The 72,089-nt window shown below is 41.6% G+C and overlaps 2 protein-coding genes across 2 annotated transcripts; both read left to right on the forward strand.

The window, feature by feature from the left end:
* Positions 1–301: 301 nt before the first annotated feature.
* LOC126234865 (uncharacterized) lies at positions 302–35,369 on the forward strand. Its single transcript, XM_049943608.1, has 3 exons — positions 302–678; positions 33,983–34,103; positions 34,220–35,369. Exons 1-3 carry the CDS (start codon positions 478–480, stop codon positions 34,945–34,947), a joined length of 1,050 nt encoding a protein of 349 aa, XP_049799565.1. The 5' UTR covers positions 302–477; the 3' UTR covers positions 34,948–35,369.
* A 27,948-nt stretch (positions 35,370–63,317) lies between these two features.
* LOC126234753 (uncharacterized) lies at positions 63,318–66,722 on the forward strand. The gene is made up of 4 exons (XM_049943535.1): positions 63,318–63,517; positions 63,854–64,177; positions 64,999–65,751; positions 66,268–66,722. The coding sequence occupies exons 1-4, from the start codon at positions 63,472–63,474 to the stop codon at positions 66,720–66,722; spliced, it is 1,578 nt and encodes a 525-aa protein (XP_049799492.1). The 5' UTR covers positions 63,318–63,471.
* The last annotated feature ends 5,367 nt before the right edge of the window (positions 66,723–72,089 follow it).

The raw sequence follows: 72,089 nt of genomic DNA on the forward strand, positions 1-72,089 counted from the left end.
AAGAAAATGAAAACCCTTCGAAAGCGAATGGAACACAGCACGGCAGCACGATAACAGCACAGTCTAACATGGTAGACTGTGATAACAGCGACAGGATGCTCGTGTTTCCAAATACGGCCACCAGGGATATGTGGTGGAAGTAAACTGGCATAACAAAGTACTACGAAGGTGAATTTCTTGTTGCGTTACAAAAGTTGCGTCTGTTAAGTTGCGCCGCTGTAAAGTGGGAAATCACGCATTGCAACTGCGGTATGCCACTAGCTGTTGTGACACTACCATTGCGTTTGTGAACCCGGCTGAAGAGTTTGCAACACTGACTGTGTAGCTCTTTACAGTCAGGAGTGAACCTCCTTGCATAGTTAATAGTAACATTTGAACGTTAGTGTTGGTGTATAGCGGTGTGTTTAATCGTAATTTGCAATTGTTTTTCTACCACTTTCATTCTCATTGGGGTTTGTTTCAGAGTTTTGTAGACACATGGAATCCCGAAGGGGATTATGTGAATTGTGTGGTGGAACTTTTAAGCACAGGAAGAGCTTATACAGACATATAGTGAAATTTCACATGGATGTAAAAAGAAATCAGGGTAAAGAGACTTGTAACATTTGTCACAGGAATTTTTGGAATGTGGCAGCACGAGATCGCCACTTCAGGACGCACAATACATCATTCGGAAAGGTATATTTCCAGAGTGAAAGTAATTGTTGTTGTTGAAAGTTATCACCATAAATTTTTATGACGAAATTCTATATAAGACAGATATTGTCATGTTGGATTATAGGCTGGGGAATACGTACGATACCGCCCGTCAAATTGTGACGACGCTATTGGTCACGAGCGGTATCGAAATCATCGTCATATTAAGCGCTTTCCCAATGTACAACGTTAACGTCATGAGCACTGATGAAAAGAGAGTATTCCTGAGAGGTGTTTTGTTTTTTTGTATTCCGCGGGCTTATGAATGATGTATGTACAGGTCCCGAGTTAGTTACTTTGGACTAAATGGTAGTGAGTGTGTTTCGGTTATTATGTCATTCTTTTTGTTGTTATCCTCTGCTATTGTATAGTTTTTTATACTTAAAATTGGTTCATTCGTTACTGTTTTAACTCTTTTCGTGGTGTAGTAGTGTGGGGTGGAGGTGATTTGTTAGAATGCCTGTATAGTTTAGGGATGTTGGTTCAGACCACGGTAGTAATATGTCCGTCTATGGTTTCTAAGCCTCCTGCTTGGTTGCTTAAAAGAAGTCCCGAAGCCCTGTATAGGTTTCTGAAATGGATACACAAGCCTCATATTTTGATAACTTTATGGCTCCCAAACTGAAATATTCATATTTTCGATTAGTGATGCATGTGGGGAATTGTACTGCCAACCCAGTGATGTAGAAACACTGTACATTTGGGGTAATATGCTGACCAGGGATCCAGCATCTTTCTTCTAGCTGTCCAGTGAAACAGTCTTGAAGCAACCCAAAAATGCATGAAATTTATCAGTGTATCATTCTCCTCAAATGAGTTTTGGCAACTTTACAACGCACTACCTGTAGTACATGCACACAAGACAATGGCTGCAGTATTGGTAACAAAAATTTTTGGTGATTATCAGTTCGTTCAGATGTTTTGGCAGTAAATGTCAAAAAGTCACCTGACACACTTTCTTACCAGGGTCACCCCCTCCCCCCCCCCCCTGACACACACACACACACACACACACACACACACACACACACACACGGAAAAGAATTATTTGTTTTTCATGAATAATCTCTCGATAATTCATTTGGACCTTCTCACACCCAAAGCTCGAGATGGTAGACACTCAATCGGTACCAAATGTTGTATGTCAGTAGAGTATCAACCAAAACATCAATTTAGTTTGTAATATGTGGTGTCACCCTGTATAGCATGCGTAAATGGTAATTAAAAATAACACTAGAACTACGGAGCAGATGGAAAGCATACCTGTGAATAATCAAATCATAGAACATGCGTGGATGATGTGGATGAGTGTGAGGTTGTTGTACCTAAGTTCCTTCATTCATACCCAATTGATGACTTTTTTCTGTGTTTATGCATGGAACTGTTATGTGGGAAAATTTTCCCGACTTTTAAAAGGACTTTCCGAATTTTGTAGCAGTGTTCTTTCAGCGGTCTGCTTTCGCTTCATTAGTAAACCTATAGAATACATTTGTATAGATAGGGCGGTGTTCTGTTGCACATTGCTACAAATCAGGAAAATGATCTCACGTACAACAGTTTCACGCATAAAAAAATTGTCATCAGTTGGGTTTGAATGTGTGACCTTTGGGACAACGACCTCAAACACCACCAACTCATCCATGCGTGTTCTGCAATTTATTCAGAGATGTGCTTTTCCCAATGCTCTGTAGTTCTGGTGTTACTTTTAATTACTGTTTACGCATGTTCTACTGGATGACAGTACATGGCATGAACTAAATCGGTGTTTTGGTTGATACTTAAATTGATGTACAGTGTTTGGCAGCAAGCAGAGTGTCTGAAATCTGGAGGTTTGGGTGTCGGCTAAAATTCAGGATGCAGCACTACGGCCTATACAGTTTTGCTTGCACAGTGTGGGCAAAGGTGAAGCAGACGTGCCAGATATTAAGATTTGTCTGTAATTATCGTGATTACTAGACCACAATTATGGTCTTATGGTAGCTCCGGCAAAAATTGCATTAATTGATATATTTTAGTAGTTTGACAACAGTCCTTTTTTTATGAAAAAGTTTTGTGGAATACGGAAGGGTCCGATTCCACCTGTCTGATTTGACCCATGACATCACCAATATAGCAGAAACGACCATTCACGACGACTCCCATATCGTGCCTATGACATCATTACATAAACATGACAACAAACACAAAAATTGATTGAAAAAACATCACACACAATATCCTCTGGAATCGGTCACTTCCCTTGACCTATATAGCTCAACAGCAGCTCATAATACAAAAACACTGTACCTATGACCACACATTGGAATCGAACACTTCCCTTGTGACCTATATAGGTCAACAGCAACTCATGACACCAAATCAAAGACCCATAAACAAATAAAAACCAAAAAAATCTCAATCACACACTACAACCCAACAACAACTGCAACAAAACAGATCCCCCACAACAAAATCACAAAACAACGGCCACCCCCCACCCACCTACCTCCACAAACATTTCCAATAAGTAAACACCCCTCCCCCGAGCCACAGCCACCCATCCACACAACACCTTCCTAACCAACAACCTTCGACCTATACGTCTTACTAAGTGCACTTAAAAAAAAAATACTAAAAGTACAATAGCCCTCAGGGACGCTCTTCCGCCAACAGTACTCGTCTAAATGAGACTGAAGGTTAGAAGAGTGCCTCTTCCCACTCCCAACAACTGGCTTAACGGCTCCCCAAAACCCCTCTGTGGTATTTGTACAAGCCCCGGTCTCATAATTTTTGAACTCAACACTATGATTAACTACTAAATGACTGTACCCCCCTCGGTCAAACCCCTGTAAGATGAAAATGCGTCTGAAACTATGGTACTTCCATCTTCTATGAACTCCTCAATTAATCCCGCTAAACCCCTTTTAGTCCACCCCTCCAAAACCCTAAATACACATCTAAAAAATCGACACCCCGATACAACAGCCACCCACACCCGTACACCAACCAAAGGCTTACTCCCACCATACTTCCTTTTCCCCAACTGCAACTTGTCAACCTCCACCACCAACCCAGGCCCACCCAACTTACCCCTGTACTTAATATATTCAGAACAGTTCGCGACAAAATGAAAACCAATCAAGCACTGTCCTCTCACTCGTGCCAATCTCATGCGCACAAAAACTGTGAGAGGATCTATAACAAAAATAAGTCATCAACACAATCTCTCGCGTGCCCAACCTAGACTTCTCGAACCAGGAACCTCGCCTTACGGAGCGCCATAGGTTATCCCTACAGCACCGCCACACACAGCCATCCCTGGTCCAAGACGCCGGAACTTTCGTCAATCGCATATCCTCCCGACAAACACTGCACTTAACACCTTGGGCCAACAGCCCAAAAACTTGTGGAAACTTGATGAGGGACAAAGCACTGTCACACATCTGCATACTCAAACGCGTACTATTCAATTTATCGGTTATATCCATACTTAAAAAGGCATAAACAAATTAATTTAAAAAAAATCACACACGACGTACAGCAAACAGCACTACAATAACTTAGAAACAACAAAAACTAAATCGTTAACTCACTAAAACCAATTCCTGTCACCGCACACGCCAACAAACAATACCGAATGCATCATTAAGTAACACGCAACTGAACCCAATACACCACATAACGTGGTGGTGGTGGTGGTGGTGGTGGTGGTGGTGGTGGTGGTGGTGGTGGTGTGTTGGGGCTTATGGGCACTCAACATCGAGGTCATCAGCGCCCTGACACACATTAAAAGGAATGAATGTGGACAGACCTAAGAAAACTAAAGCACACACTCAAAGAAAGCAGGAAAAGAAGGAAAATGCTACATAAGAAAGTAAAACCTAAGGAAAGGGGAAACATAGTAACAAGAATGTCGCAGGAAATTGTTATTGGCTGGCCACTTACATAAAATATGGGCGAGCTTGTCACACAGTGAGCAAATTAAAATCCTCTCTCTAAAATCTTTGTAAAAACATTTGACAGGGCACAGAACTTTAAAAGTTTAACCACATTCGTCCGAGTGTTGCCTAAAAGAGATGGCAGGTCCGCTGGCAAGTCAGCCGCGACCCGCTGGTCAGAAAATAAAACGCAATCCAATAAAACGTGGCGCACAGTGACCTGGACGCTGCAAGCACCACAAATTGGAGGCTCCTCTCGCCGGAGCAGGAAGCCGTGCGTCATAGGGCTGTGGCCTATTCAAAGCCGAGTGAGGAGAACCTCGTCCCGTCTATGGGGCTGAAAGGAAGTACACCACACACGCGTTGTGGGCTTGACTATACGGAGCTTATTGTCAGTCACTTCCAGCCACTCGTCCTCCCACCAACGCATGACCCGTGAGCTCAACAGCGAGGTGAGTGCGTGCAAGGGGATAGCACACTGAGATACTTGTGGGGCGAGACACGCCTCCTTGGCTGCGAGATCTGCCCTTTCATTCCCAGCAATGCCAACATGCCCCAGAACCCAGCAGAAAGCTACAACCTTCCCCAGTCGCTGTAGTCGGAGGAGGGCATCCTGGATGGTCTGGACAATTTTGTCTGCCGGATACAAACGTTGCAATGAGTGAAGGGCACTGAGTGAATCGGAACAGACAAGGAATTTAGGAGAGGAAGAATGTCTCGTGCTCCAGTGCCCACAAGATCGCAAACAATTCTGCATCAAAGACAGTAAAAGTCTGAGGCAGTCGGACCTTGAGGACACGATATGGAAAAGCAACTGAGCAACCAACAGAATCCTTGTTTCGACCCATCCGTAAAAACGGCTACATAGTTGTGGTGCTCAGATAAAATGGCAGAAAATGCTGCATTAAAAACGGTGGCAGGAGTGCAATCTCTCTTGTTCTGCAATAAATCTAAAATCACTCCGGGCCTCTTCAGTAACCAGGGTGGCAGGCGGTTAAAACCTTGGATTTGGGGTTGTACAGACTCCACACCGAGGGACTCTAGTACACGTTGCACACGGATCCCAAACGGCAACGTAGCCCGGGGACGGCGGGGAAAAAAGGCGGTCCAGAGGTGGATGGGCAACAAGATGGTGAGCAGGCGATCTGGGAGCTGCAAGAAACTTACAAGCCTGGCGCACCAGCAGGAGCTGCCGCCGGATGGTAAGTGGCGGTTCGCCAGACTCAGCACAGAGGCTGGGTACGGGACTGGTCCGATAAGCACCCATGGCCAGTCGGATCCCAGCATGGTGAACAGCGTCAAGGATCCGCAAATAAGATGGCCTCGCTGAACCTTATACTGTGCACCCATAGTCCAGCCGTGAACGCACAAAAGCTCCATAAAACTGTAGGAGACGCGCCCTGTCTGCGCCCCAAGACCTGTGGCTGAGGCACTTGAGGATGTTCAGTGCCTTCAGCGTTCTGGCTTTCAAGTCACGTAGGTGTGGCAGCCATGACAACCTGGAGTCAAAAATTAGGCCCAGAAACCGCACTGTGTCTCTAAAATGTAGGACAGTATCCCCCATATGCAAGGCAGGCAAAATAAAAAGGATGACGAGAACGATTAAAATGAACACAAACACACTTATCGGCAGAAAATCGAAAACCCGTCTTTGCAGCCCACTCCTCTAACCGCCGCACTGTTAGCTGCAACTGACTGCTCACGGTTGCAACACTGGAGGAGGAACAGGAAACAGCAAAGTCGTCCACAAATAAGGAGCACTGTACTGGACTGCTCACTGTAGACGTTATACTGTTGATGGCTATGGCAAAGAGGGTAACGCTTAAAACACTGCCCTGTGGGACACCGTTCTCTTGCTCAAAGCGATCAGACAGTGTGTTACCAACGCGGGTCCGAAAAAACCGCTGAGACAGGAAAGACCGAATGAAAATCGGGAGGCGGCCACGAAAGCCCCATTGATGCATTTGTGCAAGAATACAGTGTCTCCAAGTAGTATCATATGCCTTACTGATATCAAAGAAGATACCGATACAGTGATGCTGACGGAGAAAAGCCTGCTGAATAGCTGCCTCTAGGAGGGTCAGGTTGTCGACCGTGGACCGAAATTTTCGGAATCCACACTGAAAGCGGCTAAGGAGCTGTCTGGTCTCTAACAGCCAGACCAGACGCCGGTTAACCATCCGTTCCAGGGTCTTCCCATAAACACACCACCAGAGAGCACCACCAACCGCATCAAAACGACAACTATAAACACGCCGCACTCGCAAACTAAATCCACTACACCACATAACACGTAACCCATATACACACCACCAGAGGGCACCACCATCCCCATCAAAACAAGACCTATAAACACGCCACACTCACAAACTCAACTCTGTGCCATTGTGACGTCACACACCACAACAGCCTTACGTCACGGGCCAAAGCTGATGGGTGGAATCGGATGCATCCATTGCCCCAACTTTTGTTTGTATGTTACATTTTAACATAGCCTGGAAATTCTTTGAGTAATTAGGAGTTCAGGAGATATATTTTATTAATGCAAGAGTAATGCTTAAAATTTAGTCTGTGCTTGTTTGAAAATTCCATTTACTATAATTATCATTATAGAATGTTTCTAACAGTTTTGTCCTTCGGCAGCTGATCTTATTTCACACTCCTCTAACATTTTGCTTTAAGATAACATTTGTATGTTATATTTCAAAAACAAAGCTTTTATAACTAATTTTGAAATTTCCAGCATCCTTGCACGTCTGTGTCATCAGGGGTTAAAATTTTTAATTTTCAAGTGTTACAATTAGGCTTCAGTTCAAGATTTTTATACTTAGTTAAAAAAAAAAAAATAATTCCAGGGCCTGGACCACCTTCTCCCTCCCTCAGCCCTATTCTCTTGTCACCATTCTTTCCAAACTTGGCATTTCCGCTGAAGATGTGAGGATTTGGTTTTCCAGTGGTTGCTCTAAGCTATCTTGCGCAGCTTGTTTTGCAGTAATCTCAGTTCCATCACATGCAAATATTTCATGAGTTTCCACTCAGCAGTTGTGCCAAGATCTTTGAAGTGAAGTGATAGCACAGATTGGTGAAATTTTCATACGGGACTGTAGGCTCATTGCTGAAATATAATTTTCTGCAGATTTGTCACTCTTTATTTTAGCAAATATGTAAGTTTTCTGAGAAAAACATAAGTTCCAGCTGTATCATGTACGAAAACGAAGAACGGGATACAACCCGTTGGCTTTGACCAATGTGTGAGAATTTGCCAGAGATGATTTATGACACAGATTTAACGGCAAAGACTAGCGTTCATAAATGAAGGAATGCAGGAGAGAGAACAGATGGTATACATATATCGCATCCAGTAATATTTCGAACATAATGTTAAGAATATTGCTTGTTTGAGTCCTAGTACTTATGTAAAAAATAAAGAAAAAGAAGGAATAGAGGTAATGGCAGGTAATGGCAGCATGGAGTACCTCAGTTGAGATATATATGAGTTTTATCTCAAACTTATGGTGATCTGTATAAGTTAACTGCATATATAGGTCAGCTGAAGTATGGGATACAAATTTTACAGGTGTTGTTTCTTTTGCCTCTGCTACTACTAGCGTTCTGTTCTTGCGTAGGTAGTATTACTGGCGAAGGCAAAAAGACCTACATACCTAATATTTGTACTATCCCATACTCCAGTTGACCTATATAGGTCAAATGAAGAATAGGATGCTATTGCTAACGAAAACAAAGAAATCGACGTATGTAACATTGGTATCCTGTACCTCAGTTCAACTAGACAAAGACGGAAAAAAGACACGCTTCGCTTGACCTGTATAGGTCAACTGAAATATGGGATACAGTTTTTATTCTTTCTGATACTAATAGTATCGATTTAATATTATCATAGTCCTGCTAGCGATTATAAAAATACCAACAACAGTAAACTTGTATCCCAATTGTTAGTTGAGCTATACAGGTCAACTGAAGAATAGGATGCTAGTACTAGCGAATGGGAAATAACGACATTTATAACATGCATATCCTATACTGTAGGACACTAGTGCTAGCGAAGGCAAAAAATAGCAACGTACATAACTTTTGTATCCCATTCTTCAATTGACCGATATAGGTAAGTAACATCAATGTCATATGTTGCTTTTTTCCTCTAGCTAGCACGATTATCTTGTACTTCAGTTGACCTGTATACATCAACTGAAGTATAGGATACAAATTTTACGTGTGTCGGTCTTTTCGCCTTCAGTAGTGCTAGTATAGGCTCAAAAAAATCATAGTGATGCTAGTAGTAGGAAAGGGAAAAAGAACAACAGCCGCAAAATTTGTATTCCGTACTGCAGCTGACAGACCTATACTTAATGCAGAACAATATAATACGACAAAGAAATACATCAAAATAGACAAATTCAGTACAATGTAAAAATAAAAAACTTAACTTACCATACGCAAACTCATCCGCAAAAAACCAAAGCTCGCCTTGAAAGCCATCAAGAAAAATCACATACCCATGTGCACGAAAAACACATCATGAAAAACACACATCGGGTACACTACACTTCCACGAATATTCATCTAAATGGTTCTGTAGTGTCGAAATGCATCATTTCGCCCTCCGTACAACAGATTTTATGGCTGATGAATAAACTTCTATATTACTGGTACAAGCCCAAGTTGATACAGATCACAATTCAGTATTATGATTTATGACAAGATGCTGAAAACCCTAGTCTCCTAATCCCTATATAAAGGAAAACAATCTGAAATAGCTACAGAACCTCTGCAACATGATCTTCAATTAATTTCAGCAACACTTACATCATTTGGTCAGGAACTTCTTTAAAAACTACATCACATTCTGAACCTGAAATTACAGCCCCCAAAACCCATACCCCACCACATGTTCCCCCCGGTTGTACTTGTTTTGCCAGAATGACTCATTGCTCATTGATGTCAACAATAACATTCCCCCCCCCCCCCCCCCCCCCAAAGGCCCTCTATACTTTATACAGGGTGACCTCTCTGTCAGCAAATCTAAGTAGCGATGTACATTTGGTGTAGTGGATAGAGTTTTGCGTTAGCTTGTAGGAGGTCAATGGTTCGAGCCTCGGTTGAGGTATATGTTTTTTGTTTGGTAAATGTACTTCACGTGGTACAGTATCTGGCATCTTAATCATCAACAGTGAGTGCTCCAGAAAACATTTGCACTGACCTACCACAATCTTAAAAATGGAAGATTGGTCAGCTCTGAAAGAAGCCCTTTCCATGCTGTGATCATGAATTTATTCGCACCACTTCATCTACTAGATGCCAAACCTTTTTTCTTTGTACCCTCCCCCAATGGTCCCATAGATTAGTACCAACTACTATTCTCGTTCAGGTCCATTACATTTCGTTAGGGCCTTAAAGTTACCAGTAGGACTAGCAACATGCTTTGCGAATAATGTCCAAACTCGGTTCTTATTTGTATGTGTTATCACCATGGTCCCACTAATTATGCCTTTCAACGTTGAGTCTGGTAACAGCCTGCCGTTTAGTACATATTACAATGAATTATTATTATTATTATTATTATTCTATCGATGGGAATGAGCGAAACCGAACATTTCACAATTAGCAGTGTCGGTATGAATCATACAGAACAATATCTGTAAGAGGGGTAATGCACATTGGGTGGAACAGCGAGCAGGACTGACAGCATGTTTATACTGTATGCACTGTCCACCAGATGGACTAGTTGCGAGTGGAGTAATGTGCCCAAGACAGACTCCAATGTACATGCATAAACGTAACAAATTGTCTCATTGTCAACCTCTAAACCAGTGTGGCAGATGTATGGCATACACAAATGATGAATATGTGGATTTGCTTCTGGCCCTTGGTGCATCTGATAACCGGGCTGGTGTTGCTGCTCATGAATATGCTGCTATATATCCTTGTTGACACCATCCAGATAAAAATGTGTTTCGTCATCTGGAGCTGCGCCTTCGGGAGTCAGGTTCTCTCCCTCCACCATGATGACTGGATGTTTGTGTCGTCCTCATCATTTCATCATCATTCATAAAGTGGCGAGATTGGACTGAGCAAAGGTTGGGAATTTGTATGGGCGCTGATAACCCCGCAGTTGAGCACCCCACAAACCCATCATCATCATCATCATTATCATCATCCTTCCACCATCGCATGACAGAGGTTGTTCACGGACTTGCTGTAATCTGGCTACTGAGGAAGCTAGTCTGGAGGTCATGTACCAAGAACCTCAGCAAAGTGCACGTAGCATAGCAAGGCAGCTGTGTGTCTCGCAATGCACGGTCGTTAACGTGCTGCACCCCTATCATTATGCTTTCATTTCATGCAACACCTGCATCCTGCAGATCGCCATCGGCAGATGCAGTTCTGTGAATGGTTCCAACAACAGTAACAGCAAACCAATGATAACTTTGTGAACACCGTAATGTGGTTGGATGAAGCAGCATTCACTCGTGAGGCTGTCTTCAATATGCACAATGCCCACATTGGTGTGGTGTTACCTGCACATAACCAGCGACTGTGGATATCAAGTTCACTTCAGTATCAGGTTTTTGGGCCCTACGTGTTGCCTAACCAGTTGATTGGACGAAGGTATCATGTATTCCTCTCAAATTGTCTGCGTGATGTGCTGGAAGATGTTTCATTTCATGTTCAGCTGAGGATATGGTTCCAACATGATGGTCCACCTCCACACTCTAGAAGTAATGTGCGACAGTATTTAGGCAGAAATTTCCAGGGAAATGGTTCAGATGTGGAGGTCCAGTTGTATGGCCACCGCATTCACCTGACCTATATCCCCTAGATTTCTTCCTGTGGGGACAGCTGAAGGAGCACATGTACTCTACTCTGCCAACGAATGTGTAAGAATCGGTAGCACGTATTCATGCTGCTCTTGTTATTGTGGACATAGCTCTGCTGCGTAGAGTCCAGATCTGTATGATCTGGCAGGCTGCGCAGTGTTTGGACGTGCAGGGAGGTCACTTTGAGCATCTGTTGTTTGTTCTGAGGACAACATATTCTGTTCTGAAGAACATTATTACTGTTACCTGTTACCTGTTGCTAATGCGTGATATCTGAGTGCTCATATTACATGTAGTATAAATGACAAGTAGATGTTGTGTTATTGTACTGTGCTATCTTCTTTAGCATCTGGAAATTGGTATTGTTTTTGTAGTTATTCTGTCCTATGACAGGTCATTTGTTTCAACTATCTGTTTCTTATTTGTCTACCCAGTATTTGTTATGTTCAGTGTTACAAACTGTTGTAAATTTATGGTATATGTGACCTAAGAAACGATGTGTATAACAGTATAAATGTCAGAATGAAATCAGCAAATAAAAAAAATGCGCCCCAACCCAGGATCGAACCCTCGACCTCCTGCATGCTAACCCAAAACTGCATCAAATGTACAGCACTACCAATACGTGGAGTCAGAGGTTGGTCCCCCCCCCCCCCCCCTCTCTCTCTCTCTCTCTCTCTCTCTCTCTCTCTCTCTCTCTCTCTCTCTCTCTCTCTCTCTCTCTTTTAAACCAACCAGTCAGCAGCAGCAGATTGTTCACAGGTGAGATGATGGTGGTGACGATGATGATGTATAGGTCTACAGGAAAATATTGTCGTTGGACGACCATAAGGAATTACATTAAGGCTTTGACAAAATTTCAACTTAATGTATTAAATGGCAGCTCTCTTTACATGGGGGTAAAAAAGATAACGCCTTGAATGAAGAAAATGAATGCAGTACTACCTGATTACAAGATTTTTCACAGACATCTTGAGCTTGTCACGTTGAAGTTTCTGGGAAAATGCAGAGAATTTTTAAACCAACTTGCATAAAAGATGAACATTTCTTGAGTATATTTCCAGTTTTTGGAGTATCTACAATGACTTCATAGATGTGCTGCTAAGGTTGTAACAGGTCTGTATAGCCCTTATGAAAGTTTAACAGAAATGCTTTGGAAACTTGAACGGGAATGCTTGGAAAAGGGCAATGCAGTTCTCACAAAGCCCTGTTGGATTTTACAGAACCTGTATTAAAGTATTCAGTGAAGGCTGTGTGATCATTATGCTACCATCAACATATGTCTTGTGTAGAGACTGTGCGAGTAAGACCAGAGATTAATGCATATACAGAGGTACATAAATAGTCGGTTTTCCTTCGTTCATACACAAATGGAGTAGGGAAGAAAATCAATAATATTAGTGTGATATACCCTCCACCATGCACTGTACAGCAGCTTGCGGTGTATATTATGATGTAGATTTGATCATTTTCAGCAAAATAGACAATACTGGTAAGCACAGGAGCTTGGCTATTTTTGAAGTACAGCATCCTGTACAGCAAAAATTAAGCAGTACAATCACTTTAATGGGCTTAAGGTGTTGTTTTACAGTTTTGAAATACTATGTTTGATTTTTGAAACAAACCAGTTTCAGATCCATCAAACCTCTGTAGTTCTCATCAGTTAATGGTACTAGCAAGCATCAGCTTGAGAGTTTGATGAATTGTGATCTAATGTAAACCTGAGACACCAAAGATGAAACACAATTTTTTCCCTGAGTTCAAAGAATATAGAAAAACCTTTTTAGTGGCCAAACTTGTTACAGTGTATAGATCTTTTTATGGGCCAATGCCTTTTTGCCAGTGTGAGAATTTGAATTGTCTCAGCACTTGTGGAAGAGTGCATTGTTTGTCGGAGACTTGACAACAGCTGAGTATAATCAGAACAGTGCTTGTACTCTACTCTCTTGTTTGAACCGGGCTCTGCTGTTTGCTGTAACTCCTCAGCTTGAAAACCACTAGCAGATGCAGTTGACACGTATTGAGTTTGTGACTGACTGACTTTACATTTAATGTAATCTGGTTTAGCACCCTAACAACACAGGGATCACACTTCTGATTTAGCTGTTGCCTCCCCATGTATGTCAAGGAGTGGTTGTGTGTCATTCTGAGGCATCGGAACTCACGGCAGTGGTCACTGTGCTGGACGACCCTTGCTATGGCTGGGTGGCTCCTTACCCGAGTGGATGGTATCAGGGCTGATGCTTGGTGCATGAAACATATCGAGCTCCAAAAAACTGGCTGTTCTTCTATAGGTGCATGTTCCGGTGGTAACAGATCATTTAATGCTGCTTCTTATGATCCTGCGGCCTACCCTTACATGGCTACGTGCATGGGAAGAGGGCTAGACTCCCAAACTTGAGGTAAAACACTTTCCCTGCAACCTGTTCTGCTCTAGGCCCGATGGGGACACATTCACCACCACCAAGCCCCTTCCGAGGGTGGATTTGCGCCTTTATGTCAAATCCCTTTTTGCTCATTTGTGATTTAACTATTTGGATGCTTACTCCCCCGGCCTAATAAACTCCCACCATGTGGCGGTCTTCATTCTGCTACTCACGGCAGGAATCTATCATCCTCCGCTGTCTTTGTATATGGCGTACTAGGTAGACCCATGGTTTTTTGCTCTGCAATGAACTGCTGTCCCTCTTCCGCTCCCCTTTGTAGTTGCGCAGCTTCCTTCATGGTGATCCCTATTTTGCTGGACTGCCCCCACATTTTGACCCTTCACACTAAGTCAGTCCTCCCACCTTCCCTGTCCCAGGTGTTAGCGGATGACCCTCACATAGTTACGTCTGTCCTCAGTTTTCTTCACAAAAGTGATTTGTTCTCAAAGGTTTACGTTCTTGAATTTTCCACTGGAATTGGAGTCCCTCAGTTAGTGTTGTTTATGGAGGCCTTATCCTTGCCTCCCCCATTGGCCATGTCGTCCCTGCCTTTTGCTTTATATTTGGTCTGGTCTTTTGTTCAGCTTTGTTTTCCCTTTTCTTGTGTCTTCTTCCCCTGGTGTTGTCCCAGTTGTCGTGATCATGTTATGCTGTGGCTACCAGAACGGTTCAATTGCATTACTGATTCCCAATGCATATAGCGTTTCTGGGGCACCCCAGCTCTCTCCATTTCCCCCCACTCCCCTGCTGTTCTTTCCTCTTCCTGCTGCTTCGACATTCCTTTTACCTCTCTGTTTGCCCGTTTTCCCATTCCTCTTGACTAGACTGTGCTGTTTTGTGTTGTTCCTCCCTTGGTTTCTATCACGTTAGATCCTGGGATTGATGACCTCGCTGTTTGGTCCCCTCCCCACCAACCAACCAACCAGTGAACCAACCATCTGGTCTGCGATTGATGAGCACATTCGGAAAAAGAGGTTCATAGTTTTATTCTATCTCCACCATTCATTTGATGTTGTGGTGCAGTGAATACCGGTGTTGCTGGAAATTTTGCAGGAGATGTTGTCAGTGTGACTAGATTACAAATGTATCATCTACATATTGAAAAAAAGAATAAGGGCTTTTAGACTGTCAGCGCCAGGGCTGCTTCTTCAAATAAACATATTGCCCATCACTGGTGTCCCATCACTACTGCATCTGTTTTGTTCATAGTAATTTCCACCAAGAGATGTTATTAGTCCAGTTGGAAGATCTTGAGCTGCTGGATGAAATGCACTGAATTCCACATGTGGTGCTGGCATTTGATCACAAATGGGTTTTGCTAATTAACACTTTGATGTGCCAGTGTGGCTAAACAGTTGGATAGTGTGGCATTCCTTCCTTATGGACCTTAGGTTGCTCATGATGTCTAGCTGACACAGCTGCTTGTGGACAGATTTTTTTTGACTGTCTCCTTATCTCGGAATGTGTGCTGGAGAAGCTTGATGATCTTCCTCTTCACTTGGTTGGTAAGATCTAATTCAGTTCTCATGTAGATGTTGTAGGTCGTACATTTTCTGGTCATATACTTGACATAGTAGCAGGACTGTATAATTACCTTTGTCTCTGAATCTTTTGGAGCAGCTTAAGGACTCCCCTTTCTTTCTTGGAGGTATCTGGCTTCGGTGGAGCAGCCCTGGTAAGTGTACAGCATGTTTCACATCATATTTCCTCCACAGCATCCCATGGAAGACTAAGACCAACTTTGATCTAAATCATAAATTCCGCTTTTGGTAGGGTCGTTAGTGCCAGTGCCCCATAGTACAAATAATGTAGCATTGTCAGTTATTTTCTTTGTATAATTGGTGACTGTTCTCAGAGGTTCTTCTTGTGGTGGGTTAGCTGCAAGGCATTGATATTTAGCAGTTTGTCTGCTGGTGGCCGACCGCCGTGTCCTGTTGGCTTGAGACCAGCTGACTGCATCTATCCACTCACAAAAATCTGGGGAGAGAGTCAATGTCTACTACAGGTGCATCAAGAACAACTCATCGAGTTTGTGTTGTGTGTACCAGACCATGCCTTCTGACCAGAGCAAAGCGGTTCTTTTGGTGATCTGGTTCATGGCTGGAGTTCTGACCTGATGAATGACCTTCGCAAAAGTTGGTATGCTTTGGTCTGCTCGGCATCTCAGCGGCATGACAAGGGAAACCAAACGGTGCTCCTTCCTTTCTGAAGCTTGTCAAGCTTCTTATTTTTGCTGTGCATTTCCTCAGGCTCTTGATATGTGATTTTAGGAAAACCGTGAACATTTCTCAGCTTTTCAGCAGTGTGGTGTCATCCAGAAGGTGCGATATTTCAGCAAGCCACCATGTAGTATTTATGATAACTGGCTGATTTGTGCTGTGAACCACCTTAATATCATCACTCCCCTCCCAAAGCCTACAGCCAGCTGCCATTAGGCACAGACCTTCTGCAGTGGTTTCGTAAGTGTTGAGGATCAGATATGGGTCCCTCCCGGCAAAGTGACAATGTGGCCTCATTTTCTTCCATTGTAACAACAGGAGTGGATATCAACGTAGATTGCCCTGGTTCTTTGGTCATGCCCTAGGCTGAGTCCCAGCCCTTGCTTGACTGAAAGCTGCTGTCTTTTATTTCATAGTCTGATCTGTACAGCCTAATTGTGAATACAATCCCAGAAGATGATGGACTGTTGCAACAACATGGTGCCATTGTAACTCGTGGCATGTCCATGGGAGATGCAGTTCTCTGTCACATTAGTTGTTTATGTGGCATTTGTATTCAGTGCATCTCACCTATTGCCATGATAGTTGGGCTACATATGTTTTTCCACACTGATGAGGGATGTGGTAAACACAAGGTTTCCAGAATCTTAGGTCATCCTTAAGAATCCAGTTAGGTTTTCGTCTTGCATTGTGAGTGGAACACACACTGGATGTTGTGTCTCCAGAGTATTCTTACAATTTTTGCTGATATGTTCCCGACGTGTGAGATAATCATCGGTGCTACAGGTTTCTCTTCGTCTTCAGCAGGCCATAGTCTCGGCAGCTTTGTTCATATGGGATGTTGTACTTGATAGTTACTGTAACCATTCTTGCAGAATACAACCTGTAAGTGCTGCCATTCAGCTGCTAGACTGTCACAGTCCAAGATTTCACATGCTCTGCACACTAATGTGTTTAGGACGCATTGTTGTGAAGAGATGTGACAGCTGAAGGCATGCAAGTACAAATCTATGTGTGTCTTTACGGTAGATGGTGTAGTCTGCTGTGCCATTTGGTCTTCGCTTGATGAGCATACCTGCCAGCCAAGATGAAAGCCTTACAGGAATGAGTCGGGATGACTTAGTACTGCGGAAACCAGTAGTCTACTGTTTCCCTTTCCAGTGTGGGAAAATGTGTGTCAGTCAGACTATCTACATGGTAGGAGAGATGTGCTGAAGACTAACGCCACACAGGCAACGAACAGCCCCAACAAAAGTCCGATGTGGCAAAGCACCACATCTCCTGCAGACATGCCACAAATTACGATGAATCGAGTTGTTGGGACAGTCCAACACATTCTGGGATTATATTCTCGAAGAGCCTGTAAAGATTTGACTACACAGTGGACTAATAAATAAAAACAACAGCTTTCAATTAAGCAAGGTCTGGGACTCAGCCTTGAGCATGATCAAAGTACAGCGGCAGTCTACATAGAAACCCATTCTAATCATAACAGCTGAAGAAGATGAAAATGCATTGTCACCATGCCGCAGAGACCCATGTCAGACACTGGCTGCACTGCTACTAAGAACACTGAATTTGATCCATGATGTTGCACTTCCCCCAACACCGCACCAGGATTGCACCAAGAGTCAGCTGGCTGGAAGCTGTGGGAGGGGGCAAAGTATATAAAGGCAGCACCCAGGAGTTATTAATTGGTCATCAGTAATGCCTGAAGATGGCAAATAGTTGGCTTGCTGAAATAATGTGCCTTCTGGATGACACCTCCCACCTCAAGGAATACTTGAAATTTTCTTATCCCACTGAAAGCAATACACAATTTTTTAATTTGTTTGCATTAAGAGGCCAAGCAGAGGTCTTGACAAGACCTCCTGAACTCCTTCAACAGATCCACATCCGCAAGTAGTGTGTGGGAAACCCTCAGAACGACCTCAAGCTCAACCACCAATAGCAGCTGTAAGAGAGCAGGGGTGACTCCTAACATCATTGAGGGATATTGCTCAGACAATGGCTCATTCATAAAAGACTATTACAGCCAATTCTAATCAAGATTCAGTTTTTCTGCCATTGTAGGGAGAAACAGAGGGAGGTTAGTTTTGGTTGCTCTTCCACCAACATTGAGGAATGGAACAAGCCCTTCTCTGTATAGAAGTTGGATTCTGCACTGTCAGTAGATTGTGGTACTGGGCCTGGTCACGACACGGTAACATACAACATGTGGAAACAGTTGGAGTCACGATCGAAGGAGGTTCTCTTTAAGCTCTTTAATGAAATTTGGATGACTGGAGTTCATGGAGAGTTCATAGAAAGACTCTTATTTTAATAACAATTTTAAAACCAAGGAAGGATTGGATTAACCCCTGTGGTTATTGTAGCATTAGTCTCGCATACTGCGTGGCAAAGACACTAAAGCTTAATGTCAACCAGCACCTAGTGTGTATTCTTAAAACCAGGTCCTTGTTAACTTGTAAGTCACTCCCAGTATAGGTCCAGGGGGTACCACTCTACTCTCGATAACATGACGATGCCCGAAGCAGCAATTCAACAAGTTTTCCTCTTAAGTGACATCTTTGATTTGAGAAAGGCCTACATTACGACCTGGAGGCATAATACTTTTTGCATATCTATCAGTACGGGTTCTGTGGACATATACCCATTTCCATATGGTCTTTCCTGTCAGACAGGTATTTTAGATACAAGGTTGGAAACACCCTGTCTGACCTTTTTAAGTAGGAGAATAAGATGACAAAAAGTTGGCTTGGTGAAATATTGTGCCTTCTGGAAGACTCCTCCTAGCTGAATACCAAAGATATATTAGAGATTTTCCTAAGATGGGGAAACGTAAAATCACACAATTTTTTTTACTATTAAAAACAGTCTTGATCACGATTTATTTATTAAGGTGACCGATTTCGACCACTACTGTGGTCATCTTCGACCACTACTGTGGTCATCTTCAGACCATTGAGTAGGAACCTCTTTCTGCTGGGGAAGGGGGGGGGGGGACACAGTCTTGATCACGATTTATTTATTAAGGTGACCACAGTAGTGGTCGAAACCGGTTACCTAAATAAATAAATCTTGATCAAGACTGTTTTTAATAGTAAATATTAGTAACTCATTTATCACTGCTACTCCCATAATGTATTCAAAAGTACACAATTTTTTATTCAATTGCATACTCTTTTTCATATCTCCAGTGTTAACTGCAAGTCTTGTGTATTTTAGTGCCCATTTATTCAAGAAATAAAACTTGTGTATCATAAGCTGTTATAACTTTATTGCAGTACATCCAACATGTGATGGGCCCAGGGAAATGTGATTTATTCCTGAGGTAACAGTTTATTTTGTTCGTGTTAAGAAAGTCTCTGAAGTTAGTGCAGGTACATTGTGGATTTTAATACATAAAGGGAAAAGGCAGATCATCATTTGCACAAGTCTTCCAGGTCTAGAAATTTGACAGATGTGTTTTTCAATTGTAGAGTATCAAATGGAATTTATCTCTTGTGATTTGTGAATAATTGTTAAGCATCGGTAAAGGAGGTAAAGTAAGATCAGTTGAAGACTTGGGTGCCCAGCTATATGTGGGATAAGCTTAATGCAAAAGCAGTGCTTTCTATTTTGTCGGGTGCAAACTGCTATGCTGTACACTATAGCAAAGAGTATGCAAAATTAGCTTAAAATAATTAACAGCAATCTGCAAGTAATGAAGTTACATTGCAAAAATGTTTTAATTAAGAAATGCCACTGCGATTTGATGATTGGGGGGGGGGGGGGTTGAGGAATTGCACAACTTACTACTCAAATTGAAACATAAGCATAGTCTCCTGCACATTTTGGTGAATCTGTGGGACATAAAGACAAGACTGCCAAAGTTTTAGGTGAATTATGGTGAAATGGGGTCAGTTTGTTATGGCTTTGAACTCAAAAGCAGGCAGAACTTAGATAGTTTAAAAGAAAGGTTACAGGGCTAAAATCAAGTTTATTTTTCAAAAATTCAGTCTTGAGGCTCATCAAACAGCTTAATTTCTTGAGCATTTCCAGCATATTGGCCACATGAGAAATATAATGTGGAGCTTTTTCTTGTGTAACAACTTAGGAGCTCCCTCCAAGCGTGCCTCTCACGCACAGTTTTATGTATAGTTTTAATCAAATATCATTTTTGAATGTCAGATCCAACACACACACATTTTGATTGCACTTCTGATAATACTAAAGAAGAATCAAAGAGGTGGCATAGTAGTTACGATATGTTCTAGCCAGCAGAACCACCCCCACTGAAATTTCAGCTGTTAATTATTAATTACAATGTTTTTGTTGTGGTCTTCAGTCCTGAGACTGGTTTGATGCAGCTCTCCATGCTACTCTATCCTGTGCAAGCTTCATCATCTCCCAGTACCTACTGCAGTCTACAACCTTCTGAATCTGCTTAGTGTATTCATCTCTTGGTCTCCCTCTACGATTTTTACCCTCCACGCTGCCCTCCAGTACTAAATTGGTGATCCCTTGATGTCTCAGAACATGTCCTACCAACTGATCCCTTCTTCTAGTCAAGTTGTGCCACAAACTCCTCTTCTCCCCAATTCTATTCAATACCTCCTCATTAGTTATGTGATCTACCCATCTAATCTTCAGCATTCTTCTGTAGCACCACATTTCGAAAGCTTCTATTCTCTTCTTGTCCAAACTATTTATCGTCCATGTTTCACTTCCATACATGGCTACACTCCATACAAATACTTTCAGAAACGACTTCCTAACACTTAAATCAATACTCGATGTTAACAAATTTCTCTTCTTCAGAAACGCTTTCCTTGCCATTGCCAGTCTACATTTTATATCCTCTCTACTTCGCCCATCATCAGTTATTGTGCTCCCCAAATAGCAAAACTCCTTTACTACGTTAGGTGTCTCATTTCCTAATCTAATTCCCTCAGCATCACCCGACTTAATTCGACTACATTCCATTATCTTTGATTTGCTTTTGTTGATGTTCATCTTATATCCTCCATTCAAGACACTGTCCATTCCATTCAACTGCTCTTCCAAGTCCTTTGCTGTCCCTGACAGAATTACAATGTCATCGGCGAACCTCAAAGTTTTCATTTCTTCTCCATGGAGTTTAATACCTACTCTGAACTTTTCTTTTCTTTCCTTTTCTGCTTGCTCAATATACAGATTGAATAGCTTCGGGGAGCAGCTACAACCCTGTCTCACTCCCTTCCCAACCACTGCTTCCCTTGCATGTCCCTCGACTCTTATAACTGCCATCTGGTTTCTGTACAAATTGTAAATAGCCTTTCGCTCCCTGTATTTTACCCCTGCCACCTTCAGAATTTGAAAGAGAGTATTCCAGTCAACATTGTCAAAAGCTTTCTCTAAGTCTACAAATGCTAGAAACGTAGGTTTGCCTTTCGTTAATCTTTCTTCTAAGATAAGTCGTAGGGTCAGTATTGCCTCACGTGTTCCAACATTTCTACGGAATCCAGACTGATCTTCCCCGAGGTCGGCTTCTACCAGTTTTTCCATTTGTCTGTAAAGAATTCGCATTAGTATTTTGCAGCTGTGACTTATTAAACTGATAGTTCGGTAATTTTCACATCTGTCAACACCTGCTTTCTTTGGGATTGGAATTATTATATTCTTGTTGAAGTCTGAGGGAATTTCGCCTGTCTCATACATCTTGCTCACCAGATGGTAGAGTTTTGTCAGGCCTGGCTCTCCCAAGGCTGTCAGTAGTTCTAATGGAATGTTGTCTACTCCCGGGGCCTTGTTTCGACTCAGGTCTTTCAGTGCTCTGTCAGACTCTTCACGCGGTATCATATCTCCCATTTCATCTTCATCTACATCCTCTTCCATTTCCATAATATTGTCCTAAAGTACATCGCCCCTGTATAGACCCTCTATATACTCCTTCCACCTTTCTGCTTTCCCTTCTTTGCTTAGAACTGGGTTTCCGTCTGAGCTCTTGATATTCATGCAAGTGGTTCTCTTTTCTCCAAAGGTCTCTTTAATTTTCCTGTAGGCAGTATCTATCTTACCCCTAGTGAGATAAGCCTCTACATCCTTACATTTGTCCTCTAGCCATCCCTGCTTAGCCATTTTGCACTTCGTGTCGATCTCATTTTTGAGACGTTTGTATTCCTTTTTGCCTGCTACACTTACTGCATTTTTGTATTTTCTCCTTTCATCAATTAAATTCAGTATCTCTTCTGTTACCCAAGGATTTCTACTAGCCCTCGTCTTTTTACCTACTTGATCCTCTGCTACCTTCACTATTTCATTCCTCAAAGCTACCCATTCTTCTTCTACTGTATTTCTTTCCCCCATTCCTGTCAATTGTTTCCTTATGCTCTCCCTGAAACTCTGTACAACCTCTGGTTCTTTCAGTTTATCCAGGTCCCATCTCCTCAATTTCCCGCCTTTTTGCAGTTTCTTCAGTTTTAATCTACAGTTCATAACCAATAGATTGTGGTCAGAGTCCACATCTGCCCCTGGAAATGTCTTAAAATTTAAAACCTGGTTCCTAAATCACTGTCTTACCATTATATAATCTATCTGAAACCTTTTAGTATCTCCATGGTTCTTCCATGTATACAACCTTCTTTCATGATTCTTGAACCAAGTGTTAGCTAATTTCTACCAGGCGGCTTCCTCTTTCATTTCTTAGCCCCAATCCGTATTCACCTACTACGTTTCCTTCTCTTCCTTTCCCTACTGTCGAATTCCAGTCGCCCATGACTATTAAATTTTTGTCTCCCTTCACTACCTGAATAATTTCTTTTATCTCATCATACATTTCATCAATTTCTTCATCTGCAGAGCTAGTTGCCATATAAACTTGTACTACTGTAGTAGGCATGGGCTTCGTGTCTATCTTGGCCACAATAATGCGTTCACTATGCTGTTTGTAGTAGCTTACCCGCACTCCTATTTTTTTATTCATTATTAAACCTACTCCTGCATTACCCCTATTTGATTTTGTATTTATAACCCTGTATTCACCTGACCAAAAGTCTTGTTCCTCCTGCCACCGAACTTCACTAATTCCCACTATATCTAACTTTAACCTATCCATTTCTCTTTTTAAATTTTCTAACCTACCTGCCCGATTAAGGGATCTGACATTCCACACTCTGATCCGTAGAATGCCAGTTTTCTTTCTCCTGATAACGACGTCCTCTTGAGTAGTCCCCGCCCGGAGATCCGAATGGGGGACTATTTTGCCTCCGGAATATTTTACCCTAGAGGACGCCATCATCGTTTAATCATACAGTAAAGCTGCGTGCCCTTGGGAAAAATTACTGCTGTAGTTTCCCCTTGCTTTCAGCCGTTCTTCAGTACCAGCAGAGCAAGGCCGTTTTGGTTAGTGTTACAAGGCCATATCAGTCAATCATCCAGACTGTTGCCCCTGCAACTACTGAAAAGGCTGATGCCCCTCTTCAGGAACCACACGTTTGTCTGGCCTCTCAACAGATACCCCTCCGTTGTGGTTGCACCTACGGTACGTCTCTGTCGTTGAGGCACGCAAGCCTCCCCACCAATGGCAAGGTCCATGGTTCATGGGGGGGGGGGGGATTAATTACAATAGAATGTTAAATATATAATTAAAATCACTAAACACTGTAATTTTTAAAATATTGAGTGTCAAGTACACAAAAAATGGAGGATGATGTGGCTTTTCTGTCATCATATTAGAATTCAGTGCACTAATAACCCTAAGAATAAGCCACCCGTTAAACAGGTTTTTTTGTCATTGCCCCCGTTTTTCGTTCAAGGAATACTAGGTTTGTGCATGCATTTAATACTGAAAGTAGTCCATTCTTTTTGCAGCAAATTTTCATTGAACTAGTTCAACCCATCAACCTCAAAACTGTGAATCCAAAAGTGATAAAAGTGCAGGTTTTACAAATGATGTACTAACAAAAAGTTCACTATTGGAGCTTCCTAAACCAATTACATGGAGAGATAAAGTAACTTCATTTTTGGAGAAATGTTGAGTGCCATTTGGAGCATAATTTGAAGCATTTCATCTTTGGAAAATGTGTACCTAATAACTGGCTTCTAAATATTCTTTTTGCCTACACAGGCAGGGTAACTCTGATCATATTATTTTTTTAAGTGTGTCCAATTTATTCTACACTTTTATTGTATGTGATTACTTCTTGTACAGCTTACGCACCACATTTTTGGCTGATTTAAACACATGGTACTCCTTGGTGGAATACAAATAATTTAAAGAGAAAAGGTGACAACTCACTGAATAGTTGAGATGCTGAGTTGTTGATAGGCACATAAATGAGAAAGTATTTCATTAGCTTTCAGACAAACCATTTTCAGAGCTGTGGAGTACATGTACATACACAGAAACACCTAAATGGCTTCCATTGCTCCTGCTAGTGCTTGTGCCAGCATAGCAGCTTGACTGGGGGAGGGGATGCGTCAAGTAAAGGGGATAAGAAGGATAATGTCATGAAGAGTGGCAGGGAAGGTTGGGGAAAAGTGGATGAGGGCTGTGAGGGAGAGGCAGCACAGGATAGGAATGTAGCAGCTGTCGCCCCTTTCTGGCTTCAGATGTGGGGCAATGCTTGCAGCGGGCATGGCATTTGATGCAGCACATGTACCCCCTGGACCATGGTAAATGGTGGGCACCTCATGGAGCTTAGCACTCAATTGCTGGGTATGGTTTCATTGCATCTTGGGGCTGGTAGGCGGTACTACTCAGATTGTGAGTTTGGTCCAAACCTCTATTTAAAAAACCTCAGTCTGAAGGTGTGCTACATGCTGATGAGTCACTTGGCTGTTGAGGCAGAACAGTTGTTGGCGAACAATCTCTGAGGAACTTGCTGCACCTCAGTTGCATAAGGCTTACTCAGACAAGCAGGGCACTGTCTAAGTAGACTCTTATTTCCCTAGCTGTTCGTGGGACCAAGGTGGAACCCTCGAACTTAAACTTATCAACTTTCAGCATGACGGGTGTACTGTCTGGTCACACCAACTCATTCAAACGAATGATAGAGGCTAGTCATCCTGATGATCAAATTGTATTTAGTAATGACACTCAGGGAGTCTTAAATCAGAATGTGTTTGTTGTGATCAGTAGGAAGGAGAAGACATTCGAAGTAGTTTCCCCCTTCTGTATTCAAAAGGCTAGGTTTCTTGTACTTTAAACTGTATTAAGAACTTAAGCAATGGTTGTTACTGGTTGAGACTAACGGGGCACAGCAGGTGGAACTTCTTTGGAAGTTAACAAAATTGGGGTACGATGACATAATTGTTGAGTTGCATAATTCCTTCAACTCGGGCAAGGGTGTGGTCACTTGCCATGGTATTATGGACTTAGACATCACAGAACTCATACAAGAATGAGCATCACAGGGGATAGTGAATATAGATCAAAGGAGATGAACAAATACTGTAGTGGCGTAGCAAGACAGCCACGCCACTCGGAGGTAGCCGAAAGGCACGCGTTCAGCTCACGCAGATTGGCGTGAGGTCTGGAACAGGACAATGTCTTGAGAATTGCAATAAAGTACGAAAATCTTGTAATACTTAACTTTAATCCACATTTGTAGAACATCTCTTGTTACGGTACATGCTTCATAATATTAATTATCAATTGAATACGGCGCCTTGCTAGGTCGTAGCAAATGTAGCTGAAGGCTATGCTAACTATTGTCTCGGCAAATGAGAGCGTATTTGTCAGTGAACCTTTCCTTGCAAAGTCGGCTGTACAACTGGGGCGAGTGCTAGTAAGTCTCTCTAGACCTGCCGTGTGGTGGCGCTCGGTCTGCTATCACTGACAGTGGTGACACGCGGGTCCGACTTATACTAATGGACCGCGGCCGATTTAAAAGCTACCACCTAGCAAGTGTGGTGTCTGGTGGTGACACCACAAATACTAGACAACTTGAGAAGACCACCATCTTCGTTGTGACCTTCAGTTATCCAATGCTGTCTGAATACATCGCGACAGGGTTTCTACGACCTAGGGTTAGGCTTTATCTACCTAACACTTTGCGGTGTTACAGATGCCAGCATGTTGGCCATACATGCTGATGTGTGGAGGTGAAGCGACCAGTGGGAAATGTGGAAAGGCACCCATGAAGCCTGCCTGTCTCCAGCAGTCCGCATAAACTGCTCTGGGAGCCACCCAATCTGGAGTCAGAAGTGCCCTGTCTATTCTGAGGAATGGAAAATTCAGGAAATAAGTGACCAAGCGGATCCCCTACAAAGAAGCCAAAAAGGAATATAAGGTGACAAAACCCTGTTTTCAGGCACAACAAAAAGACTCTCATAATTAAAGCTTTCAGTCATTAAGGCCTTCATCAACAAAACACGCACACATTCATGCAAACTAAACTCACACACATGACTGTAATCTCATGCAACTTGACAAAGGCCTTAATGGTCGACCAAAGCAGAGTGCCTCTCAACCACGGTACAAGGATAGGGAATATCAAACATACACCCCTTAAATGGCGCCTTTACTCCAGTGGAATATGAATGGTTACAGGACTTACCTGAGAGAACTGAAGCTACTCTTACAAGAGCCTCATTTTAAACAGACTGATGAACCTGTATTGATGTACTTCTACAGAAAAGACGACCTTACTGTTGATAGGGCGAAAGGTGGGGTTGCAGTGTTCATCAAGAGCACATTCCGCTCCACACCTATGCCTGTAATTACTCCGCTACAAGCGATTGCTATTTGGTTAGTGCGCTCTTTGTATTTGCCGCCCCATGAGCTCGTTGACAGTGAGACCTTCACATATCTTCTTGATGAACTACACCACCACTTTCTCCTTTTAGGAGACTTTAATACACACAGTGCACTGCGGGGATCTAACAGCATTTGCCTCACAGGTAGGATCTTGGGAATCTGACACAAACTGCAGACATAATATTCACGAACATGGGTTAAGGTAAGCTTTTTAGCACCACTATAGGTTCGTCTACGGCCATAGTCCTCTCCTCCTACTCGCCTACCCTCACAGACACTGCTTCATAATGATAGTGACCAGTTGCCAAGGTGGTTGTTCAAAAAGGCTAACGGGATGCTTTACAGGCAGTGAGCTGTTTGGACTGGGTGGATCACATCACAGCCATGATCCACTGCACTACTGATGTAACCATCTCAAAATCCAAGGGAACACCTCGGAGGCAGCCTGTGCCTTGGTAGAATGATGGATATCATTCTGTAATCAGGCACATGAGGGCAGCTATATGAAGATTCAATTAGTGCCTTACAGATCCTGCAATCTTTTGAATGGCAAGGACAAAGGCAAGGAGAACAATTTTAGAGTAAGCAGAGCTCTTTGCAAGAGCTCCTGAAATCCGTCAATAGATCCACATCTGCAAGTAAAGTGTGGGAAGCCATCGGAAGATCTCAAGGCAGAACTCATAAATGCTAATAGCAGCTGTATGTGAAAAGGTCTCTCTCCTAATATTGCCAAGAGACATTGCTTGGTCAATGGCTCAATCATAGAATATCATTATGGCTGATTCTCGTCAGGATCCAGCTTTCCTTCATTATTGGGAGGCACAGGGGAGGGTTAATTTTGATATGCATTCCACCAACATTGAAGAATACAACAAGCCTTGCTCTATGTCAGAATTGGATTCTGCACTGTCAGTAACTCAAGATGATGTGCTCGTTGATGACCTGATAACATACAGCATGTTTAAACAGTTGGACTCGCTGTCGAAGGAGCTTCTCCTTAAGGTTTTTAATGAAGTGGATGACTGGAAACTTCCCAGCTCACGGAAAAAATCTACTTTAATCCCAATTTTAAAAGCGGGAAAGGATCAGATTAACCTCTATAGTTAGGTCCCTACTAACTTGTAAGTCGCTCCCATTGTGGGTTCAGGAGGTACCACTCTACAGTCGATAACCTGACCCTGCTCGAAGCAGCAATTCAACAAGCTTTCCTCTGTGACACATTATCAGTGTGTTCTTTGATTGGAAAAGGCCTACAATGCTGCCTGGAGGCATAATATTTTGTCGTGGCTCTATCAGTCAGGTTCGGTGGACGTCCACCCACTTTCATATGATCCTTCCTCTTGGACAGGTGTTTTAGATACAAGGTTTGAAATGCCCTGTCTGACCATTTTAAGCAGGAGAATGGTGTCCTTCAAGGGACACAAGTGTCGCGGCATTTGCCCTCCTCCAGCCTTGCAACAGCTACTCGGCAACTGAACTTTGAAGATCAGGCAGCTGGAGGAATGGCCGAACAGCACAGGTTCTAACTTTGGTTTTGAGAAAACTGTTTTTGTTGCTTTTAATTGCCCCCGCTCTTTTTAATTAACTTTTTTTATCTAGGGCACACTGTTCTGACTTTTAAGGAAATGGTTGGATATCTGGGCCTGACTTCTGACAACAGTTTAACATAGCTGTCACACCATAAATGACTGAAGACAAGATGCCTCAAGGCTTTGGACATCCTCAAATGCATTAATCACAGGTTTTTGCAGAGCTGACAGGACACATCTGCTCTAACTCTGTAAAGCCTTCATGTGACTCTGGCTTTAAAATGGATGCAAGGTTTATGGATCTGCAAGGCCTTCGTACCTCAGAAGCTGGACGTCATTCACCGTGAAGGTATTAGGCTGTCATCAGAGGTTTATCGCACGAGTCCAGTCACTAGCCTGTGTGCAGAGGCTGGTGAGCCTCCACTGTATTCGATGTCTCCCGTATGAGACCTGAATGTCAAGCACACAGGACCTTGTCTGTTTCAAAATTGCCAACTGTCATCTCCATTACCCAACTGCCACTGGAATGTTTGTTCTGTAACTGTCTGCAGTCAACGAGGCCATTTGGAATCTGTGCAAGGGAGAGCCTTGGATTCCTACAGTGGAGGGTCCAAAGCCAGGGTGCAGTAAGGGATCTCTCTGGCTGCTGAAGTAGCCCAGATTACTTTTGAAATTGACTGCATACCATAAGGATTGTACCCAAGACTATATATTTAAATTTAAGGAGATTGTAAATCGCCTATCGGGTTTTATTAATATTTACAGAGATGGATCTAAGCAAGGGGGTTTTATCAGCTGCTCCATTGTGCTCCCTAACATTGTCCTCGGGATAGGGCACCCAGAGCAGTTCCACATTTATTACGCAGAATTGTTTGCTATCCTGTGGACACTGGAACAGATAAGATATCTAGGTGACAAGAAATTTCTCATCTACTCAGAATCCCAAAGTGCCCTTTTTGCTGTTGGTCAGATGTATGCTGCGGATTGGGTGGTGCAAGAAGTGCAGGACACTCGCCTTCTCTTGAAAAGGCAGAAAGTGAGAAATAATAGTTTGTGTTCAATGAAACCTTCAGTGTGACCTTGGCTTACTTTCTTCCGACCATGAAAAGCTGAAGAAGTAACCCTTACAAAGCTTAGAGTGGGTCATTGCCCATGTGTACATGGCATTCTCTTACATCAAGAGGAGCCACCAGTGTGTCACATACGTTTATTACAGCTGTCGATATAACACATTTGAATTATGTTTTACACAATGACCTGAGGACAGAGGTGGAAGTGTAGTGGTCTTCAAAAGTAGTAGTTGAGTACATCCCTCTTACCTCAGGCAGCCCATTAATAATAGCCATAATAACAGTAATTAAGTGGGAATTATACTTTTAGGAAAAATGGATGTAAAGGAGAATTGTGTGGATAGTAAATGAATGAACATTAGGGCAATGTCAGTCATTATTGGATCGCATTTTGTTGTGACATGTAGTGTTTGAATTTGTATGTGTCATTAGGGTGGTGTGCGATAGTTAATGTCTGAATTTTGTCATGTTGAGATTAATTATTATTAATTTGTGAAACAAAGGGGTAACCACTTCATGTTTGTGTTTAAACAGAAGACATTTATGCTAAAACTCAGCTGTGAGTTTTACAACAATGGAACCTAAACTTAGCCGGCCGGTGTGGCCGTGCGGTTCTAGGCGCTTTAGTCTGGAACCGCGTGACCGCTACGGTCACAGGTTCGAATCCTACCTCGGGCATGGATCTGTGTGATGTCCTTAGGTTTGTTAGGTTTAAGTAGTTCTAAGTTCTAGGGGACTGATGACCACAGATGTTAAGTCCCATAGTGCTCAGAGCCATTTGAACCATTTTGAACCTAAACTTAGCCCGGTATTAGTATATTAGTAGTAACATATCCCTTTCCAAGCAGATCATTATTATCAATTAGCCAGAGCCATAAACAAAATTGAGGCTGCTTTCTCTATTCCAGTCAACAATTTTAACAAAATATAACTTGAGTGTTACAGGTGAAGGAAGGATCCAAGTGGTACAATCTTTGAAGTGAAGTGGTCACCAAAATAGAGGATGTTGTGCTCAGTAGCATGTTCTAATACAAAGTATCTTTGCTCTCAGCCAGAATTTGGCAGTGGCCATTTGTTTGAATAGATGGATAGTTGGTGGTCACTCACACAAAAAATGTTATGCCAAAATTACAACAGAGCTGGTATATGATATGGAACACTTTTGTCCCCAGTTACAAGTTGTTCCAGTTCGTTAAGATCCTCATCAACAGTGGAGATGTAACTGGACCTGACCTTTTCCTTACTGACACCAACTTCCAATGCAAGTGTTATTATGGTAATTTGTCTTTGACTGGCAGCAGTTTCCTTGCTTTATTTTCACATACTGATCCACTCGAGAGACATAGGACATCGGACACACAGTTTATCCTGTAAGGATTCTCTTCCATTTTTTAAACACTGAAGACAAGCAGAACAATTGCATAGAACAAAGACGATCATCTCCCCAAACATGTCACAAGTCTTTGTAAATTTCTGACATCATTTTTCCTAATTTACAGTAAAATTTTATCAAAACTCTTTGACTCATGACTCTGACCAAACAATGGAAAATCCTGAAAAGGCAGTGTGGTTTCAGTTGCCTGAGACAGCAGTCGTGTGTGTGAGTTTCATTTGTGTGTGTATCCGTATGTGTGTCTATTTGACGAAGGCCTTAAAGGCCAAAAGCTTTAAATGTGAGAGTCTTTTTGTTGTACGTATCGGTGACTCAGCATCTCTGCTATATATTGACGCAAGACTCTGTATGTTGGACCACTGCTATTTGTACTGTGTTACTTTGACAGCAGCTGAGAGTGTATCGACTGATTCATCAACATGATTGAAGCACTGTGTGTTCAGCACAATGGTAACCACATTTGGCATGTATCTTGAAAATATTCATGGGAAAAAATCAGTCTCATTAGTTATTTGGCACACTATGTACAGGGTGTCTGGGCTAGAGGTGTACAAAACATTTGTTTTTATTTCGGTACTATTAAGGTTTATAACTTTATTTGTCCAACATCCTGCTGGAAAACATTTGGAGGCATCTCTGGAGCTGCGTAGTTTGCCAACATAGGGAGATGGGTGTGCCCTGTTACTGGCAAGCATGCACCACGTGACTCAGTGCTGTATATGAAATGTTGAGGATCACACCTTGGAGAGTGTCTCTATAAATTGCGTATTTACTCAACAATATAAAATGTCAAGTTCTTTCATTATAAGGATTTGTTGTGTATACCCCTAGCCTGGACACCCCGTATGTGTGTTCTGTCTTATTTTGTCCCTTAATGTCTTGACTGTTTTAGTTAGTTTCACTTAAAGTGCGTAGTAGTAGTAGCAGTATAATAATAATAATTAATAATAATAATAATAATAATAATAATAATACAGTTATTGCAGCCAAATAGGTGCACAAGCTCAAAATATGATTGTAATAATACAAGAAAATAGACATTTTACAGATCATGGTTTGCATAGTCACTTATTGGCTGTTTCCTTTTAAAGCAGAATCCTATATGGTAACATTGACATATTCAATTAAACAGTTTATACTCATACTTTGTGTTTAGTTCATGATGTGTTGGTATTGCAGATAAGGTGATGGGAACTGTGGGCTACCATTCTGGTCATCATTTGTCTCAACTCGAAGTTTTCCTTAGTCCATGTTCGGTCAGTCTTGGCTCCTGTGCCATAAAATTCTGTAAGTGTGTCTTCCCTTTTCTCTTGCAGTGTGCATAAAAGGCTTTCCAAAGCACTTGTGTTTGGTAGCATCAGATCTGTCCATAGGTCTTCAGTGTGGAAGAATTGCCTCACTAGCAGGTATACTAGTCTGGATCGTGTAGTTTTGGACACTCCAAATGCTTTCTTTGTATAGGTTGCCTCTACTCTTCCTAGTGGTTTTAGGTTTTTCACTGTGAGATGTGATCTGATGATTTTTATTTCTTACGATAATATTTGCAAGATTTTTGCTCTGAATAGTGCTAGTACTGTCTCCAGGCTGAGGGATCTGATATGTTCTGTTTTGTGAGTGGCCATTATTGCCTACATTGTCTTCTCTGTTACAGGTTTTGTAAAATATTTTGTGCTTTTTTTGTTTAGTGATGCTGACATATTTGAAGTCTGCTACAATCTTTAGTTTTCTCTGCTGTATGAAGATCTCTGCCGAAGCAGGTGCTTTTCCCCCATTTCTGTTTTTGTCACATTTATTGTTTCCTGTTGCTTTCTAATATATTTTGAGCCTATTACAATGCCATCTGCAAATGCATAAGAGCTTAAACCCCACTCTTTGAGGTATTCTTATAATTTCTTCTACTGCAAGGGTAAACAGCAATGGACTTGTGGGTCTCCCCTTGTGTCTTATTCGAGGAACACCTCTCCATTGTCCCAGAAAAAAAGCGGAAAGCGAAAGTTTCTGACAGTGATCCCTGTTGCCCAGAATTCAGCATTATTTTCCATTTCTGTGTGAGTTCCTTTCTTTGATTGCCTTCTTATTTGGGAATTGTTTTATTGGGTCTGGCATTGTCTCGGGTTAACAGCTATCCTGCGCAGAACCAAGCCCTCTTATCTGCAGCTTGTAGGATTCTCTCTCTCGGTCTAGCGTATGTCAGTGACTCGTGTGCCTAGCTGGTCATTTCTCTCTTCTGCAGATTACTGTCGTCCATTGTTCTTAGTTTATTTTTATTTCTGTTTCTTGATTTTGTGTCATATCTGTTTTTGCAAGTGTTTTAGCTTCATTCATTATGTGAAACACATTTTTTGTTACTTGCTCTATGTTGGGTCTTTGGTGTGGTTTTGGTACCTTTCATCATGTGCTTTCAATTTCTTCCTTTACAAAACTTATTACACTGTTTGTGGAAGCCTCCATCATAAGGCTTAAATTATGCATGATTTTTCTGTTATTTTCTTGTATAATATTGTGTTGTGATCCGGAGGCTGTTTGCGGGAGTTATCGGTTGAGCCACTAGATCTGTGTGTGATAGTTGCCACTAGCAATTTAAGTTTCTTGCATTGGGTCAACAGATGACACTTGTTCCTTAATGACACTGTCTTCTCCCTCTGCGTGGGAGTTGTTATAATGAAATCTTGGATCTCTTTCTTGGGGTACTCTACTGTTTCCACGATATTTATCAAACTGTGTAGAGTAGATTGAGCATGTTTTTCTCTCACGTCTGCAATCTTCAAGAGCATAATAAACATGTTTAACGAAGTTCTGCAGTTACTTTTTAAGTAAATAATTGTTTCTAAACAGGAACATTGCCACAATCAATGTATTCCTCCAAATTTTTGACACACACCACACACACACACACACACACACACACACACACACACACACACACACACACACACAGAGAGAGAGAGAGAGAGAGAGAGAGAGAGAGAGAGAGAGAGTATTTAAAGCCAAAAATCACCTCTTACCAGGTGTTAGTTAATTCTGCATACCTTGCACTATGTAACTTCTGTATGGCCACAGTCTTGCTTACATATATGTGCTCCCAAGGTCACCCTCCCATCTGCTTACATTAACATCTACTTGTTTAGTGGTTTCCTTGTTGAAATGCTTGATCTCTTTTCTTTGTTTTTAAGGTGTCATGCACAGAATGCAATGATTTTAAATGCCGTTTCATGCGAGACTTAAGAAGCCATCTAGAATGTCAGCATGGAATTAAGATTGAAAGAGAAGAAATGGAGTTTGATTCCATGGAACGTAAGGAAACAGTAATATCACTTTTCAAAAGAATGTATCAATTCTGAGTTGTTGCTGCCAATAAAGTTTTTTTTTTTTTTTTTTTTTTTTTTTTTTTTTTTTTTTTTTTTTTTCAGAGTTCCTTCAGTGGAAAGAAAAGATGGAAGGCGAAAAAAGAGTTTCATTCATAAAGCAACGTGGTGGCACACTAAACACGCAGAAGTCTAAAATTTATTATTTGTGCCACCGTTCCGGAAATTTCAAAACAGTGGGTTTGGGGCAAAGGTTGGCTGGTCCCTCGGTCAAAATTGGTCGCACATGTCCTGCCTCTTTGATAGCGACGAAGATGCCATCAGGCAAAGTCAGTGTCCAGTTCTATGCCACACACACAGGCCACAGCTTCTCTATGGGTTCTCTGCATCTCACTCCTGCTGACAGAGCAATGGTTGCTGACTTAATTGCAAGTGGTCTATCAGATGCTGAAATTTTAAAGAAAATAAGAGATGGTGCACATGAAAGCAGCTTAAAAAGGGTACACATGTTAAAAAGGAAAGACATTTATAACATCAAAAAACAATATAAATTGGACATCCCTTTAGATAAGAATGTAGCAGTTAATGTGAAACAGGAGTCATCGGTTGTCAACACTGATAACTTGCAAGCTGCAGCACAGGACAGATGTGAGCTGTTAAAAGAAATGATGGCAAGTGTTGACGATGAAAATATTAGTCAGTATATTGAGTCACTGGACAGACTAATAGAGGAAGCCAGTGTAACTGTTGCATCACAGGAAGAGGACTCTATTGGCAGACAAGAATATATTGACCCTAAACATGGCCATGTAATGGCAATCATTTATATTTAATGCTTTTGTTGGAATGTTAATAGTACATGTATTTGAAAGGAAGTTTTAATTTTTTTTTCCTGCCCTCTCTATGCCCAGCCAGTTGTCAACACGAATTTAATATGATAATGTCACCAAAATATTTAAAAACAAAGAAACACAACATTCACAGTGTCTGTATTCAGTTTTCCAGATTATGTTCATTTAAGTTATTATTTAGTAACTCACTAGACATGCAAAACAAGAGAGAAGTTTACATTCAGCAGTTGTCTTGTGTACTGAAGTTTAGAACTTAATGTGTTTCTTTGCATAATGTGGCTTTAACATTTATATTTGCTTTAAGCTGATGCAAATACATTATCAAACCAGTTTGTGCTCCCTATTACAGAGAGTCAGTGCATCTTAAGCATAGTCTATCATAAATAAATGAATGTTCATAGAAAGGCTATCTTTTGTGAAGTTATTACAACATATTGACTTTCTGGCTGGTCCTGGAGTGCTTCGCTGGGTATCACTTCTTACCTGAGTACTGGTTACTTTCCACATTATACAGATTGGTTTGAAACATCATGGCGAAACGTGGGGAATGGATTCCTCTTATAACAACCTGAAAAACAGGATATGTCAACATGGGTGCAGAAATGCATAGTTACAGAGTTATTCAAGCATTTTACTGTTACACAGTGCACACAGACAAGTGCTGTTTCCTGGAAGAAAATTACAACGCCAGTTACAAGTGTTACACAAGTAATAAAATTGTGAATCGGTGTGATATGGGCCTGAACATTCTTCAGCACGTGCAGATGAAGTACACTGATTGCCAGTTAAATACGTGGTTGTTGGCATATCCATTGTTAGTAATTGTGGTGTGCAATCAGCTCTGAAATGATGCATAAGTACTAGGAACATTAAATGTGTCCATGATTATTAGCAAAGATTTGTGTTGGGTGGTGCCTGTGCCTATGGTTTCAGTCTGGAAACGTACACCAACCAAAAGTTTGCGACCATGCAATCTGTATACAGTTTTGTGGACGGCAGTGCATTGGAGGCATGTTGCTTGTACCAGAAACACTACCCATTTTGCAGTGTACCAGACCGAAAGACATTTGAAGGAATTCATTGCTTTCTCTGTGAATACGAGAGTTTCACACATCCTTCTGGGAGCTGTGGATCGGCCAGGACATGCAACGCCATAGGACGAGAAAGATCTACTCAAAGCTGTGGAGGAAAGTCCTTGAATCAATGCAAGGCAGTTACACTCGCAGAGGAATGTGCCACACGTGGCGATCTGGAGACCGTTACGTATAAAAGTCTGTACTCATACCATCTACAGTGTGTATAAGCCTTGTCTCCTGTGGATTATCCTCTAAGAGTAACATTCTGCCAGTGGTTCCTGCCGCATTTTGTTATGATGCTCAACTTTGCAGCTGTTGTCCCTTCAAAAGGGACGGAACCCAGAATTTCTATAACCAGCATGTGTGGGCAGACACAAATCCCCAGGCAGCTATCCAGTTGCCTCATTATCAGAGGTTCTGCATTAACATCTGGGCCGTCACTGTTGGTGATTGCTTGTTGGGACCATATGTACTTCCTGGGAAACTTACAGAACAGAACTACAAAGATTCCTCGCTTACTGCATTGCCTGAGTACTTAGAATACATGCCATTTGTTGCATCCCGTTGATGACTGTATTTCATGCCCACTGATGCTCTAATACATTTGTTTGTGTGCCTGGAGGCACCTGAATGCACATTTTCCTGAGCACTTGATAGGTAGAGGTGGATCAGTTGCTTGGCCATCTCCTTCACCTAACTTAAAACACCTGGACTTTCATCTGTAGGGACACACATTCTCTTGTGCATTGGACCATTGTTGTGGATGAACTTACTCTCTATGCATGCACTTGACAGTGTTTCCTTCAGTACGAACAATATCAGGAATTTTTTATTGTGTGTGGAATTCAATGAAGTGACTGTGTTCCGTCAGGAAGAGGTCACTTTCAACATTTACTGTGATAAGTAACCAGAACGTAGCACCTGGAATTACAGATGTACAGTGCAGTTTGTAGGAACTGAAGACCGAATAAATCTGTAACTATGCTTTTCCGGACCCATGTTTCGAATAACCCCATATAAATCACTGCAGTCCAGTGCCTGTGTGATGAAACTGAATCCACTATTTTCCTTTAGAATTTACACCTGAAGTGACAATTTTTACACACTCCTTTTAAAAAACTGGAAACGTAATGCCTTCTGATTTAGAAAAGAATTGTATCTGCCTTTGCCAAAAATGATATTTTAAAATCTTTTATGAAGCAGAAGCATAGCAAACACACTTTGAAAAATAATTTAAAGTTTTTAATAAGATCATTAATATAATTTATCAAGTTTAAACAGTTTCAACTAATGAATATTGCAGATGACCCTAAGCAGCTATAAGTTTGGTAATGCTATATTATGTACTTACTTGATGAACGTGATTTTCTTCCAAGTTGTGAAACAGCATAGGTATCTTTAAATTTTTGGTTTCCCTATACATAAATACTTTAAACATGAATGCAGCTCATGACAAAAGTTAATATGAGTAGACGTATATGAGATATTGCTCAATTAATTACTAAAGCCCAGGGTAAGTTAATGATGTTGTATGTTAAATAATCAGTTCACAAATTAGACTTTGTCAGCACTGTGTTACAATTTTAAAGAAACCTAGGTAAGACTTGATCTTGCCTGTTACATTGAAGTGTGGAACAACTAACACCAATTCTGTGAAGCATATTGTGCAACCTTGGGTTATACAGATGTCTCTCTCATGTTGTTCTTGCCTCCAGGTGTCTTTATGTGGAGCAAATCTGTCAGAAACCTGTACAAATCCATCCAAGGCCATAACTATTGGAACTGAAATAGGGTTAATAATCCAGTCCATTGCTCACATACAGACTCTTGTTTTGTCATAACAGCTAATTTGGCACCTACAGTCATTGGCACTGCTGATTACTGTATGCATGCACACCAGTTGTAGTGCAGCATCATAATAGAGGTTCCTCAAGGACAGTGTTCAGTATTTATAAAACGACTGCCTATCCAGGACGTGATCACAAATGTTGAAAGTTTTGCACTCATTTCATACACAGATTTTGTACGGTAGTATCGTAGATTGTAGAAACCTGGCTGTTGCCAAAATAGTGGTTCATTTCTTCGGGTTAACATGAAATGTCAGCCGAGTACGAGGGATATCTGGAAACTAGGACTACAAGGCCCATAGCTCTACCAGGGAATAGTTTTTTACAGTTGTTACCAAGAATGCAGAAGTAATTTTGCTTATTCATTTACTTTTTGAACGACACTTCATCATCTCTTGACAGCACTAGTTATTAGCTGGTTGATGCCCTCAGATGATTTGTGGGACCAAGTTTTTTTCTTTAACGTTTTTTGTAAACTCTTAAATTAAAAGGTCGATTCATGCTAGATGTCAAAAAATCAGGTGGACCGTCAGGTGACGCCGTTGTCAAATCGTTGATGGTTCACACTAGGCCTAATGTCAATAAAATGTCAGTTCAGTTAGTCCAGCATGTAATGGTGAAACTGAAGTTATGCAATTCCATCTGAAGTACAAAAATTCGAGTACAATATCGAAATTAACAACCACAAAGTTTATTAATGGCCGAAACAAACTCCATAATGTATGTTCTTGATAACTTTATGTGGTAAATTGCTGAGAAGGGAAACAACATTTTGTTGCAGCCTCAGCATGAATACTTTATTAACAACATTTTATTCACACACACACACACACACACATGTGAAAGTGTGAACAACTCAAGAACTAGAACGTAACATTAAAAACAAAGAAGTAAATACGAGGACAGAGAATAAACAGGAGCCAGTGGAAAAACAGCAGCACTTATTGGAACCAAGCTTTCATCACACTTTATCACTCACCTTCCCCACCCCTTCCCCCAAGTGCGAAGTGCGAACGGTGTTTTCTATTGAAACGCACATGGTCCACAAATTTGGTGACGACAGAGGAGGGGCAGGCGCTCCTGCCAAGTCGGTTGGCTGGGCGTTTTGTCCGGCATCTGACGCATCTTGTCTGCGATGATAGGTGGAGGGATGGCTAATTATGCCAAGTCTGCAGTAGATCCATCAGGCATGTTGTCTGGCATCCACTGAGGCTTTTCCAGTTCTCAGGTACCAGCATTGGACGTGCAGAAAGCATGTTTAAAGCGATTGATAGAAATGTTAGTTCATGTACCATTAACATCGATCTTAATTGTTTTCTAATCTCAGGTAAGGACCATATATGGTCCATCATATGGTGGCTGCAGAGGCTTGTGCACAGGGTCATGTCCAACAAAAACTTAGTTACATTTCCAGAGGTCATCGAAAATGAAATGGCAGTGTTGCTGTTCCCTAATGTGACTGGACATAGTTGGCGAACGTAATTTTGAATGAAGTCTAATGCCTAGGTTAGGTCGTTAGACATGCTGCCGAATAATTCACTGGAAATCGAGTTGGCTGACCTTAAACCAGTTCCATCTAGTGTGATTCCTCCATCTATTACCAATTTCATAATGACACCCTTGAATTTGAGATAATATTCTGGTTACTCCGAATGACGAACATCGATGTGTTGTACCTTGGCAGAATCGTGGAAATCTACTTTTATCTCGGGCTGGAATACTACATTTTAGTTGAAATGAGGGCGTCAAGCACCGGAATATTGAATAGAAAGAGTGGTTTTCAGAGCATATTTCGATATCTGTCAACTTTGAGGAGTCGTAGAAGTCGGAGCATAGTCAGAAGAAATATCTCTTTTTTACAGTTTAAAAATGCAATCTTTTTCCACTTGCACCAGAATTTTCGTTGCTCTACGATTAGTCATTTTGTTCTAGGAATGGTGGATGTAAATTGTTGCAGTTCACTTAGTAGACAAAAAGCATAAATACAAGCTTTCTTGTTGCCTTTCACAGTTGTTGCGTTTTTGATACAGATAAATCTACATAAACCGCTGACATTACATCTTTAATTTATTTGCTTTTGCGTCTTCACGCTCCACCTGCTCACATATGCTATGCTGCCAGACCTCTGAACACTGCTGCCAGACCTCTGAACACTATTTCCACTTTATTGTTCATTGTTGTATTGTTTACATTGGAGCTTTCCATCAGACAGGAAAAAACGTGCTCCCATTCGTTGTTGCTTACTCGGGTGAGACAGTCCTCATAAAATAATTATCTGCCTTGTACATTTGTGAAACCATGCGTCGTTTACAGAGTTGTGAAAGATCTGCAGTGATCAGTGTACGTGCTTACTTTCAGGTGGAAAAAGAACAGTTCCATATCACAGCCAGTAAAGAAAATTCTGAATGCCTCAGTATTAGTGAAAGTACAGTGAAGCGAGTTTCGTGATAATACAGAGAAATTTCATGTCTTGTATCATCAAATAAAAGTTCTGGTATGCGGCAGAAGTTTACGTTGGATGAGTTTGAACAGGACGCTGTAAGATGGAAAATCCACAACTTCTTTGTGGACAGGCAAGGTTCGTATGAGCAGTTGCCAGCGGGATCGTGCGCATGCGCAGAGCTGAATTCGCGTATGAGCAGTGCCTTCCTCCCGCTTCTGGCTACTTGAAACGTAGCTGTTTGCTGTATGAGCAGTAGCAGCAAGTAGCCAGAAGCTACCCGGAAAAATTTTTCTGGCGCACCCAAGCTGCTCCCTGCCGCCGTTGGATAAGCAGCTACAGCAGCAAGTCGTATACTCCTAGCTCACTCATTTGTTATATAGTTTAATTCTTAATTTCTTTGCGTGTTTTTGGTACTTGCATTGTTTAATTCATAAATTTCGGGCGTATTATTGTATTTGAGAGTTGTAGCATCGTGTTTTAGTACCTGAATAGTGTAAAATCGCGTAGTCTCCTTCCGCTGCCGAGCAGTGTGTCAGCAGTGCGCAAGTAGCAGCATTACTGCATTTATTAGGCAATCTTGTATTTTAATAACCGTTTAAATTTTGTCGATTTGTTTGCGCTCTCTGTAGATTAGTTCAGACGTTCTTTGCACAACAGTTTTTAGCATGGATAGGGACTGCAACTGCTGTGTTCGGATGCAGGCTGAGTTGGCATCCCTTCGCTCCCAGCTTCAGGCAGTGTTGGCTTCGGTCACACAGCTTGAGGCTGTTGCCAATGGGCATCACTGTGGGGGTCCGGATGGGGGTTTGTCGAGGACGGCCAGCTCGTCCCACGCATCCCCCGATCGGACTACGACTGTGGTTGCCCGGGATACTGCCCGCATTGAGGCTGATCCCTCACCTGTGGTAGAGTGGGAGGTCGTCTCAAGGTGTGGCAGGGGGCGAAAGACATTCCGGAGGGCTGAACGGAAGGCCTCTCCAGTTTGTCTGATGAACCGGTTTCAGGCTCTGTCTCAGGCTGATACTGACCTTCGGCCTGACATGGCTGCTTGTCCTGTTCCAGAGGTTGCCCCTCAGTCTGCAAGATCCAGGCGGTCACAGAGGGTGGGCTTACTGATAGTTGGGAGCTCCAACGTGTAAGGGGTCCGCAGGCCCTTACTACTAAGTTTGCGCTCACACAGGTCGACAGGGCAACTATCGAGTAGTGTGTGCAGGTCGCAAGAGCTAGAGGGGGTTCACCGGAGTGCCGAGTGCTGCTTGGGTAGATTCCCGCCTCGCGGAGAGTTAGAGTTGAGATGTGCCGAGTCAGGGTGTGGTAGGTTCCCGCGAGGCGGGCAGAGCTGTGCAGAAGCCAGCAGTTGAATTAATGTAAATTATCGACAAAGGGAGTGGCCATCGCCGCGGTTTAACCCCTTTGTGTTAGTATTATACGGGAAGGTGAGAAAGTTTAATTATAGAGTGATTTCAGTGATATTAAGTGCCGCTATTGAACTTCCGCGTCTACCGCGCCGGCATTACCTGGATTACAGTGATTGGATGTTGCGTGTGACGATTAAGAATAACTAAAGAAACCTGTGCTGAGATTAGCCATCATTAACAGTGTATTGACGAAGGCAGTGGCTGTCTCCTTATTTTGTGCTCTTGCTGAGAATATAGATCTTGTTTGTGAAACTGTGTTGTGTCCTTCTTACCACTAAACAGCACTTATTAAAATATTGACGAAGGACAATACGGAATGTAACATCCCCTGAGCAATCCAATCCGATTGCCAGCCCATTAGGTACACGGTCACATTAATAAATTATCTAAATTTGGGCTGCTATTCAGATCCACGAACGAGCATATCAGTTTATGGGTCCCCACGAAACCGTCCGATTTTCACCGTTCAAAAAATAATTTCCGTCAACATGTTATCACTAAACACCTTTCTAACAACTTTTGTGACGAAATCTTAGCTCTTTTTGCTGTTTTACTGTTCACACGTGTCTCTCTTTAGTGTCCACTTTTCACAGTTTTTCGCGCGGATTTTCGCATTTGCACTTTACAACACAGTTTATTGACGCTATTGTTCTATTTAATATGGCAAGAAAAACAGTTTAGTCACAATCGTGAGATATTATTACTTCGTATTGTTCAAAAAATGCACTGTTCCTTATCGCGATTTTATCGTTCATGCACTGTCCCGATTCCACATTGAAAAATTAGTACGACTCGTCCGAAAATTGCACTTGTCCTTTCAAACGTCAGGCGCGTAATGGGGCCTCTTAGGGAAATGGCAGCAAGAGAGGGGAAGAAAACCAATGTGCACTCCGTGTGCATACCGGGGGGAGTTATTCCAGATGTGGCAAGGGTCCTTCCGGATGCCATGAAGGGTACAGGGTGCACCCATCTGCAGGTGGTCGCTCATGTCGGCACCAATGATGTGTGTCGCTATGGATTGGAGGAAATCCTCTCTGGCTTCCGGTGGCTATCTGATTTGGAGAAGACTGCCAGTCTCGCTAGCGGGATGAAAGCAGAGCCCACCATCTGCAGCATCGTTGACAGGCCGGACTGCGGTCCTTTGGTACAGAGCCGAGTGGAGGGTCTGAATCAGAGGCTGAGACGGTTCTGCGAACATGTGGGCTGCAGATTCCTCGACTTACGCCATAGGGTGGTGGGGTTTCGGGTTCCGCTGGATAGGTCAGGAGTCCACTACACGCAACAAGCGGCTACACGGGTAGCAGGGGTTGCGTGGCGTGGGCTGGGCGGTTTTTTTTAGGTTAGATGGCCTTGGGCAAGTACAGAAAGGGCAACAGCCTCAACGGGTGTGGGGCAAAGTCAGGACATGAGGGGACCAAGCAGCAATCGGTATTGTAATTAACTGTCGAAGCTGCATTGGTACAGTACCGGAACTTCCAGCGCTGATAGAAAGCACCGAAGCTGAAATCGATATAGGTACAGAAAGCTGGCTGAAGCCAGAGATAAATTCTGCCGAAATTTTTGCAAAGGTACAGACGGTGTTTAGAAAGGATAGATTGCATGCAACCGGTGGTGGAGTGTTCGTCGCTGTTAGTAGTAGTTTATCCTGTAGTGAAGTAGAAGTGGATAGTTCCTGTGAATTATTATGGGTGGAGGTTACACTCAACAACCGAGCTAGGTTAATAATTGGCTCCTTTTACCGACCTTCCGACTCGGCAGCATTAGTAGCAGAACAACTGAGAGAAAATTTGGAATACATTTCACATAAATTTTCTCAGCATGTTATAGTCTTAGGTGGAGATTTCAATTTACCAGATGTAGACTGGGACACTCAGATGTTTAGGACGGGTGGTAGGGACAGAGCATCGAGTGACATTATACTGAGTGCACTATCCGAAAATTACCTCGAGCAATTAAACAGAGAACCGACTCATGGAGATAACATCTTGGACCTACTGATAACAAACAGACCCGAACTTTTTGACTCTGTATTTGCAGAACAGTGAATCAGTGATCATAAGGCTGTTGCAGCATCCCTGAATATGGAAGTTAATAGGAATATAAAAAGAGGGAGGAAGGTTTATCTGTTTAGCAAGAGTAATAGAAGGCAGATTTCAGACTACCTAACAGATGAAAACGAAAATTTCTGTTCCGACACTAACAATGTTGAGTGTTTATGGAAAAACTTCAAGGCAATCGTAAAATGCGTTTTAGACAGGTACATGCCGAGTAAAACTGTGAGGGACGGGAAAAACCCACCGTGGTACAACAACAAAGTTAGGAAACTACTGCGAAAGCAAAGAGAGCTTCACTACAAGTTTAAACGCAGCCAAAACCTCTCAGACAAACAGAAGCTAAACGATGTCAAAGTTAGCGTAAGGATGGCTATGCGTGAAGCGTTCAGTGAATTCGAAAGTAAAATTCTATGTACCGACTTGACAGAAAATCCTAGGAAGTTCTGGTCTTACGTTAAATCAGTAAGTGGCTCGAAACAGCATATCTACACACTCTGGGATGATGATGACATTGAAACAGAGGATGACACGCGTAAAGCTGAAATACTAAACACCTTTTTCCAAAGCTGTTTCACATAGGAAGACCGCATTGCAGTTCCTTCTCTAAATCCTCACACAAACGAAAAAATGGCTGACATCGAAATAAGTGTCCAAGGAATAGAAAAGCAACTGGAATCACTCAACAGAGGAAAGTCCACTGGACCTGACGGGATACCAATTCGATTCTACACAGAGTACGCGAAAGAACTTGCCCCCCCTTCCTAACAGCCGTGGGTGTACCGCAAGTCTCTAGAGGAACGGAGGGTTCCAAATGATTGGAAGAGAGCACAGGTAGTCTCAGTCTTCAAGAACGGTCGTCGAGCAGATGCGCAAAACTATAGACCTATATCTCTGACATCAATCTGTTGTAGAATTTTAGAACATGTTTTTTGCTCGCGTATCATGTCGTTTTTGGAAACCCAGAATCTACTATGTAGGAATCAACATGGATTCCGGAAACAGCGATCATGTGAGACCCAACTCGCTTTATTTGTTCATGAGACCCAGAAAATATTAGATACAGGATCCCAGGTAGACGCTATTTTTCTTGACCTCCGGAAGGCGTTCGATACAGTTCCACACTGTCGCCTGATAAACAAAGTAAGAGCCTACGGAATATCAGACCAGCTGTGTGGCTGGATTGAAGAGTTTTTAGAAAACAGAACACAGCATGTTGTTATCAATGGAGAGACGTCTACAGACGTTAAAGTAACCTCTGGCATACCACAGGGGAGTGTTATGGGACCATTGCTTTTCACAATATATATAAATGACCTAGTAGATAGTGTCGGAAGTTCCATGCGGCTTTTCGCAGATGATGCTGTAGTATATAGAGAAGTTGCAGCATTAGAAAATTGTAGCGAAATGCAGGAAGATCTGCAGCGGATAGGCACTTAGTGCAGGGAGTGGCAACTATCCCTTAACATAGACAAATGTAATGTATTGCGAATACACAGAAAGAAGGATCCTTTATTGTATGATTATATGATAGCGGAACAAACACTGGTAGCAGTTATTTCTGTAAAATATCTGGGAGTAATCGCGCGCGCGCGGAACGATTTGAAGTGGAATGATCATATAAAATTAATTGTTGGTAAGGCGGGTACCAGGTTGAGATTCATTGGGCGAGTGCTTCGAAAATGTAGTCCATCAGCAAAGGAGGTGGCTTACAAAACACTCGTTCAACCTATACTTGAGTATTGCTCATCAGTGTGGGATCCGTACCAGATCGGGTTGACGGAGGAGGTAGAGAAGATCCAAAGAAGAGCGGCGCGTTTCGTCACAGGGTTATTTGGTAACCGTGATAGCGTTACGGAGATGTTTAATAAACTCAAGTGGCAGACTCTGCAAGAGAGGCGCTCTGCATCGCGGTGTAGCTTGCTCGCCAGGTTTCGAGAGGGTGCGTTTCTGGATGAGGTATCGAATATATTGCTTCCCCCTACTTATACCTCCCGAGGAGATCACGAATGTAAAATTAGAGAGATTCGAGCGCGCACGGAGGCTTTCCGACAGTCGTTCTTCCCCTGAACCATACGCGACTGGAGCAGGAAAGGGAGGTAATGACAGTGGCACGTAAAGTGCCCTCCACCACACACCGTTGGGTGGCTTGCGGAGTACAAATGTAAATGTAGATGTAGATTCGCGCATGTGCAGAGCACGCTGAGTTATAGTGGTGGTGGGGGGAGGTCATTCCCCACGTGACCCGTGTATATGTTTCGTGTCTTCGTTTACAGCTCCCACGTCGAATGAAATTAAAACAGATTTCTGTGGCCGGGAGCCATCAAGTGAATTAATATACATTCTCATAACCATGAAAGACCAAAATAAGTTAGTAGTTCCAATTTTCTGATTTTATATTATTTCCACGTTATTAGCAATCTGTCTGTTTTACAGAGAAATTTGCTTCTATTATTTTTCTTCCTGCTGAGGCAGTTAGATAATTTGAAACGAATTGTTTCTTTCTGCACTATTGGCTACTTTCAACATCGTTCAATTTAAAGTGCAAATTTTCATTTTCTGGGGCGAATGACGTTATACCATAATAAAGAACCAAACATGAGAATACAATACTGGACCTCCAAGAAAATTGGTATCACAAAAACCACATGAAAAGCTGAATATCAGGTACTTCAGAGTGCATCTGGACATAGAAATGTGCAATTAGAGTGGAATGAAGCAGTTTAGTATGATTTGTGAAATTCCGATTCTGCTGGAGTAGTCTCTGATGTCCTGTTCCTTTTATGACACTGTAAGATCTCTTAATGCTGTATACATACGAACATACGTAAACATTGACTTGAAACTGACTAAGTAGGCAAATTTGGTCAGTAGTTTTGAACTAAATATTTTGTTTCAAATATAATGACAGCTGTAGCAGAATTTTACAAATCTGCCTTCTGTGAAAGTGTTTTTCGATCACAAGGCACTTGTCTAGTACTTCCTCTAGGCCTGAAGTTATTTCTTACTATGTGTTTACGTCTTAAATTTATAGAATGCCATTCTATGCTAAATTTTAGACTGGCAGCATACCATGTTTTATCGTTTTAACTCCCCACATGGCTTCATATTTATTCCTAGAGTAGAATATAAACTGCCAGTTGTACAGTTTCTTTGCCTCGCGGACAACCATGTTATTTTTTTCACATTTTGAGATAGTCATGAAATTTATTGTCCTTTATTCCGGTGTAAGTAAGCTACACATAAAACTGTCTCTTTTTTATTTATTTATTTTTTGTTGCAAGAAATTTGAATTCCGTCCTACTAGCTTTTTGCAGTGCTGTGTAGATGTAAACCTGTTGGAAATGCTACATAACAATATTGCAGAGTATGAATTAAAAAAAAAAAAGAGTCACCCCTTAGCAAAATTTTATGGTATTTCAAGCTGTGGAGTCTAATTTTGAAATGATATTTTGCCAAGAACTGCTTCCTCATTTGCATCCTTTATCTGTGTGGGATATGATAAAACAATTGCTGTAAGTACAACTCAGTATGCACTCTCAACAACATGCCGCACGGCTGCACATGGTCACGTGATGCCCCACCACACACGAAATTCCACCAGAAATACGACGAAAAGCGTATGAGCAGAGCAAGCACCAAGCACGGGCTGCCTACGTCATCGTAGCTGCGCATGCGCAGTATAGCCTGTTGTCTGGCGCTTTCTGGTAACTGCTCAAACGAACCTGCAGTTTCCCTCCATGGAGGTATTACCTCCATGTTTCCCTCAGTAGCAGCCATATTAGAAAAGTCGAAGATGTTAAGGTGTAAAGTCAAGCGCCGACACGCCAGTCGGGAACGACAGAGATGAGATGGCTGTGAGAAGACGTCAGCCAATCGCACGCTGACTGGGCCCTCTCCAGGAGGACAACGTGACAGCAGTGGCCCCTATGTGAAGAGGTCATAAGCACCGCGCCCGACTGGTCGCGACACAGTTCTACAGCAGCTTTAAGACTAGCAACTTGGATAGAAGTGAACTCTAATCACTTGCTTGTACTATGTAACACGGACTTGGGAATTGTTATACTGAAGAGATTTTTTATTTTGTCTGTCGCTCTTTGTTTGCTACACATCTGTGTAACACAGAATTGAATATTGTATTCTTTTCATATGTAGTAAAACTCATTAATACGATTTGTTTGAATGTTGTGTAGCGATCTGAGAAAGCAGTTTTCCTAGACACTCCATAATCGACGACTAGGCTGGATTTAACAGAAGACTTTCATGATATGCATGAAACAACCCCTTGGTGTATTCGGGAACTGGACTTCGAATACCAAAAATTCAACAAGAAAACCTGTGCTGATGGAAAATAATGGAGTAGCAGGAGAAAGAGAACAGTTCTTGGGGAAATAATACACCTGCAAAACACTGGATGGATCATTTATTACACTGATGAGAGTTGATGTGGCGCAAGTGATTCCATGAAGTTTGGATGGCAGGAGCAAAAAATGTGTTGTGCATCAGAAATCATATACGATTATCACAGAGGAAGTGTTCAAGAGCTGGATGACTGCAAAGGAGGAATTAAAACATCGTCCGATTCTGGAAAAAGAATTGTAGTGGGTCACATTGGGAATGAAGATAATTTCGTGCCAAATGCTGGCAAAAACGAGGTGCAGATGATCATTCTGAGATGAATGTCAGACACCACAAAGAGTTGCTCAAGAGCGTGTCCTAAAAATTACCATACAAATCTGTCATTGTTTCAGATCATGATCCATAACACACAATGATAAATCCAGTGTCATGAAATCCATCTATGAAATGGAGAAAGGATTATGTTACTGAATGGCTGGAATGAAATAATGTAGACCTTCCATCTAATGCCACATCATACGAGGAATTTACTAAAGCTGGCCCACTGGAGCATACGCGACCGCACTTCAGATCACAAGAACTCCTTTTGGAAAGTGTACTGCGCTCAGTGGTCTAAGAAGTTAAACTTCTGTGATCACCTGTGACACACTGCGAATTCAACACCATTGAACATATTTGGGTATTTGTCAAGAATAAGGTAACAAAGGAGAACAAGAACTGTAAGAATAAACGATACTTTACAGTTGTGCGGCCCCACTGAAAATGTGTTCCCCTGAGTGTCTGGAGGAATTCAGGGAGTCAAGTACAGAAACTTGAAAACTGTTATACACAAAGAACTCTGTATCTTGACGTAGAAATAAAACCGTTGCCGATACAAGCAGATGATCACAGCAGCATCAGCGAGACCCCAGGCAGTAGTGAAAACGATTAAGGTAGGTTTTATTCCTTTCATCATTCTTTCCTGGATAATTTTTTAATTGTGCATTACAACGATGGTAGCACGCGGCTATGACAACCACACTCCACCACAGTCTCGCACACATTGCAGTTATTAACACAACTGCTTACAGACTCTTAACTGATCAGCCCAAGGAGTAATCTCTAGTAAAGACATACGATGTAACCGACAAAAGTTCAAGCATTATACCTGTACTTTCTCCGTCACAATAACTACAATAGTAAGGTCAACCACAGCATCTTGCTTTCGTAATTGTAACGACGAAACAGTTGACCAGAAAATACACCTGAAAAATAGAGTGAGTCTGTATCTTTAAAAAGGAAATTTTCTTCTTAATTACGATACAACTTCTGTGACTCCTGAAAGTTGGTACCCACCAAACAATGTTCGAAAAATCACGCTTACTCTCAAATAATGCCACGTATGTTGCTCCCATTTCAACAGAAGTGTGGTATTCAAACACTAAACAAAAGTAGATATTTCACGGTTCCAGCAAGGTACAACACATCGATGTGTCCTCGGAGTCTTACACGACGGCATACATGAATGAAACGTTCTCGGTTTTCCAGCCGCATCAATTCGAATAAAATCCTTGTGCTTTCGATGGCCATCTCCGCCATCGTCGTCAGGAGTTCACTGGCTGCCGGGGCTGCTACATTTTCTCACTTATATACGCATGATGACATCATCAGCAGCCAATCAGGTCGACCCAATGTGGCGCACGTGCGTAAGTCGACCCAGGCAGTTAGCGGAGCTATTGCCCATGGCAGCACCAGTGACGCCAGGGGCAGGTGCCACGTTTGAAACTGCCGCTCCAGCGTCGCGCATCTGTCTTTGCTTTCTTTCGATGTCCATCGCCCGCCCCCCATGTCCTGCTGAGTGTGTATCCCTGGTCTCTGTTGAAATTGTTGTTGTTTAAACGAATCTTGGCCGCTTCGTTTATAATGGAGTCCCAATATGTAGACGCATGAGCCAACACTTTTGTATTTTCGAACTGTATTTTATGTCCGTTTCTAGGCAATGCTCCGCTATGGCCGACTTGTCAATCTCCCTTTGGTTTATATGGCGCTCGTGCTCAGTACAACGCTCCGCAACCATGCGAATTGTTTGTCCAATATACGCGCTGCTACATTCACAGGGTACACCATACAAACTGGACGCTCGAAGAGCAATGTCGTCTTTAACAGGGCGCAACATATCTCGTATTTTGGGGGTGGGCCGGAACACTGGTCTTAGCCCATGTTTCTACAGCAGACATCCTAACTTGTTGCTAGTTGCTCCACAGTATGGCAGGAATACAGTACGTTTGGCCTCTTCTACTGATTCACCAGGTGTCTTTCGTCGGCAGCCCTTGAAAGTGTTTGCGATGTCTCTTTTGCTGTATCCATTTTCCCTGAATACACGTTTTAAGTTCTGCAAATTCAGTCTGTAGGTGGTCATCGTCAGAGATAATCTTGGCTCTATGAACGAATGTGTTCAGGACAGCTTTCTTGTGTACAGGATGGTGGAAGCTATTGGCGTTCAAGTATCGATCAGTGTGTGTTGGTTTCCGGTACACTGAATGACCAAGCTGGCCTCCTGCCTTCCGCTCAACCAAAACATCCAAGAATGGTAGCTTGCCATGCTTCTCCACCTCGACAGTAAATTGAATGTTGGGATGGACACCATTCATATGATCGCCGAACTGCCGTAGTGTATCTTCACCATGAGGCCATATTAGGAAGGTGTCATCAACGTATCATAGAAAGCAAGACGGCCATAATGTCGCAGTGCATCGATGTTCGTGACGTGATGTAACCAGAATAAGAGCTCCAAAGTCAGTGGTCAGTCATTATCAAATGGACAGTAGTGTAATCCGTCCATCATTTGATATTGTCATCGCCTAACTTTTTGTTCCATTTTGTTGACATCTAATATGAATCAGCATTAAATATGACTTTTCTTTTACTTAAGATCTTCCTTGATGGAAGGACGGAGATCCAGTACGGCAACTGGCACGGTTTCTGTCCAATATCGTGATGCATGGCAATGTAGGGGTACTTTTATACATACATTCATTTGAGCCACTTCTGTTGGATGACAAGCTGCAATTCGAATACTTCATGTATAACAAACCGGTGAGTAATTTGAGCAGACAAGATTCCCGTTGCCTGTCTTGCCAGCAGTGATAAGGAATGACACTCCTAAACGAGGAATCTGCCTGCGAAAGAATGTAGTTCAAACTATTTCAGCGGTGGCATTGACTGTAAGAAAAACGCCAGACCAACGGGTCAAGCAGTTGATTACAGTTAGATATATCCTTCAAATGAGTCGCGCGGGGTAGCCATGCGGTCCAGGCATCTTGTCACGGTTCGCGCAGCTCCCCCCGTCAGAGGTTCGGTCCTCCCTCTGGCATGGGTGTGTGTGTTGTCCTTAGCATAGGTTAGATTAAGTAGTGCATAAGCCTAGGGACCGATGACTTCAGCAGTTTGGTACCATAGTCCTTACCACAAATATCCAAAATTTCCTTCAAATGACACTATTGATCCACCAATGTCTATGGGCACTTGTTCGACTCGTTGGTTGGGTGGAACGAAAGTGCTTTGGAGTGCACTGATGTGACAAGTGATCTTACTACATTGACAGTCCACACACTGGTGACCAAAAGCTTTGCTGTCTGTTTACACATTCAGGTGCAAAAAAACCTCATTTAACCAGCCTTGTCGTACTCTGGACAGGTGGGACAAATCATACATTGACAAGAGTACCTTCACTTGAAAGTTCATTATCACAAACGGATATGCATTTTTTGTAGAAACATCACAATACAACGTTATTTTGAATGAGGTAACTGTATGCAACGAAGCTGTACGCCAACTGGACGCGCAAGTAAGTCTTGCAGTTCACTGCTGTGTTATTTTGCCCAAGCGAGTACTTCATAATCGACTTCACTTGTAATTACGTCTACACAGAAAGACCATCTGCTGGTGTATTGAATTCCACTTTGACATGCACGATATGTGTCGGGAATTGCGTTTTGTAGTCAAAGTGTCAGCTGACGTGGTGATGGTTTGTCTGGTGTCTGACGAAAAGCATGAATGAGTCACATGTGATCAGTGGTTAACGTAAACTGAGGGCCTTCAAGCATATGGTGGAATTTCTATATATACAGGGTGTACATAATGTCCAGGAACACTTTCAATTATTTATTGCACAAGAACAAGCATTATATAGATGTCATACATATTGCATTTTGAAGAGAAACTCTGAAAGTTTTTTTAACAAACATTCGATATACAAACCACAAGTGATCCAGCAGATGTCAATACGATAATCGAACTCTTGCCATAACCGTCCCAGCATGGCATCTTCAACTGTGGCAGTTGCTTCCCATGTTCTCTCCCGGAGCTCTGCTACGTCATGTGGTGGAGGCGGTACATACACCAGATCTTAAATGTGTCCCCACAGAAAAAAAGTCACACAGAGTGAGGTCTGGTGATTGCGGAGGCCATTTCATGAAACAGTTGTCTCCTTCTGTAGCACGATCGCCATGTTTGCGACTAGCACTGACTATCGGCAAATTACCAAAATACGCTGTGGTGGTATACATGAAAAATAGCTTTCAGGGGTTCTCTTCAAGATGACATAATGTATAATATTTGTACAATGTTTGGTTCTTGTGCAATAAATAATGGAAAGTGCTTCCGTACTTTATGTACACCCTGTATTTTCTATATAATTCATGGATGCGTGTTGACCAGCTGTGTTGGGACCAAGAAAGTATCTCACAGAAGAACGCCAAGGGCTACCAATATTGGTCACTTTGTTGTTAAAGTGCAGTATGTGTTGCAGTTGGAGCCAGCAAAGTGAGAGGATCTTCCAGGGCAGGGTGTACTGAAAGTGCAGGTCCGCAATGGTCTTCTTCTTGTTAAAGGCCATTTCTGCTTCGCTAATTTACTGTAATTTGTCGCTTGGTTTCGGCGAACATCGTAAGAAGTCGTTAGTGGAGCAGCTAGGAGCCCATAAATGCACATGAAACCGATAAAAGTTAGCAAGACCAAGAAAACCTCACAACTCGTGAACTGATACAGGCTGCAGAAAGTTGTTTACACCTTCCACCTTTTCCTCCAATGGCGACCGAATTCCTTGGATGGTAATGGTATGATCCAAGAGCTGACCTTCTGACGCTCCAAACACGTACTTTGATGGACTGATGAGTAAACCATATGAACAGAGGCGAATGAAGACTTTCCATAAATGTTCCAGATGTTTCGTTTCGCCAATACACATGTATCAGAAGTCGAGGTCATGTGTGACTTCCTCATTAAAATGCTGGAAGACATGTGAACTCGAATATGCTGAATAGATTACAGACAGCAGTTTTAGGTATGTCTTCTGGAGCAATAGGTATTTGGTTGAAAGCACATACTAAGTCTATTGTTAAGAAGACGTGTTTACTGGGGATACTGAACGAGAACTCTTCAATATGGGGAACAGAATACTGATCGGGAATTGTTCTGGCTTTAACTTGCCAGTAATCGCTGCATGGGCGTCGTCTGTTGGACTTCTTTGTAACTATGTGGAGAGGTGACATCCAACTGCTGTTTGATTTATGGCAGATTTCTTGGGTGAGCGTAAAAGAACGTTCTTTCTTCGCTTCGTTTCTTTATCTCAGGTGGTAGTCGACAAGGTCAATTGTAAATTGGTGGTCTGGGCACGGCTAGAACACAATGCACTGCTGAGAGCTGTACAGGCGCTGAGTGATCTCAGGAAACAGTTTAAGAAGTTTTAAATATGGAGAATTACCAGTGATCATGCACATGGCAGTATTGTCTGCATAGTGTAAGTGTCTACAGCTAACTAAGTTAGTAATTGTATCAAGAAGGTGGTGGTGGTGAAGGTCCACTAACAAACTGTAAAATATAAAATTTCTGCTCCAAGGATGTGGTATACCAAGTCTCCAATAATGAATTGCCACAAAAACTCACAACGATGTCTTAAGTTCAGTGCGAGTGTCACATGACTATATGTATTAATTGTGGAACCAGTGGCAGCAAAGAAGCAACAGTCATCACTGTTGTAGCGAGGTAGTTGAGAAGATGGGTACACTGACACATCGGCACCTGCATCCACTAAAAATTGCAATTTTCTGCAATGTTCCATGGAAAACAGTCGACAACCGGCATCTGGGAAGCAAGTTGTTATCATGACTGATTTCCAGGTACATTTCCCATCTTATATGGGGAACAACATTTGTGGATCTCAGCCAAATTGTATGTAGTGTAGAATATCTTTGCAACTGAAAGTGAATGACAACATCTGCCCAGTGAGTGATGGCCCTGAGACTGGTGATTGGAATCTTGTGCTCAAACAGCGGCGACTTTTGTTGAAAACTCAGCAATTTGTGCTTTTAATGAGGCGAAGGCATCGTGGGATTGTCGGCATACAGCTGCAACACACGTGGACAGATGCATTTCAGCTAAATACGGTCCACTGTTTGTGGGAGAACACCGAGATCGCCAGTGCATACAGTGAGTATTTTCTGTGTGTCAGGCGGTAGGTGTGGCAACCATATGTTTAATAGGATATCTTTATTAACTACATTGTGTCCATAACAGAAATTGTGATAAAGTGCGATCATCTAATACTTTTGTGTGGAGCAACTGTTCTGATCGTTTGGCTTAGATATTGAGACAGGCGACATACTAGAGCATTCTTAGTGATAGCCTAATGGCCGTGCCCTTATTGAATGCAGTGGCAGTAATTATACTTGGTTTCTTTAGAGGTTATATCGGCTAATAGAAACTGACTTCAAGTTGTGCAAATCATAGAACAGGATTTTCTGCCAGAACAGTAGTGGTTTAACAACGATCAGCCGCAAATCTACGATATTTCCGAACTGGGGCAAAAACTTGATAGTGGCGACCCCTTTCCCACCCCCAACCCGCCTCGAGTGTTTGAGGTAGGAATACAAATTTTTTTTTAAATTAATTTTCAAAAATATGTTCATTTTGTAGTGCACATCTTTCTGAAGAGTTTGATATACAAAACATAGATGTTCAAGGAAACGTAAGACATGTTATTTGGTCTTAAGGGTGCCAAAGTGCTCTACTACGCCTCTTCACACAGCATTCTTCTATTGAACATCACTGTATTTCGCTCTGTGGAATTCAAACATGAATATTTTGTAACCAAAGCCATCAGACTTATATTCAGGACAGTGGAAATTAAAATGTCCTGTGGTGCCTCTCCTGCACCCAGTTGGCAGGTTTGACATCCTAACCCCCCTTGAAAAACGCCCAATCAATATTGGGTTGGGATTATTTGTAACCAAGAGAATAAGGACTCTTTAAAAGATTTGCACTCTTAATTTCCTATTAGATAATAACTTTCTCTTTTGTGAGATATAAAATTAAATATAGGTAACGCAAAACCAGTAGAGACAAGAGACAAGCAAGAAAGCACACATTTCTTTATTACTTAGATCCCAGCATTTTTTTCTCTCTAACATTGCTGAGCTTTGCACAGCATGCTTTCCTTTCTGCAAAAGAATCTTTTACCTCATCAAAGTTCGTCAAACGTTTAGCTACATGAAAAATCAAAATGTCGTTATCTAATACTGAAAAAGCTGTTAATACGAAAACACTGACGTGGATTCTCGATTTGATTACATTTATTTTGTCACTGTCTGCTAGATAAACGAAAAAGGCCTTCCTAAAATTGCAGCAATTGTCTGACACGCCAAATAAGCGAGATTGTTTCGACGCAAATCGTCATTTTTACCTACCTCATTTCCATGAATGACATGACACAATATAATTCATGAAGTACCAATATCAAATTCCTATTAGGTTTGCTACAAACAAAAATTTTTATATTAGGAAATAGTTTCAAATTTCATTCATATGCTCCAGTTTCTCAAGCGTGAGATCTAAAAGTATTAGTAAGATATTTTTATTAAATTTGGAATCGTCATATTCTTCCGTATGATTTGTGGGATGTTCCTGTTTCTTCTCCTTCCTCGTTCTAACCAACAATTTTGTCATCACTAATTCTGTAGCTATTCTTTCCATTGTCAAAATTCATTCTCCAGTTAACTTCACTAACCCTGCCAGAGAGTAGAAGTTAAGCGGCTGCTAACTGGGGACTGTACAATTGGTACTCAGTAGTATAGCATTCTGGCAAAAATTTTCTGTCAAACTTTCATTTTCTTCGATAAAATAAGAAGATAATATGTAATCTTGTGTGATCTTAGGCTTTCCCGGTGAATTAACTGTTTGTACTGTTCTCGGGTCTCCAGCCAGGTGCAGACGTTTTCAAACCACGATATTTCGACAGCGTTCCTTGCCGCCATCTTCAGGTGATACCTGCAGACTGAGCGTCTCCGCTGAATCTCCTCCCCTTTATACTCTGATCGCTCCCCACCCCTTCCCCCGAGTTATACCGCACGCGGCGCTGCGTGGAGGGGTGGTGGGGAGGGGCGGGCTGCTGGCTGCTGAATGCGAACTGTGGATCATCAGATGTCCTGTGGCCTCCGTCAGGCGAGGAAGTCGCTTTGGGTTGACGCTGTGCTTTTAGGTGGCTGAGTGCTGGGTCCCAGGATTTGCTGAGGTTGAACCCGGCGACTCTCTTGATCTGCCCATCAGCTACACGTATCTCAATCGCCTCCTTCAGAACACAGTCCCAAAAAGATGAGGCCTGCCGCAAATCTTCCGTTTTCGCGTACTCCCATGTAATGTTGCGCAACCGCAGATTTTGTAGGCTGCTTCAGTTCAGTGTTCCTTGCATCTTTCTTCGATTGTCCGAATATTTTGCCCGATGTATGCCATACCGCATTTACACAGAATACGGTAAACACCAAGTTTGCGTAGCCCCAGGTCATCTTTTACTGTACCTAGCAGGGCACGCGTTTTCGGAGGTGGTCGGAAGACACATTTGATGTTATACTGCGCCAGAATTCTGCCGATTTTGTTGGATACTTTGCCAGCGTAAGGCAGGTACGCCATTGTCTTCTCGTCGTCTTCGTTCTCCCTCTGCTGGGCTTGTGCATTCTGCCTGAAAGCACGTCGAATTGGACTCTCGTTATATCTGTTCCTCTTGAAAATGTCCTTAAGGTGGTTAAGTTCTTGTAGGCTTTCCTCATCCGATATTGCACAGGCCCTGTGCACCAGTGTTCACAGTACACCCTCACGCTGTGAAGGATGATGGCAGCTGATAGCGTGGAGATACAGATCAGTGTGGGTTTCTTTCCTGTATGCACTGTGTCCCAAGGTGCCATCCACTTTTTGCTTGATTAGGACTGAAATAGTTATTTTACCCACGGATAAAGGAAATGCCACTGTACTGCTTCCATTATCAGAGAACAATCACAAAATGTACGACCTACTCGAGGATCCAGCATACAGAAAACTGAAGGGAGACCCGACCAACAGGGTGAAAAAGAAGACTATTGAGCTTCTACGCCAGTGCCTGCCGAAGGAATCCTCAAGAAGCTCCGACCTCGAGCTGCTGCACCCCCAAGGCTCTATGGGTTACCAAAGGTGCTCAAAGAGGATGTTCTTTTGCACCTAATGTCAGCAACATAGGCGCTCCTACGTACCAGCTAGCCAAATATTTAACGGTGGAATTAAGCCCTCGCGTCGGGAAACGTCAGTATCACATCAGGAATTCTGTACATTTCATTCAACAGCTGCATGAGCTGCGCTTCCGTAACCAGGACCTCATGATGAGCTTCGATGTGATCTCACTTTTCACCAGGGTGCCGCTTGATGACTCTCTTAAGTTGATTAGGAAGAAATTCAACCCGAAATTGACTAATCTTTTCGAATTTGTCCTCACATCAACATTCTTTCTCTTCGATGGAAACTATTACGAACAAATGGATGGTGTCGCCATGGGGTGTCCCCTGTCACCGGTGGTAGCAAACTTGTTTATGGAGGACTTCGAAGAGAAAACACTGGAAACTGCAGCACTGAAGCCTACGTGCTTTTACAGATTTGTTCATGACACATTTGTGACGTGGCCACATGGTAGAGAAAAACTTCAAGAGTTTCTCCAACATCTGAATTCTCTGCATCCTAACATCAAATTCACCATGGAGGTGGAAGAGAATTGTGAACTCCTGTTTCTGGACATCCTAGTCAAGCGCAAAGTGGACGGCACCTAGGGACACAGTGCATACAGAAAAGAAACCCACACTGATCTGTATCTCCACGCTACCAGCTGCCATCATCCTTCACAGCGTGAGGGTGTACTCCGAACACTGGTACACAGGGCCCTTGCAATATTGGATGAGGAAAGCCTACAACGAGAACATAACCACCTTTAGGACGTTTTCAAGCAGAACGGATATAACGAGAGTCCAATTCGACGTGCTTTCAGGCAGAATGCATAAGCCCAGCAGAGAGAGAACGAAGACAACGAGAAGACAATGGTGTACCTGCCTTATGCCAGCAAAGTATCCAACAAAATCGGCAGAATTCTGGCTCGGTGTAACATCAAATGTGCCTTCCGCCCACCTCCAAAAACGCGTGCCCTGCTAGGTACAGTAAAAGATGACCTGGGGCTCCGCAAACCGGGTGTTTACCGTATTCCGTGTAAATGAGGTAAGGCATCATCGGGCAAACTGTACAGACAATCGAAGAAAAATGCCAGGAACACAGAACGCACACTGAACTGAAGCAGCCTACAAAATCTTTGGTTGTGGAACATTACATGGATACTGGAGATACTATGGAGTACGCGAAAACGGAAGTTTTATTGCAGGCCTCGTCTTTTTGGGGCTGTGTTCTGAAGGAGGCGATTGAAATACGTGTAACTGATGGGCTGATCAACAGAGACGCTGGGTTCCACCTCAGCAAAGCCTGGGACCCAGCACTCAGCCAACTAAAAGCACAGCGCCGACCCAAAGCGACTTCCGCGACCGACGGAGGCCACAGGACATCTGATGGTCCACAGTTCACATCCAGCAGCCAGCCCATCCCCACCACCCCTCCACACAGCGCCGCGTGCGGCAGAACTCGGGAGAAGGGGTGGGGAGCGATCAGAGTATAAAGGGGAGGAGATTCAGTGGGGACGTTCAGTCTGCAGGTATCACCTGAAGATGACGGCAAGGAATGCTGTCGAAATATCGTGGTTTGAAAACGACTGCACCCGGCTGGAGACCCGAGAACAGTACAAAGAATATGTAATCTTTCTTACCTGTTGTTCCTGTTAATAATTTATTTCCACTTTGGTAGTCTGAATCCCTGAATTTCACTAATAATTATAACAATGCTGATCTTTCACACGTCCAACCAACCACACAAACAAACAGTGATTGGCATTCACCTATTCGTGTTTATTTGGCTCATTTTGTATAGCCCCATCTTTGTCTGTGAGAAAGTTTTTTATTTCTAGATGTGACAGTGATTCACCTGACAAAGACGTCACATACACTATGCAAGCATTCAAACATCAACTTATGACTCATTCAGAAATCAACTTAGGATGTGTTCGAAAATGTTCAAAAACCAACAGAGATGCGTTTCAAAATCATATGAATTTTTCCAGCTAGACTAACATGTGCTGAATGCTAGGTGCCTTTTGAAACAATGTTTTTGTCTTCAAAGATACGCCCATATGCCCTCCACCCCCCCCCCCCGCCCTCCACTCCCAGATCCAGTCTTGACTATGATATGGTTGATGAGTGGATTTGTAGGGACATCAACAGTTGGTGTCAGATCCTCCATTATACATAATTCTGTTCTGTTTCATAATGTGGAAAAGCCACAGTGCAGTTGATGTGTTGTTCCATTCTGAGTTTACGAAGCAGCGCTGCTCAAAACATTGGTGGCCACCAGAAATGTTTGGGTTCTGGTATGCATAATTTATTAACAACATTTAAGACAAAAACACACACACATATACACAGAAACACAAACACACACACACACAGCAAATAACCAGGAGCCAGTAAAACCATTGCAACGCATAATGAAATCGTCTCTTACTACACATCAGTTTCGAAACATCAACCTTTATTTGCTAATGCAGATATACACATGAAACACATCAACCAATATTTATAAGGGAATACATAGAGCCTATTTACTTTGTCCATTTTTTTTTCGTACAGAACAAATAAACTTTACTGTTCTTCTTCAATACAGCTGACTACAGGTTATTTAACAAAAATTGCTTCATCAATTTACAATCTTATTCATACACAGTGTTCAGTTATTGTAAAACCTAAATCAGTTTTCGCTTTCAGCTATCTGGCCTTTCTTATGGAACAACACTCAATGGAAAACTTATTCAAGTTGTTCAGGTACATTTGCAGTTTGTCATGAAAACAAAGTAAAATAATAGTTACAGACAACACTATCTGAGACATTATATGATGTTGTAAAATGGTCCAACCAAAACAAACTAATAATAAATAAAAGTGAAACAGAAGCATTAAATTTTAATAATGTCAAGAGAGAAAGTGAAGAGGATATAAAAATTCAGATGTCAGACACAGATATTGCAAGTGTAGCTAATACAAAATTTCTGGGGATCTGACCCTAGGGTAGCCTTAGATGGGATACTCACATTGATGGGATATTGAAGAAACCAAGTACCATGCGATGTATAATGAGAGTGCTTGAAAACTGTTGTCCCAAGCACTGTCTGATTATCGTTTATCATTCCAATATACATTGTGTTCTGAGGTATAGGATCACTTTCGGAGTAAGTCGCCATCCTGCTTAAAACTCTTCAGGATACAAAAAAGAACAGTGAGAATAATGGCTGCAACAAAAAAGAACAAACCCTGCAGATTGCTATTTAAAAAGATGGAGAAACTTCCTCTTACATGCGTTTATATCTGTGAAAGTGCAATGTTCATTAAGAAATATGCAACAACAAATCCTAGTGTCCTCCTCAAAAATGAAAATCTTCATGATCATAACACAGAACAGAAAACTAACTTTCACATGCTCCAAATTAAAATCAGTTTCTGCCAAAAAGGAACATTACACCACAGTAAAATCATTTACAATAAATTTCCAAAAGAAAAAGTAATAAATGATCTAAAAAATTGAAAACAGTATGAAAAGTACAGGATGAAAAGTATTTAAACCGACAAACTCTGGGAGGTTGTAGGGGACATCAAAACAAATATTTTTCCCTAATGTCATTTTTTCCTATGAGGATTATTTAAACCGGTGGAGGCCGTATTACACTCTTCAGTTGTTAGAGGCCGTATTACAATATTCAGTTGTTACAGCACGTATAATGCTCTTCAGTTGTAGGCAACTGCTGTCCACCAGTGTAATAGTGCATTGTCTTTGTTTACTAATGAAGCGATACACCTGGAGTGAGTACATTGATATGGTTGGTGTGTACTACATCCTAATCGCCGTATCCCGCATCATACGACCTTTGCTGCTGTGTACCAGCGTCTGCATGAGACCGGGTCATTTAGCAGATTAGCGGCACATTTCAGTCGTCGTGTGGGTCGATTCCTGGACCGACGGTTCCCAGAAACGTAGATTGGCAGAGGTGGTCCTGTACCATGGTCTGCTCGATCCCCAGATATGTCCCCTCTGGACTTTTGTATGTGGGAAGAGATGCGCAACCTTGTTTACGCAACTCCTGTTGCATCAGAAGAGGATCTGGTTGCCTGGATAATAGCAGCAGCAGGAACAATTCAAGATACTCCTGGGGTTTTTGCCCGTGTCAGACCGAACATGATCCGATGGTGTAACCTTTGTTTACGTGTCAATGGAGGCATTTTTGAAAATCTACTATAATTGAAATTGGGTTGTGTTAATGTGTTGTCTCTTGGTCATAAAAAATGGAAAAGTGTTTGTTGGTTTAATTAATTTGCCGCCAGAGAAATCTTCTTCTACCGGTTTAAATACTACTCATAGGAAAAAAATGACATTAGGGAAAATACTTGTTTTGATGTCCCCTACAACCTCCCAGAGTTTGTCGGTTTAAATACTTTTCACGCTGTATATCTATTAATGCATTGCTTCTATAATCTGGAAGAGTGCCTCCACAATCTTTGAGAGCCTAAAGAAATTAATGTTAGCTGTAAAAGCCACATTCTTTATCGCTCACGAAAATATTGTGTAAATATTATTATCTTCTTGCGGCATATACAGTTTACTCATATTTTCATTTTTAATTTTCTCGTTAAAGAGGTTTCATTATAAGTCGGAGTATAAAAAAAAGTTGGCTTCATTAATAAATAGCAAACATCATGTAAACATGAAGATATATTGGCATTGACCGGTCCAAGAACTGATGTGCTGTACAATGCGTGGAAGATTTACTGGACAAAAATAAATAAATAAATAAAAATTAGAATAATAATAAAAAATAAATATTAACAAATGCAATGGCACAAAATCCACTGCTATAACATGAGAGTGGGTGACAAAAACATTAATTACTGATGTTATCAGACGACTACACAGTTCCCCTCATAAGCGTCAACGTCAAAATTTTCTTCACGAGAAACCTTGACGGTGACATCCAGTTCCATTCTGTTCCGTACAATCGACGGCCTGTGCGAATGCCACCATTTGAAATGCTTTGTGGAAAGTTCTCGTGTGACGCGACGCTGCGTTCCGTCAAGTGTGAATCGACCTAAAATCTGCACATTTGCATTTATACGCCTTGTTTCAGGTGACGTCATCTTGAATACAGTGCAAGTAGAAAATCATATGGTACTTGTGGAAACACATCCTTTCGTGCGATGTGGTTCCATGATTTTGCGGTGGTGCATATGGAAGGGAGGGTTTATGTTGAAGTTCTATGTAGTTTGATGAACTTCCATCAGTCAACGCAGCCGTTCAGTCTCGATCTGCGTTTGCGACATTGACTTGCCTTGCTTGCTTATATATCTTTGAATGTAGAGCAGTCACTTTTCGTTGTTTCATCGTGTCGTTAGTTATATATATGTATGGTATGAAGGGCTCGGCTCCCTTCAAAGATATACATTGGTGATATACCTCCATGTAACTTGCGTCTCGCGACCCGCTGGTCGCGATGCTGATTGGCTGACAGTTAAATTCATGACGTCATATACAGTAGCCAATCAGAAGCATAGGTGACATCTGAGCGAATGCAACATCTTTGCTACACACATTCTCGTATTCACAGTTGATGAGAGAATATCCTTGCACCTTGTGAGATTGAGTTATTTCGTTGGAATGGCTGGTTCTGTTGCTTGTTATGTATGTGATAGAGAATATTCAGCAAGGAAGCATTTGAATGCTCATTTGAGAAATGTGCATAAAATTCAGCCAGGTGAAGAAGGTACGATAAAGTGCTCAAAAAGTGACTGTAGCTTTAAATGCAATTTCTTGGCTAAGTTGCGCCTACATGTGGAGCAGGAGCACATGGTTGAGATGGTAAAAGAAATTAGTGAATTTCAAACGAAGGACGGTAAGTAAAGTGTACACTGCCTACTTAAATTAATATCGTCAATTATTATTACATACTTGCCTGACCCGTGGCCATTAGATCTTGTTTTTGTTGGTCAATAGAACACGTGCTTATTTGAAAGCGTGAAAAGACTGATTTCACATTAACTGTAAACTTACTGTCTGCTACATTAAGTATAAGTTAAATTATTGCAAATTTAAATGATTAAAATCACACCAGTAACTCGTGAGGGTATCTTAACAGTGCACGTTTTTTTTTTTTTTTTTTACTCCTGCTGTGTACTTTGCACTTATTGAATCTGAATGCAATTGTCTTTCATCGATGCTTTTGTTTTAGACTTTATGAAGTGGAAGTCTGAGGAGGAGAGAGAAACAAAAAGTAGTTTTGTCTCTAGTTATGGCACTAAGCGTTTAAAGGATGGCACTGCAAAAACCACCTTTGTATGCCACAGAAGTGGCACATTTTCTTCGAAGTCAGGTGGCAAAAGGTTGTGTAAGTCCCAGGGCACTTGCAAGATGGGAAACCATTGCGTTGCTGCCATAGAGCTTCACGAAGAAGAAAGTGGAATCTGTAGTGTCATTTACTACAGAACCCATTTCGGCCACGACCAGAACATTGCTTTTCTGCATCTCAGTGGTTCTGATAGAGAAGCCATCGCTGGTGAGTATTACCTTAATTGTAGAATTTTGCTGATCCCCAAGTAAATATGATGTGAAAGTTTCAGAATCCATTGTCAGGCTTGCTGGTAGTTATATGTAGTTGACTATTATTTTTGCAGTGAAGGAGCATTGTTTTTTTACTGCTGAGAAATTAATATTGTTATGGATATGTGATCTGGAGTAAAAGGTGTGAATATATCGATTGGCAGTTCATATGAATACAATTTGTGATGTTAGCTTGAAAGCAGTTGTAAAAGACCAGTTGTTGTGATCCATATTGACCACAATATTGGTGACTGTAATGCCATGTACTTAGGTGTGTGTGAGAGCAGGTGTAATGCATTACAGTAATACAAGTGTGGAAATAAGTTCTGAAATACTTGTTTCCCTGTGTTATTGCTTGCATCATAGTAGTCTATTTAAGAATAGATCATTAATGCATCTAATAGACTAAAGGCAGTACATTTATTGTTTCTTGTCCAGCATGTTAAACATGTACTTGTAGACCTCGTAACCATTTGAAAATAGCCTTGGTAGCTGAAACTGGGAAATATCACATTGCAACAGGTGCTTTAATCAGGCCTGTTTATTCTCCCATCCCCAGTGTTTTAATAGTATCTTCAGTACTGTTGGAAGGGTACACTGAATATCCTGTTAAGCCATTTATTAAACTATCTAGTTTATAAGTACTTAGCAAGTGTTATATTGCTTGAATTTGTTTTATTGGGGGTGGTTAACTACAGTGTCCTTTCTGAATAGTGTTTTCATATACATACTCAGAATTGGCCTCTTTGTAGTTGGAGTAATTTTAAAATGTTGCAGGTAAAATTGCTGAGGGGGTCACTTTCCAGAGAATTCTGGATGATGTGCGGGACTCAGTTCATTCCAGCGGAGTGGAGAGGCTGCATCTCCTGACTCGACATGACCTTCATAACATTAAGAGAGACTTCGCCATTGTTGATGATCAACAGCATAACGTTGATGAAGTCAGTGTTGGTATGTGGTTGGAGAAAATGAAAGACTGTGTTCTCCTCTATAAGAAAGAAGGCGAGGCCAGGGAAGATTTTGATAGGACTGACTCGGTGATAGTGTTAATGACTGACTACCAGAAGCAGTTATTACAGAGATTTGGACAAAATATTGTATGTGTAGACTCCACACATTGTACAAATGTTTACAAACTGTTGGTGACCACATTGTTGGTGGTAGACGATTTTGGTTCAGGTATGCCTGTAGCATTCTGTGTTTCAAATCGGGAGACTACTTCCATAATGACTCATTTCTTTAGTGCTGTGAAAGAGAGAGCTGGCATTATAAAAACGTCTGTATTCATGTCCGATGACACTAATACTTTCCGTAGTGCGTGGTCACGAGTCATGGGACCTGCAGAAAATAATCTACTGTGTGCTTGGCACATAGACCGCAGCTGGCGGAATAATTTGAAAAAAGTCCATGGCAGTGAAGAAAAGAAAGCGCTTGTGTACAAAGCTCTTCGTACATTGCTTGAAGAAGTGGACATAGACAATTTTAATGAGCTGCTGGAATCGTTCGTCAGGCAGCTTCAAGCAGATGAAGGTACAAGAGACTTTGGTGTATATTTCTCGTCAAATTACTTATTCCGGCCTCAGCAGTGGGCATACTGTCACCGTCGCAATCTGGGTATAAATACAAATATGCACCTTGAAGCAATGCATAGAGTTTTAAAATATTGTTATTTAGAGGGAAAAACAAACAATAGACTTGACAGACTACTTGTTGTGTTGATGAAATTGGTGCGTGACAAACTGTGTGCTCGAATGGTTAAATTGTATAAGGGTGGCCATTCATATAGAATAAATCTTATTGAGGCTCGTCATAAAGCTTCATGTAGTATTAAGGAGAATGACATTATAGTCAATACTGATGGTACAAAGTTTCATGTCAAATCCCAAACACATTGTGGTGTAACACATACTGTGATTTTAAATAACATTGAATGTAAATTGGAGTGCAAGTTGAAGTGCTCCAAATGTAATATATGTATACATGCTTTCAGTTGTTCTTGTGCGGACAGTTTAATTCATTTGAACATATGCAAGCACATTCATGCAGTGTCAATGACGTATGCATTACATTCAAGTGCCACATTTACACCAAGTGAAGCAACGGTGACAGAAGAGGCTTCTGCCATTTTGTGTTCACTGCAAACAAATACTGATGATCACGAGAACACATCTCTGGCCCGAGAACTAGTGTCCACATATCAAATTTTGATTAACCGTGTCAGTTCAGGTAAAGTGTCCACAGAAATCCTGAAGTCACTACAGAAGGATGCAGCTCATTCGCTGTCACTTTTTCAATCAGACTGCAGGGAAGCTTCACGACCCCCCAGCAACGAGAAGGTAAAAGTGCAACGAAGACATGGTAAATGTAACAAACAGCCAAAGGGCAGTTTGAAGAAACCAACTCTTGCTGAAAAAGAAAATATTGTTTCAGCACTGAGGCAGCCTGAAAGTGAAATATTAAATGTTCACGTAGATTCTGACCATAATTACTGTCGGTACTAAGTTTTAGCTGTGTATGTGCTTCTGTACATTCCATGGTTCGTAGGCCTACTGGGGAAACTCGCCATGTAAAACAAAGAGTAACGCATTGTGCTTGGTACCCCTGTTGGTGATGTGGAAACCCAAGTGATATTAATAAAGAAAATAAAAACGTTTGCAGTGTTCTTTTTCAATTGATACCTTTATCCTTTTATTTGCATGTGCAATTAAAACCTTTATTTGGAATACTACTTGATTACATTAAAATGAATTGCTGTGTAACTAGAGTAGAAAATTGACGTCTGCAGAGCTTGTGTGGCATGAATTTGAAGCTCCTTATCACATGATGTACTGAAGTCTGTTGTAACAATACATTGCATAAAAATTAAAAAGATATTTTTCACTTCTGAATCACATTTCAATTTGGTTCATTACTAAGAGTTAAACAGAATAAAATTCAGTGCACTTAAGCTAAGTATCTGATGCTCCCTTATATTTATTTAAAGGCTCTGAATGTAGCAACTTCCTGAAAATTTTTGTATGTGCATTCCTACAGTAATTGACCAAGGAAATTGGTGATAAAGAATTTCACACAGTGTTCAGTCTGAGGAAACAAGGTGCAATTACTGAGCAGAGTGGTGCGGTTAGTATGATTTACAGAATACTGAGAATTGTAAAGACAAGTGGGACACTATTTTCTTTACTACAATTAATCATTTCCTTTTCAGTGTCATTCCAAGCTGCTTTAGAATTATTTTTAGTTTGTAGTCTCATGTGCTTTACATGTAGCAATTATATTTTTAGATTTATATACCTTTACTTGTCTTCAGTACCTTTTGAGATTCATCTTTCAGAATAGGAGTTTTTATGTAGATTGATACTGTGCAATGCTTGGTTGGCAGAATTTACCAACCAGTAGATAGCAAAGAGGAAAACTTTAAACTATTTTGGTGTCATTCGCCCAATTTTTATTGGTACAGAAGATGCTGTAACTGATTCTTTCTAGTCAGTACAGCAGTTGTTATAAGTTGGCCTTAAGAGACTTTACATTAATGTAGAGAAAAATTTCCATCATTACTGCATGAAGGTAATCCTATTTTCACGGATATTAATTGTGCACTTTCTTTCACTGAATATTCTTTACAAGTTGTCAGTGGCTTTTTTTTTTTTTAATAGACAATAAATGTCTGAGCTGCAGTAACTGTACTTACAGTAAAGATGTTTCACCTGTTTTTTGTTCACACTTCACTGATGAGAACACCTCATTCCTGTTACTGCAGTTTTAGAACATTTTTCAGAGTGAAAGTGGAATTTGCTATGGTGGTCACTTTCTTCCTTTTTTTAGCTACACATATTTCTCAACATATGTTTCAAATGTAAGAATTTTACTTCAAAATGGACACTACGTTGCTAGGATATTGAGAGCAATAGAAGTAATAATTGATTCTGAGACACCAGAGATTGTGTGAAAGTGGACTGGAAGAAAATGTAATCAAGATGTACAACGTTCTTCTATTTGTAAGGTATGTGACCATTCAGACTTTCCATGGAATTGCTTTAATTGCTAAAAACTTTATGGGTTTTGAGTCATCAGATAATTGTGGCAAATTTACAATAAAGACAAAATTATGAAAGCTAATACATAATAATTATGAGGCAAAAGTAACATCAGGAACGAAAATACATACTGGGTACAAGTACCTACAACATGCTTAGGCAGGTTCATATGAGTTAGCAATACAAGAAAAACACACCGTCTCGTACGCAATTGCCGGTAGGCAACATTTGGAACATAAGATATAATCTGGGAGCTTCATGTCGGACTGAAGACAGCAGACTTGAGGATTGTATTGTTTTTAACTTGCACCAGATGGCATTGATGTCAAAGATTGAGACAAACCAAGACATAGCTTTTATAATACACAAAACAATGTAAATATTCCAGCCACATTTTTGGATACAAGAGACTTGCAATGTTTCAGTGGACAGGGACATAAGGGAGGCAGAGTTGCTATATATTTAAACAGAAAGGTAAAGGATACCACTTTGTGGACAGACAGGAACATACAGAAATTGTCTTGAAGCAGTGGCTATACAGAGAAAGGAAGAAGAGCTTAATACTAGGGCAGTACTGATCTCCAAGTTGTCAGGTAAGACATTTTCTCAAGTAACTGCATGTACTACTAGAAAAGGATACCAGAGAATTCCCTTAAATAATAGTAGTAGGTGATAGTATAAAAACACTGGAAGACAGTTCTCATTCAAGAGACTTATATGATCTAATCAGCCCAAATAGTCAAAGTTCTGCACATGTTCAAAATTGAAACCGTCTGCTAATAATCTATCCAAGTTGTTATTTTCCTTCCTGGTGAAATTCATGTACTTAGTCTTGATTTCATTTACAGAAAGGCCTCTAGGTCCTGTCGCTTCTTTCATCTCACATATTGTCCTCTCTAGTGATACCTTTCTTCTACTAATAATTGTTAGATCATTGGCATAAGCACATATCTGAGTCGACTTTGTGCCTATGTAACCAGATATCTGAAGCTTCCGCGTGGCTGCTTCAAGTCAGATTGAAAAGCATTGTAGAGAGTGCATCCCCTTGTCTGACACCTTTACTAATCCTAAACCAATTGGTCAGTTCTCCATCCACTCGCACTGCAGCCTTGGAACCAGCCAATATTGCTTGAATAAGTGAGACATACTTCGATGGTATACCATGTAGCAGCAAATCATTTAACATTTGTGCTCCATCTAGACTATCAAAGGCCTGCTTGAAGTCTACACAGAGGTTATGAAGCTCAATGTTATACTCATATGTATTTACCTAAACACAAATATCTGGTCTGCTGTTGATCTATTAGCCTGAAATCCATACTGATACTCCCCCAAAATATCTTTTGAATATGGTACTAACCTGTTGTAGATAATACTAGAGAAGATCTGATAGGTTACATTCAGCAAGGTAATTCCACAGTAATTTGAACAGCAGGTCTTGTCTCCCTTCTTATGTATTGGTTGGATTACACCTAAGGTCCATTCTTCGGGCATTCTTTTCAGATTCCATTTCAACTTAATAAGTTTGTGGATTCGCTTATGAAGACCAGTTCCCCCATTTTTAACAGTTCTGCAATTATTTCATTGGTTCCTGGTGCTTTATAATTTTTTAAACAATGCACTACCTTCCGTACTTCCTCTAATGTTGGTTCCTCTATTTCTGGATCTACGGTATAATAGAGTGGCTGCCCATTCCTGGTAGGATTGACCTCCAAAATTCCCTTGTATTATTCTCTCCATCTATCCAAAACATCTTGTTTATCTGTCAGCAAATTTCCCTCTTTGTCCTTACAAGCTGTTATTTTTGGTCTATGTTCTCGAGTTCCTTTTTTGTTGTATTTTCTGCTTTCATTCCTTTTGTACAGCTCTTCCATCTCTTCTCTCTTCATGGCTTCCCTTTTTCTCCTCCTGCATACCCTTGCTGCCTCTATTCTCTTTTCATTATATAATGCCTGATTTGATCTAGTATTCTGCTGAAAGCATTTCAGCCTTACTTCCTTTTTCTGTTCCACTGCCTGTCTACTGACATTGTTTTTCGTGGAAGCTATGGTTCGCATAGTTCAAAATGGACCGTTGGTTAAAAAGTGGTTCATTAAAACGAGAAAAGTCTACAGATGAAGAGGAAGATAATGCATCTGATGTTCAAGCAAGTAAGTGAGTGACTCTCGAACCGAAGTTGTCAGTGTCCATTGAACCTAAATTGTCGGCGTCCCTTGAACCTAACCCTTCCAAGATCATTGTTAAGCTTACTGGAAAAATTACAAAATATAACTCTGATTACTGGGAAATCGGTTTTACTTTCACTTGACCTCACCCTAAACCTCAATGTGTAATTTGCTATGAAAGCCTTTCGAATGAATGTATGAAACCAGCAAATCTCTGGTGCCATCTTGAAACAAAGCACGCAGAGTACAAAAGTAAGTCAGATTTTTTTCAAAAATAAAGAGAGTTGAAAATATCTCGTAAAACAATTACCAAACACTGTGGTGCAAATATAAATGAAAATGCAACCCTTGCGTCTTACGAGGTGGTTCAGCTTGTTGCTAAATGTGGGAAAAACCACACAATTGCTGAGGAACTTATACTGCCATCAGCAATAATACTTTGCAAGAGAATGTTAGGTGATGCAGCTGCTAAGATAACAGGAACTGTCCCACTCTCAAATAATACTGTTCAAAGACAAATTACTGATATGGCAGTGAACGTGGAAGAAACATTGCTGGCTAGACTTTGTATGAGTGACATGTATGCTCTACATTTGTATGAAAGCACAGACATATTGAAAAAAGCCATAATGTTGGTTTTCGCATGATTCTTATGGAAGGGCCAAGTTTTTGAAGATTTTCTTTTTTCATGCGAACTACTGCATACAACAGCAGGCAATATTTTTACTGCATTAAATAATTATCTCAATGAACATGATGACACCTGGAAAAAATGTGTAGGCTTGCTGACGGATGGAGCAAAGTCAATGGCTGGCAAAAAAACAGGACTTCTAGCTCATATCAAAGCAGTAGCCCCTGAGGTGAAATGGACTTACTGTTGTATCCATCGTGAAGGCTTAGTAGCCAAAAGATTGTCTGAACCTTTGCAAAAGATACTTAACGAAGTAGTTCAAATCATCAACTACATTAAAACTCGACATCTGCAATCCAAGGAAAAATGTAGACATGTTCAAAGTTGAGGATAAGATTAGTGCTATGGTCAAAAAGCATCAGATCTGGGCGTCAAGGATAGAAAACGAGTCACTAACTAACTTTTCTACTTTAAAACAATTCTTGGAGTCATCAGAGGAGAGTTTGCCTGACCAGATCAAGATCAATGTAGCCGAGCATCTACGCAGCCTAGCCACCATTTTTAGAGAGTATTTCCCTGAACCTGACCCTGACAACAGATAGATTCAAAATCCCTTCAGCTGTGAAGAAATAGACAAAATCTAAGGCCTCACTGAAGAAGAGCAAGATCAACTTGTGGATCTGTCCAGCTGTGGTATGATGATAAACATTTTCATTGGTGATAAAATTACAGACTTCTGGGCAACAGCACGCAAGGACTACAAGAAACTTGGAGATAAGGCAATGAAAAAGATCCTTCCATTTGCCACCACATATTGGTGTGAGCAAGCATTTCCTTCCATGTGGTTCATGAAAAACAATATATAGGAATCGGCTCGACGTGCGTTCGGATTTCAGAGTGAAAGTTTCAAGTTTGGAACCTAATATTTCAGAAATAATGGACTCAGAGGTCAGATTGAACTCACCTCATTAAGAACTGAAAATTAAAACTAATTGTATACTGATGGAGTACTCTGTTGTAACTGTATTTTTTCAAATA

This window comes from Schistocerca nitens, chromosome 1 (assembly GCF_023898315.1).
Source record: "Schistocerca nitens isolate TAMUIC-IGC-003100 chromosome 1, iqSchNite1.1, whole genome shotgun sequence".
In the NCBI taxonomy this organism is placed as follows: Eukaryota; Metazoa; Arthropoda; class Insecta; order Orthoptera; family Acrididae; genus Schistocerca; species Schistocerca nitens.

Coding starts and splice junctions, on each gene's coding strand:
- LOC126234753 (XM_049943535.1), top strand. CDS start 63,472: ATGGTTGAGATGGTAAAAGAAATTAGTGAATTTCAAACGAAGGACG. Junction 63,518..63,853: donor TGAATTTCAAACGAAGGACG/GTAAGTAAAGTG, acceptor CTTTTGTTTTAG/ACTTTATGAAGTGGAAGTCT. Junction 64,178..64,998: donor TGATAGAGAAGCCATCGCTG/GTGAGTATTACC, acceptor AAAATGTTGCAG/GTAAAATTGCTGAGGGGGTC.
- LOC126234865 (XM_049943608.1), top strand. CDS start 478: ATGGAATCCCGAAGGGGATTATGTGAATTGTGTGGTGGAACTTTTAAG. Junction 679..33,982: donor ACAATACATCATTCGGAAAG/GTATATTTCCAG, acceptor TTTGTTTTTAAG/GTGTCATGCACAGAATGCAA. Junction 34,104..34,219: donor GGAGTTTGATTCCATGGAAC/GTAAGGAAACAG, acceptor TTTTTTTTTCAG/AGTTCCTTCAGTGGAAAGAA.